Genomic DNA, 72,089 nt, shown 5'->3' with positions numbered 1-72,089 from the left:
GCAAAGGAGGAACAGGAAAGGCAGGTATAAATAGACAGAGGGTGGGAGCTAGCTCCGTCTGGCCAGGCTGCGATAGGCTCTCCCACTCCTAAGCCTGCCATCCTGAGTGGTGGAAGATGGAGTCAGTCTCAGAGACGTAGATTCAGGTGCAGACTGATTACCTATGGGAGTTAACCCCGAAGCTGTGCCTGGCAGATCCTTTACAGTACCCCCCCTTTTATGAGGGGCCACCGGACCCTTTCTAAGTGGACCTGGTTTACTGGGGAAACGAAGGTGGAACTTCCTGACCAATACCCCAGCGTGAACATCCCGGGCGGGTACCCAAGTCCTCTCCTCAGGCCCGTATCCTCTCCAATGGACCAGGTACTGGAGGGAGCCTTGGACCATCTTGCTGTCCACAATCTTGGCCACCTCGAACTCCACCCCCTCAGGGGTGAGAACGGGAACAGGAGGTTTCCTCGAGAGAGCCAAGGACGGGGAGCAGCGCTTAAGGAGGGAGGCATGAAACACGTCGTGTATACGAAAAGATGGGGGTAACTCCAGCCGGAAGGAGACAGGATTGAGGACTTCAATGACCTTATACGGCCCAATAAACCGGGGAGCAAACTTCTTGGATGGGACCTTAAGACGCAAGTTCCTAGACGATAACCACACCAGATCCCCGACCATAAACAAGGGGTTAGCAGAACGTTTTCTATCAGCCTGAGTTTTTTGTACGCTCTGGGACGCCTCTAGGTTCTTCTGAACCTGGGCCCAGACTGTGCACAGTTCCCGATGAACGACCTTTACCTCGGGATTGTTGGAACTACCAGGTGATACGGAGGAGAACCGTGGATTAAACCCAAAATTACAGAAAAAGGGGGAGACCCCTGACGAGTTACTGACCCGGTTATTAAGGGAAAATTCGGCGAGGGGAATGAATGAGACCCAATCATATTGACAGTCAGAGATAAAACATCTTAAATATTGTTCTAGAGATTGATTAGTCCTCTCAGTTTGGCCATTGGTTTCAGGATGGAAGGCAGAGGAGAAGGACAAATCAATCTCCAACTTTTTACAGAAGGCTCTCCAAAACAATGAAACAAATTGTACCCCTCTGTCCGAAACAATATTGACAGGGACCCCATGGAGACGCAGGATGTGTTGACAAACAAGGTAGCTATTGTCTTGGCGTTGGGTAGTTTCTTGAGGGGCACAAAGTGGCACATCTTACTGAAGCGGTCTACTACCACCCACACCACCGACTTGCCTTGGGATGGAGGCAAATCGGTGATAAAATCCATGGAGATATGTGTCCAAGGTCTCTGGGGAATGGGCAACCAACGTAGTAAGCCCGCTGGTCGGGACCTGGGAATCTTGGACCTAGCACAAACCTCACAAGCGGCGACGTAGGCCTTAACGTCTTTAGGCAACCCAGGGCACCAATAGTTTCTGGCAATGAGGTGTTTGGTACCCAGTATGCCTGGATGACCAGATAGTGCGGAGTCATGATTTTCCCTAAGTACCCTTAGCCGGTATTGCAGGGGAACAAACAGCTTGTCCTCAGGAAGGTTCCCGGGAGCTGAACCTTGATCAGCCGCAATTTCAGAGACTAAATCAGAATCAATAGAAGAAATGATTATACTAGGAGGCAAAATACAAGCAGGATCTTCCTCCGAAGGAGGGCTGGCAATGAAGCTACGCGACAGTGCATCGGCCTTAATATTTTTTAATATTTTTAGACCCAGCCCTATAGGTAACCAAAAAGTTGAATCTGGTAAAAAATAGCGCCCATCGAGCTTGTCTCGGGTTTAGCCTCCGGGCAGATTCTAGGAAAACCAGATTCTTGTGGTCGGTAAGGACCGTTACCTGGTGCCTAGCCCCCTCCAGGAAGTGGCGCCACTCTTCAAATGCCCATTTAATGGCTAAGAGTTCGCGGTTGCCAATATCATAGTTACTCTCAGATGGGTGAGGAACCTGGTACCCTGGGACAAGACAGCCCCCACTCCCACCTCGGATGCGTCAACTTCCACGATAAATGGCTCCATTTGGTTGGGCTGAACCAGCACCGGGGCCGAGATAAAGCACTTCTTAAGGACCTCAAAAGCCTGGACAGCCTCAGGAGGCCAGTGGAGGAGATCAGCACCTTTGTGAGTGAGGTCCGTAAGAGGCTTAGCGATGACCGAGAAGTTAGCAATAAATCTCCTGTATTAATTAGCGAACCCCAAAAAACACTGTAACGCCTTCAGGGAGGCAGGTTGGACCCATTCCGCCACAGCTTGAACCTTGGCGGGGTCCATGCGGAATTCATGAGGAGTGAGGATTTGACCCAAAAATGGTATCTCCTGTACCCCAAACACACATTTTTCGGTTTTCGCAAACAGTTTGTTTTCCCGAAGGACCTGGAGCACCTTCCTGACATGCTCAATGTGGGAGGACCAGTCCTTGGAAAACACCAGTATGTTATCAAGGTACACTACAAGAAATATCCCCAGGTAATCTCTCAAAATCTCATTTATGAAATTCTGGAAGACTGCAGGAGCATTACACAACCCAAAGGGCATGACGAGGTATTCGAAATGACATTCGGGCATGTTAAACGCAGTCTTCCACTTATCCCCCTCTTTGATGCGGATAAGGTTATACGCCCCCCGTAGATCAAACTTAGAGAACCATTGGGCCCCCTGAACCTGATTAAAGACATCAGGAATCAAGGGAAGGGGATACTGGTTCCTTACAGTGACCTTATTCAGGTTAGGGTAGTCAATGCATGGCCTAAGACCACCATCCTTCTTCCCTATGAAGAAGAAGCCAGCACCTACCGGAGAAGTAGAGGGGCGAATGTAACCCTTGGCCAGGCATTCATGGATATACTCTCTCATGGCTTCACGTTCGGGACAAGAAAGATTAAATATCCTACCCTTAGGAAGCTTAGCTCCTGGTACCAATTCGATAGCGCAATCGTATTCTCTATGAGGAGGTAACACTTCGGAGGACTCCTTAGAGAAAACATCAGCGAAGTCCTGAACAAACTCAGGTAGCGTGTTCACCTCCTCAGGGGGAGAAATAGAATTAACAGAAAAACATGACGTCTTACCCCATTTGGTAAGATCCCCAGTATTTCAGTCAAACGTGGGATTATGCAACTGCAACCAGGGAAGGCCTAAAACCAAATTGGACGATAATCCCTGCATCAACAGTACAAAGCACTGCTCCAAATGCATGGAGCCAACAAGGAGTTCAAAAACAGGGGTATGCTGTGTAAAATAACCATTAGCAAGAGGAGTGGAGTCGATACCCACTACCGGGACAGGTTTAGGCAAATCAAAGGCATAGCAAGAGACATAGCAAATTCCACAGACATGATATTAGCAGACGACCCTGAATCCATGAAGGCACTGTCGGTAGCAGACCTACCACCAAAAGAGACCTGAAAGGGAAGCAAGATCTTATTACGTTTCATATTTACGGGAAATACCTGTGCACCCAAGTGACCTCCCCGATGATCACTTAGGCGCGGAAGTTCTCCGGCTGCATTCTTACGCTTAGGACAGTTGTTCACTTGATGCTTGTCATCCCCACAGTAGAAGCAGAGACCATTCTTCCTGCGGAAATCTCTACGTTGTTTGGGGGACACGGAGGCCCCGAGTTGCATAGGTACCTCTGAGTCTTCCAGGGAGGAACGAAGCAACGGAACCTCAGGAGGCATCATGGGGGAGTCGGAGGAGAAAACACAGAAACGTTCACGTTGTCGTTCCCTGAGACGTCGGTCAAGTCGTACCGCTAAAGCCATAACCTGGTCTAGGGAGTCAGAAGAGGGATAGCTAACTAGCAGGTCTTTCAGGGCATTCGACAGACCCAACCTAAACTGGCACCTTAAGGCAGGGTCATTCCATCGAGAAGCTACCCACCACTTCCTAAAGTCAGAGCAATACTCCTCAACAGGTCTCTTACCCTGACGTAAGGTCACCAGCTGACTCTCGGCAAAAGCAGTCTTGTCAGTCTCGTCATAGATGAGTCCGAGAGCAGAAAAGAAAAGATCAACGGAGGAAAGTTCAGGGGCATCAGGAGCCAAGGAGAAGGCCCATTCTTGGGGCCCTTCCTGGAGCCGGGACATAATTATACACACCCGCTGGCTCTCAGAACCTGAGGAATGAGGCTTTAAGCGAAAGTAAAGCCTACAACTCTCCCGAAAGGAGAGAAAAGCCCTCCGGTCCCCTGAGAACCGGTTGGGTAACTTGAGGTGGGGTTCAAGAGGTGAGGTGAGGGGAACTACCAAGGTAGCATCAGGCTGGTTGACCCTTTGAGCCAGGGCCTGGACCTGTAGGGAGAGACCCTGCATTTGCTGAGCCAGGGTCTCAAGGGGGTCCATAGTGGTGTCAGGGACCAGGGTAGACTAGGTATGGGCTTGTGATTATGTAACGACGGGGGTAGGGAAACGGACAAGTGAGCCCTAATCTACCCGCCACTCTGTCCCTGCCTACTTGCACCGACCCGTCCTAGGCGACAGGGGAAAACTGGGCGGCGGTCCCTACGCTCAGTAAGTGCACGAGACAAACATACAAGGGAATACAAAGCAAAGGGAAAGGGGTAGTTGCCCACGGCAACACCGTGAGCAACCAGAGAGGTGAACGAGCCAAGTCAAACCAGGAGTGCACGAGGTACCAAACGCAGAGCAGGAGAGTAGTCTGTAATCCAGGGTCAGTATGGAGCAGGATCAAATAGTTATGAGCTGTAGCTGGGCCAGGAAACCACACGAGAAGAATCACAAGCAAAGGAGGAAGAGGAAAAGCAGGTATAAATAGACAGAGGGCGGGAGCTAGCTCCGTCTGGCCAGGCTGCGATAGGCTCTCCCACTCCTAAGCCTGCCATCCTGAGTGGTGGAAGATGGAGTCAGTCTCAGAGACGTAGATTCAGGTGCAGACTGATTACCTATGGGAGTTAACCCCGAAGCTGTGCCTGGCAGATCCTTTACAACAAATAGCACTCCTTTCCTTCTGAACCACTCCCATTGGCCCAAACGACAGTTTATCACCACAAATGGGGTATTGCTACACTCAGGACAAATTGGGCAACAAAATGGGGTATTTTATTTCTTGTGAAAATAAGAAATTTTTAGTCAAAACTACATATTATTGGAAAAAAAATACTTTTCTCTTTAATTCAAATAAGTTCTGGGAAAAAACTGTGGGGTCTAAAAGATCACAACACCCATAAATGAATTCCTTGAGGGGTGTAGTTTCCAAAATGGGGTCACCTCTGGTTGGTTTCCATTGCTTTGATACCTCTGGGGCTCTGCAATGCAACATGGCACCCGAAAATCAATCCAGCAAAATCTGGACTCCAGAGAACAAATAGCGCTACTTTCCTTCTGAACCCCTCCCATTGGCCCAAACGGCAGTTTATCACCACAAATGGGGTATTGCCGCACTCAGGACAAATTGGGCAACAAAATTGGGTATTTTATTTCTTGTGAAAATAAGAAATTTTTAGCCAAAACTACATATTATTGGAAAAAATTACATTTCTCTTGAATTCACAGCCCAATTCAAATAAGTTCTGGGAAAAAACTGTGGGGTCTAAAAGATCACAACACCCATAAATGAATTCCTTGAGGGGTGTAGTTTCCAAAATGGGGTTACCTCTGGTGGGTTTCCATTGCTTTGATACCTCTGGGGCTCTGCAAATGTGACATGGCACCCAAAAAACAATCCAGCAAAATCTGGACTCCAAAGAACACATAGCACTCCTTTCCTTCTGAGCCCTTCCATGGGCCCAAACGACAGTTTATCACCACAAATGGGGTATTGCCGCACTCAGGACAAATTGAGCAACAAAATTAGGTATTTTATTTCTTGTGAAAATAAGAAATTTTGATCAAAAATGACATCTTATTGGAAACAATTACATTTTTTTAATTTCACAGCCCAATTCAACTACGTGCTGTGAAAAAACTGTAGGGTCAAAATGATAACTACAACCATAAATGAATTCCTTGAGGGTGTAGTTTCCAAAATGGGGTCACTTTTGGGGGATTTCTACTGTTTTGGCACCTCAACACCTCTCCAAACCTGGCATGCTACCTAAAATATATTCTAATAAAAAGGAGGCCCCAAAATGCACTAGGTGTTCCATTGTTCTGAGGTCTATGTTTTAGTCCACGAGTAAACTAGAGCCACAAGTGGGACATTTCTAAAAACTGCAGAATCTGGACAATACATATTTTGTAGTGTTTTTCTGGTAAAACCTTCTGTGTTACAGAAAAATATTGAATACAATTGAAATTCAGCAAGAAAAATGTAATTTGCATATTTCACATCCACTTTGCTTTAATTCCTGTGAAATGCCTAAAGGGTTAAAAAAAACTTTCTAAATGCTGTTTTGAATACTTTGAGGGGTCTAGTTTTTAAGCTGGGGTGTCTTATTGGGGTGTCTAATACATAGGCCCCTCAAAGCCACTTCAGAACTGAACAGGTACCTTAAAATAAGGCTTTTGAACTTTTCTTAAAAATATGAGAAATTGCTGTTTATGTTCTAAGCCTTGTAACGTCCAAGAAAAATAAAAGACTGTTCAAAAAATTATGCCAATCTAAAGTAGACATATGGGAAATGTGAATTAGTAACTATTTTGGGTGGTATAACCATCTGTTTTACAAGCAGATGCATTTAAATTCAGAAAATGCTATTTTTTCTACATTTTCTCAAAATTTTGCAATTTTTCACAAATAAATACTGAATATATCGACTAAATTTTACCACTAACATAAAGCCCAATGTGTCACGAGAAAACAATCTGAGAATCGCTTGGATAGGTTCAAGCATTCCGAAGTTATTACCACATAAACTGAAATATGTCAGATTTAAAAAATGGGCTCTGAGCCTTAAGGTCCAAACTAGGCTGCATCCTTAAGGGGTTAAGGTCTATACCAAGTACAAAAATACCTTCTGTGAAAATAGACAATTTTTCAAAATCATTCAGAAACCAGGTTACTTGCCTTAGATTAGGTGCTCACATAGGTGCAATTGAAAATGTACAATTGAATTTTTTTTCCTTTACAAACAAATAACGACTTACGGAATCTTTTTGTGTCCCGGTTAGGTCAAACAGATTTGAGATTTTTTAGAGATACTAATCCCCTGGAACAAGATGTATGGTGTCTGCTGTGAAATCAAAAATTATAGTACATGTGAGAAAGAGTGGGCACACGTTCTGCTTTGAAGTCGGATTCCTGCGGTAAAATGACATCAGATATTTTTTAATAAAAAGATTATCTGGCTCATTTTATTTGGAGAGTTAAAACCCTTAACGTTGTGTGTGTTTAGATTTATAGTAGTCCTAGTATATATAAAAATGCAATACAGTAAAGATCGACTAGGCTAGTGTTACCAAATCAGAGAAGTAACGTGGCATTGGAAAAGGGAGGGGACACTCAACTTATTTAGAGTGTGCAAATATGTTAAGGCACAAAACTATATGAGTTACTATGCGATTACCCAAAGGGTATTGTATCGAAGTCTCGGTGGTATAGCCCTGGAAGGGGGAGGGTTGAAGTTGTGGTGATTTGGCCTGATCTGAGAAGGTGCAGGTCGCCACCTCAAGTTGAAGTTCTAAAAGAAAAAATCTTAATGTATTGAAAAAAACATAAATGTAAAACAATGTCAGGGCATTACAATAAAAAATGGAAATTAGTGTATAATCTTTACATTATAATATAAAATCATGTGATGCAATGAAAACTTATGTGGTCTGTAAACAACAACACAATCACCATTTGTAACATAGACATATAGAGCTCACTGAGCTATGCTGTTTCCATAACTCCAATAGAAGTGAATGGGAGATAAGCAAACAGCGTAGCATCACGAGCTACACTGTTTCTGTAGCTCCTGAGTTCTGGAAACAATGAAGCTCGCTGTGCCATGCTATTTCTGTAACTTCCATTCACTTCTATGGGAGTTATGGAAATAGCATAGCTCAGCGAACTCAGCTGTTTCCGTACTCCGGCCACCCTGTGGCTCAGTGATATTGGGACAAGGTAGGGTGGGGTACAAGGGGTCCCATTGTAAAATTAGTTGCGGGTCTCGGGTATTCCTAGAAATGAGAATACCCCTTTAAGTAGGCCACACACCACATCTTGTGGAGGGTTGTCCATCTTGGGTTTTGGCTACAGTGCTCTGTGGATCTATTCCACTATAATGTTAGGGGCTCTGTCAGGGGCAAGTAGTGTGGAGAAAATTGATTGTGCAGCAGTCAGTAGTTCCTTGTGCGCCACACTTTCAGCTAGACTTTTTATACACAAGTTGTATCTGCAGCTACAATTTTCTTGATGTTCAATAGCTAATAGGGCTGTCTTTAATTGTTTTCTATGTTGGAGCAGCTTAGATTGAAGTGAGGAATTATGAGTAGTTATGTCCATTTGAGAAGTCTTTATTTCCTTTATTTTGGCAAATTAGGTGACCTGCATTTTAATATCTGACAGTTCTTTAAGCACAGATGCCAAAGCTTTGTATGAGGGTTTTCTGGATCTAGATATTGGGACATTTTCTCGAGTCGTCGCCATGTTCAGATTCAGTTTCCTGCTCTGGTGCCATCTAAAATCTTACTACCGGTGATGCTGCAGATCGCTTTTTAATAAATGCACCCAGGTCTTCTTGCATGCAGCATTGCTTGGGTGTCTGTGGGTGTCTCAGGGTTTGTCTTTATTAAGTTTCCCCATTGTTGACCAGTTGTGATGGTTAAGCCCTCGGTTTCAGGTGGTACAGCCTGATAGTCTGGACCACAAGAGTTACATTTTTTTTTTCCATGATAATTTCCAGCTTCATGTGGTCAATTGTATATGAGCTGTGTGTCCCTCCTGAAGTGACCAGACTCGGGCCTGAAGTCTGATGAAATCTATTCCCCATTTTTGGGGGTCTGAGAGGCCTCAATGTGTCGTCAGCTGTTTGGGCCACAATCGGGGAGCCTTCTAGGGCTCAGTCTAATTATGGCTGTCATTGGTCAGTTGGGTGGTCTGGGGCCTCCAGTGGTAAATCTAGATCGCAGCTCCTAAGGCCTAATAGGCTGCATTGCTTGGGTGTCTGTGGGTGTCAGGTTTTGTCTTTATTAAGTTTCCCCATTGTTGACCAGTTGTGATGGTTAAGCCCTCGGTTTCAGGTGGTACAGCCTGATAGTCTGGACCGCTAGAGTTAAATTTTTTTTTTCCATGATAATTTCCAGCTTCATGTGGTCAATTGTATATGAGCTGTGTGTCCCTCCTGAAGTGACCAGACTAGGGCCTGAAGTCTGATGAAATCTATTCCCCATTTTTGGGGGTCTGAGAGGCCTCAATGTGTCGTCAGCTGTTTGGGCCACAATCAGGGAACCTTCTAGGGCTCAGTCTAATTATGGCTGTCATTGGTCAGTTGGGTGGTCTGGGGCCGCCAGTGGTAAATCTAGATTGCAGCTCCTAAGGCCTAATAGGCTGCGATTGTGAGTGCGGCTAGGAGCCAGTCCGAGGTACAATACTCCCCTCTATAAACTTGTGGTGGTCTGGAGAGGACTTTGGAGAGGTTTTTTAGGCTGGTAACGCAGCGAGAGGCAGTAGATGGCCTTAGATTGCAAAGGCCTTAGTCGAGCAAAAGTGAAACACGTCTGGCATGTTAAGCGGTCAGGTCATGATGCTTGCATTTTTTTAATGTTATAAGGTGTCTGACTTCTACAGCCTTCCTGCACAAGTCAAAGGGGATCTTTACATTGTAAGGCTAACTCTCTTTAATTTAAAAAAAAGTCAGGTTAGCTAATGACAACACCATTCTACCAATCTTTGATTAAAAAAATGGAGCACGACCATTTCCACCACCATTTCATATATCCATATTACATTGCTACCTTTCCTTCTGCAAACTACTATCATAGCAGTATGCCAGTATGCACTAGCACTTGCATCCTTTTCAAGTAGTTATGTGGCTGTACACTGCCATCATCATCAACATTTCTCATGAAACATAATGGCTTTAAACAAGGGCATCTAAGAATGCCTAGAAACATTTACCTTAGGCCTCATGCACACGACCGTAGCCATGTGCACGGCCGTGATTTTCGGGTCAGCCAGCCACGGAGTGACAGCCGCGAGCCGCCCGCAAATCACGGGCCGTGCACATGGCCACGGCCATTATTTTCAATGAGCCTGGACCGCAGAACACGACCGTAATAAGACATGTCTGTTCTTTCTGCGGTGTAGGCTCCTGGGCCATGCACGGACCGTGAAAACCAATTCTCCCGTGGATTTTTGGGGGAATTGCGGCCGCAAAAGCAAGTGCGTGTGCATGAGGCCTTAGAGGCACCTAAGAGCTTTCATTATACAGCTCACATACTCTAACTAGAGTTTTGAGGATTCTATACTGTGCCTAGCATCCAGATGAAAATACAATATTTACACAATATACAACCCCTAAATTTGCATCTGAGTTTGAAAGATGTATAGAGGAAGAACTTAGCACCCACTAGTTTATCCCTTTGAGGGTGGCTTATATATGCACATGTGCAATAAAAACAAAATTTTAAGATATGTTTTTGTGCTTCTGGAGAGGTTCAAGTTGCACTATTTTAGTGGCTGATGTTGACATTTCTTTTTTTATTTCCAAGATCTGCTTGCTCTGGCTGCTTGTAGAGCTGCAAGGTGAGCTTTAAGTGGGCATTCCCTGTGAAGCATGTGCTCTCTCTCTCCCTTCTCTCAATGATCTGGCCTGTGTGCCTGTGTCTCCTCCTCTCTCCCTCTATCACACTGACATGGCAGTGCAGGCTATGATTTCTATGAGAAAATGTGGCTCAGAAATGTCCTCAAGAATGTGAAACATGTTGTGAATAATGCTAAAATGTTCTGACCACAGATGCCTCAGCAGTGCTCAGGAGTAGTTTAGCAAAAATAAAGTATCAGATGAGGGGGTTAATACATAACTACAGAATTAAACTACATACTGACTTTGTTTAAGGTCCTGAACTATGTAGCAGCAGTTGTATAAACCTGTTACACATAGGTCTGCATAGGAGCTGTGTACACAAAATGTGGTTTTTCAATTAAAACTATTTACTTACTTTTTTATTTTAAATGCATTAAGGGGGGAAAAAATAATAAAATATGTAATTGAGGTATGATATCAATATCAGGGTATGATGTAAGGATGAAATCCAGAAACCAAACATAACTGAAGCTCATATTAATGCGGTAAAGATGTCTATGTATCTGAAAAGCTTTTTAGTTAGACCTGTGTGTAGTTCTGTAGACCCCATAACCTTCCATTGTAAACCTTACAAGGAAAACTGGGGATTCGGATAACTATGCCAGTGACAATTTTTAAGGTTACCAACCATACTTCATTACTAATCCATATATATATATATATATATATATATATATATATATATTTATTTTTTATTTTTTTGTTATTAATTTCATTCTTTGTATTATGCATATTCAACCTTATGTGGCTGAATATAAAAGACGTTATTATTTGATAAAAAAAAAAAAAGACACTAGAAACAAAAACGGATATTTTGATACTGTGATCTCAGTAGAAGTCTGAAGTCCCCTAGTGGGACTGGTAAAAAAAAAAAAAAAACACGTTTAATAAAGTTCATAATTAAAGAAGTTAAAAAAAATGAAAAACACACTTTTTCCACTTACTAACTGCTACTAACTGCTTTTATTGTATATATAAAAAATAAGTAAAAAGTTACAGATATTTGGTATCGCCGCATCCGTCACGACCCCAAAAATAAAGTTATTACATTATTTAATCCGCTCGGTGAACCTCGTAAAAAATAAAATAAAAAACAATACAAATATTGCTATTTAGGCTGGATTCACACGAACGTGGCGTTTTGCGCGCGCAAAAATCACTTGCCAGCTCAGTGTGTCATCCGTGTATGATGCGCGGCTGCGTGATTTTCGCGCAGCCGCCATCATAGATATGATTCTAGCCGACGTCAGTCACTGTCCAGGGTGCTGAAAGAGTTAACTGATCACCAGTAACTCTTTCAGCACCCTCGACAGTGAATTCCGATCACCATATCTAGCAACCTGTTAAAAAAAAAAAGAGGTTCGTACTTACCGAGAACTTCCAGGCCGTTGCCTTGGTGACGCGTCCTTGGTGACGCGCCCTTGGTGACGCGCCTCTCTTGACATCTGGCCCCACCTCCCTGGATGACGCGGCAGTCCATGTGACCGCTGCAGCCTGTGCTTGGCCTGTGATTGGCTGCAGCTGTCACTTGGACTGAATTGTCATCCCGGGAGGTCAGACTGGAGGAAGAAGCCGGGAGTTATCGGTAAGTTAGAACTTTTTTTTTTTTAACACGTTCATGTATATTGTGATCGGAAGTCACTGTCCAGGGTGCTGAAACAGTTTAACTCTTTCAGCACCCTGGACAGTGACTGTCTCCTGACGTCGCATCCCGGATATTTTTTTGCCGGGTTCGGCCAAAACGAGTTCGCTCTTCTCAAAGACACTCCGTTTGGAGGTTTGTAAACAGAAAAGCACATGGTGCTTTTCTGTTTACATTCATCATTTTGACAGCTCTTGCGCGAATCACGCAGTTCGCATGGAAGTGCTTCCGTGCGGCATGCGTGGTTTTCACGCACCCATTGACTTCAATGGGTGCGTGATGCGTGCAAAACGCCCAAAGAACGGACATGTCGTGCCTTTTTTTCAGCAGACTCATGCTGAGCAAAAATCACGGACATGTCTGCACGGCCCCATAGACACATATAGGTCCGTGCAACGCGCGTGCAAATCACGCGCGTTGCACGGACCTTTTTCACGTTCGTATGAATAAAGCCTTACTGTGAATCCTGCCGTTAAAAAAAATTTGATAAAAAGTGATCAAAACGTTGCATGCACTCCAAAATGGTACCACTATAAGCTACAAGTTGTCCCACAAAATAAAAACCCTCAAAGAGCTGCATCGGCGGAAAAATAAAAAAGTTATGGCTCTTCAAATATGGAGACATAATTTTTATTTATTTTTTATTTTACTGTGTATAGTTACATAGTACGTTTGAAAAAAGACACATGTCCATCAAGTTCAACCAAGGAATGGGGAAAGGGAAGGGAAACATTTCTACACATAGGAGCTTATATTTTTTTTGTTCTAGGAAATTGTCTAAGCCTTTTTTAAAGCCATCTACTGTCCCTGCTGTGACCAGCTCCTGCGGTAGACTATACCATAGATTCACTGTTCTCACAGTAAAGAAGGCTTGTCGCCTCTGCAGGTTGAACCTTTTTTTCTCCAGATGGAGGGAGTGCCCCCTTAATTTTTGAGGGGGTTTTACATGGAACAGGATTTCACCATATTTTTTGTATGTGCCATTCATATATTTATATAAGTTAATCATGTCCCCCTTAGTCATCTCTTTTCAAGGCTAAATAGGTCTAGTTATTTTAATCCTTCCTCATAACTTAGATTCTCCATGCCCATTATTAGCTTTGTTGTTCTTCTTTGTATTTTTTTGTAACTCCAGGGCATCCTTTCTATGAACTGGAGCCCAGAACTGAACTGCATATTCTAGATGAGGCCCCACTAATGCTTTGTAAAGTGGTAATATTACATCCCTGTCCCGCGAGTCCATGCCTCTTTTAATACACGAAAATATCTTGCTGGCCTTTGAAGCAGCTGATTGAAATTGCATGCTGTTATTTAGTGTATGATCTACAAGTACACCTAGATCCTTCTCAACAAGTGACATCCCCAGTATAGCTCCCCCTAGGACATATGATGCATGCATATTGTTGGTACCCTGATGCATAACTTTACATTTATCTAGATTAAACTTTGTTTGCCAAGTGGATGCCCAAACACTTAGTGGGTTCAAATCAGCTTGCAATTTTCGAACATCTTCCATAAACTGAACATTACTGCATAGCTTGGTGTCATCTGCAAAAATAGAAAAAGTGCTATTAATCCCATCCTCTATATCATTAATAAATAAATTGAATAATAGTGGTCCCAGCACTGAACCCTGGGGTAGACCACTTATAACCGGAGACCGTTTAGAGTAGCAATCATTTAACACAACTCTCTGGATACGGTCCTTGAGCCAATTCTCAATCCTATTACAAACTATACTTTCTAAACTTATAGTCCTTAATTTACCCATTAGACGTCTATGAGGGACAGTGTCAAATGCCTTTGCAAAGTCCAAAAACACTATATCCACAGCGGCTCCTCTGTCTAGGCTTCAGCTCACCTCTTCATAAAAACAAATCAGGTTAGTTTGACAACTTCTGTCCTTAGTAAAACCGTGCTGGCTGTCACTTATAATACAATTTTTTGTCACATAATCCTGTGTATATAGTCCCTCAATAGCCCCTCAAACATTTTCCCCACGATGAATGTTAAGCTTACTGGTCTATAATTACCCGAGGAAGACCTAGAGCCTTTTTTGAAAATAGGCACCACATTTGCGCTGCACCAGTCCTTTGACACTATACTAGTCACTAGATAATCTCTAAATATTATGAAGAGGGGGACAGAAATAACTGAACTAAGCTCTTTAAGAACTCTAGGGTGTAAACCATCTGGTCCCAGGGCCTTGTGTATATTTATTTTATTTAACTTAGCTTGGACCATATCTACATTCAGTCAATTCAGTATATCAACTGATATATTACCAGACTGGCACCTCCGATGAAAGATGAATAACGCAAAGTGAATGAGGCCTTACTGTAATTTACATAATTGTTGACTTTTTATTTTGTACAAAAGTGTAAAAGTAGTAAAACACACAAAATCAATATAAATTTGGTATAGTTGCAATCATAACAACCCGCTAAATAAAGTTATTGTATTATTTATACCACACGATAAACAGCGTAACTTTGGGGCAAAAAAAAAGTGTGTCGAAATTGCGGTTTTTTTTCTATTACCCCCAAAAAAAGTTAATAAAAGTTAATCAATAAATTATATGCACCTCAAAATGGTGCTATTAATAAACACAACTTATCCCACAAAAAAAAACAAGACCTTATACAGCTATGTGGACGCAAAAATAAAAGAGTTATAGCTCTTGAAATGCGATGATGGAAAAACTTGAAAATATTTCTTGGTCATTAAGGTTTCAAATAGGCTGGTCATTAAAGGGTTAAAAAAAACATCTTGTGCGTTAATAGCTGGTTTAGTGATGTGAGGAGAGGACATGTGTGTCAGTGCTTTATTTAGTGCATTGTTAACTTTTAATTTCACTTTAATTTTCATGGTAATTATAAAATGTATTTAACATGGAATATTGATGGAAGAGAAGCTTTTATAAAAATAAAAAAACTCAATTACATACAAGGCAAACACTGTGTGACATTTGAATAACTGACCAAATAGATATATATAGTTATATTTTCATTTAGCATTCAGTTTTATTACAAACATTTGTAATACCTTTCTTTAGAATTATACTTAATAATTGCCATGTAAAATAATCTTAACATTCTGACTAGATAATAAGGAAATGGAGTGGTGTTTGAAGAGGCAACATATTATAAATGAAACATCAGCAACACCTTAACCATGCCTCTTAGCCTCCCTATATCAACTAAAAGTAATCTCTCAATCCATTTGAAACCATTTTAAAAAAAAAGAATGGACAGTGACTTCAAGGGCTCCTCCGGGAGTGGAATCTCCAGCCAGCGTTGCCAACAGGTATCCGGCATCTCACAGATCCTAGTCACTGTACATATATGGACAGTGACGTCAGGGGCTTCCTCGGGCACAGCGCTTCAAGTAGCGCACTGCCTGGGGAGTTTAGGCAACGTATACCACTGTAAGCCTATTCAGTGGGATACGTTGCTACCTTCTGTCTGAGGTATACGTCGGGACTCCTCCTGACGTATACCTCCGATGAAAGATGAATAACACAAAGTGAATGAGGCCTTACTCTAATTTACACAATTGTTGACTTTTTATTACTATTTAGTACAAGCAAATAACAAAATAGAAGGCATAATTAAATGAAAGTAATGTTCATATTTTATTGTTTGCCTTGATTTCTAGATATTTGATCATCAACTAAGCAAAACAAAATATTCAAGATGAAGCAAAATATGAGAGCTTGATCTTCTAATTGCTTGTGCCTGCATAGTGAAATAAAAGATATGTAATTTAGTCAAGTTAGATCCAGGATTGATGGAGAGTACTTACTGCTTTTTTATTATAAATGTAAAAATATTAAGAATAAGACGCTTACGACGCTTGACTTTACATTTGTACTTAGAACTTTAGAATAATATTTTATAATAGTTTATTAAAAGTTATTGTAAGCATTTGCACTTGAGTAGTACCCTTTATCGGATCATGACCTTTGTAGGAAGCTGTTGACAGCTTAAATGTCCTTCTGCTTTCTTAGGTAGCAGCCACTGTATAAAAACAAGACATAATTTGTCATTTGTTTTGATTTATGGTGTCTTTCATGGTTCTCAGTACATAGAAATTATATATTTATTTATATTTAATGGCTGCATATTCAAGGTGCCTTCCAATATATTGAAATAACCTTTTCAATATTTAGTAGTAGCATTTAGCCTATGGGAGCCTTTCCGCCAGTAACCAAAGATGTGCTATGAATTATTGATGTCCAGAACAGACATTTAACTTTGAAATCCCACCAGATGGTGTCTCTTGGCTAAATTATAATGCACTCATATTTTAGGATTTAAATATAAAATATATTTTTGCAGCTAAAATAATTGAAATGAGGGTTAGTCTTTAACCCTTTAATGACCAGGCCATGTTTAAATTCTTCATTTTCGTTTTCCTTTTCTCGCGTTTCAAGAGCCATCATTTTTTTCCATTGATAAAGCTGAATGAGGGCTTTTTTTTTTTTTTTGCAAGACAAGTTGTAGTTTTTTATGGCACCATCGAATGTATTGGAAAAATTAGAAAAATTAGTTATGGGAATGATCTTTGTGTGAAGTGGGTCTCTTGCAGACATAAAATATCTGGGGAATAGCACTGATATTACAAAAATGCTCGACTCCTTTTATTAGGTGTATTTACCCCACTGACATTAGAAATTACTTTAAACATTCATCAAGGTATTCCCAATATATAAATAAATATGCTCACAGGAGGTAAGTACAAAGGAGGGAAAGAGAGAAAGAAACACCAAACAATAAATAATACCCACAAAAAAACCTAAAAACATTCACTCTGCAGTTCCCTGCATATTAAAGTTAAAATTTGCATCAATACATATCTTATTGAACCAAGAATCATTTCGCAACATGTTAATTTGCCCTGAGACTACATGTTTATGAACAAATTGTCCTATTTTCCATAACATCTTCATGGAGAAAAAAAAAACAACAGCAAAAAAACAAAACATCAAATGGATTTCAATATAATCCACAAGGCCTATTCTGCCACCAAGTCCTTACAATCTTTTATTTTACTAAATCGGGATTAATTAAATATTATGTAATATACAGCCAACATCTTGCTGCAACGGTGGAGATCACAGTTATCTCTGATTGCCGCTGTTTAACCCCTTAAAAGCTGCAGTCAATAGCGACCGCAGAATTTAAGTGGTTGACACAGAGAGAGGGGTCTACCTCTGAACTTCATCGGCCTCATAGCCCCCTGGTTGGCCATGTACAGAAGCCTATTAGGTCCTGGACCCAATAGACTGACTGTCAGTTGAAAAATGATAGTTACAATACACTGCACTACATAAGGCCTGATTCACACGAACGTTGTATAAGTCTGTGTGCTGTCCGTTGCTTTAACGGACAGCACACAGACTTATGCAATTCAATGGGGCTATTCAGACATGTGTGATTTTTCATGCAGCATCTTTTCGTTGTGTGAAGCTCACTGCATAAACTCACTCACTATTCTAGTCCGAATTTGTGGACCACGTGCCCCATTAAAGTGTGCTCTCCGTGTGCTGTCCGTGTTTCACGCAACAGTCGCTAAAAAAGGCTAAGAAAAAAAAGAAACTGCACCAACACTGACATCAAAAACTGATGCCACACGGAACAAATACTGATGGCACACGGAACTGCAATGAAAGAAAAACGCTGCATTTTTTACGCGCGCAAAATGGACACGTTCGTGTGAATCAGGCCTAAGTAGTGCAGTGTATTGTACAGGGGATCAGAAGATCAGGCCTTCAAGTCCCCTAGTAAGTGTAAAAAAATTAAAATAAGTAAATAAAAGTTTCAAGTAATAAAAACAAGAATCGCCCTGTTTAAGTGATCAAGTCCTTTATAATTAGAAAAAAATGAAAAAGGGAAAAAAACTAAACATAATAGGTATCGTAGTTTGTATCAGCCTGAACCATAAAAATATCATATTATTTATCCCGCTGGGTGAACAGCGTAAAAAAAACTTAAATAAAAAACAATATCAGAATTTCTTTTTTTGCTCACCTTGTCTCCAAACAATATGGAATAAAAAGTGATCAAAAAGTCGCAAGTACACCAAAATGGTACCATTCAAAAAACAAGCCCTCATACTGCTCTGTCGACAAAAAAATAAAAAAGTTATGGCTCTCAGAATATGGTGACACCAAAACATTATTTTATATAGAAGAGTGTTTTTATGGTGTAAAAGTAGTAAAACATTTACAAACTATACAAATTTGGCATCGCCGTGATCGTATCGAACAACAGAATAAAGTAAACATGTTGTTTATAGTGCATGTTGAACGCTGTAAAAAATGTATAAAAAACAGTGTCAGAATTGATGTTTTTGGATCTCCTCACTTCCAAAAAAATGTAATAAAAGCTGATCAAAAAATCGCATGTACCCCAAATTGATACTAATAAAACTACAGGTCGTCCCATGAAAATGAAGCACTCATACAGCTCGTAAACGGAAAATAAAACATTATGACACTTGCAATGATGCAAAACGGCGGCCCAGACTAATTTATATGTTCAGCAGTTCTTCACCTAAAACCCCACATCATAATTTGCTAGACCCCACAGGTGGAACCCGTAGATGCAACGGAGATAATGACACTTTAGGGTCTTGTGCTGCATATGGGGCTACTGAAGAAGTCAAAGAATAGGCAATACTGCAGTGTGGCTATTTTGTACAATACCACGGACACCCTTTATAACTACGACACCTGCCCCCCAAAAAAATGACTGTGTAACAAGGTTTGGTTCAAAGAGTACGTCACTATCCATGGATAAATAATTTTATTATTTATTTAGCCCATTATTATACCCCCTTATTATGTGCTGATATACTCCACTAAGCTTACATATACCCTGATATACTCCACTAAGCTTACATATGCCCCCACATTATAAACTGAAATACCAGTAAAACCCTAAACAAAACTACTACCTCTCCAAAAGCCAAATGGTGGTCCTTCCGAGCCTGGCTGTGTGCCCAAACAGCCCAAGTTTATAACCACATATTACTGTTTTTATAACCACATATTACTGTTTTTATAACCACATATTACTGTACTCCGGAGGACCCGCTTAAAAATGTATCGGGTGTGTGACTCCAGTTGTGCAAGCTGGGGACAACATACTGGACATACTCAAATAGCAAATCTGTGGAAAAATTTAAATTTTCAATCTGCAATATCCATTGTGTACTAATTTCTGCAAAACACTTGTGGGGTCAATATGCTCACTACACTTCTAGATGAATTCCTTAGAGTGGTTTAGTTTCCCAAATGGGGTCACTTCTCGGTGGTTTTCACTGTACTAGCACCTCAACTCAATGCAACATGGCGTCAAAAAACTAATTTTGTAAAATCTTCACTCCAAAAGCTTAATTGCGCTCTTTACCTTTAGAGCCTTGCCGTGTGTCCAAACAGCCGTTTACAACAACACATGGGCGATTTCCTTACTCAGGAGAAATTGTGTAACACATTTTGGATGCATTTAATTTTCTTCTGCATTCCTTGTGAAAATGAAAAATTATGAGCTAAAACTACATATTAATGGAAAAAAATTAAATTTTTCATTTTCACGGCCCACTTCTAATAAAATCTATAAAAAACCTGAGGATTCAAAATGCTCAACGAAAATAAAACATCTGTTCTGTAAAGTAAAATGATTTTTTTTAAATAAAGACTAATTACAAAGCTACACTAAACACACGGACTAATCTATTTATTAAAAAGAAAAAAAAATGCCCTTAAAGGTGTTCTTATCCTTTAAAAAATGGTTTATTTTTCTTTAAAAATGTCTCTGTTAAAAAAAGACTTTGCCATTAAAATGTTTATTGAATGTCAAAACCGTCTTGATTTATTTTTCATTAGGACTCAAAATCTTGTCTAGCTCTGTCGATTTTCAATTGCAAGTCCGTAGGGGATTGTTTATTATACTATTGTTATAATAAAATCAGAAACAGTGTATGTCCCCTGATTCTACAAACATCAATGTTATCTAGGACTATTGCAGTTTGAATGTATCATTAAACAAATGTGTAATGGAGTCTAGAAATAATTTGCTGCCAAAAGAGCTAAGTAAATGCAGTAAAGAGCATTGTGAAAATGTTAAAGTAACTTATGTTCTCAGGTAGCAGTTAGGTTACATATAGACTTCTTTCATTTTTATAATGAAAATAACGCATCATTATAATACTTGGACGCAGCGATTTTTTTTCATCACTGTGTTCCGTGTGCCATTACTTTTTCATTTTTCCATCAACGTAGCTTTGTGAGGGCTTGTTTTTTTGCAAGACAAGTTGATGTGGTCATTGGTATAATTTTGGGGTACAAAAGACGAGGCTGGACGGCAGCACGGAGGGCTTAAGGAAAGCCTCCATGACTGCCATAGGAGGAAGAAGGGCCAATAGGAAATGAGATGGGAGTGGAGGGAAAGGAGGAGACGGAGAGGGGAGGGGACATGGGGGAGGTATCTGTTCCTCCCGCTGTTTTCGGCATTGAGCCGGAAGCAGCGGGAGGAAGAACAGGTACAGAACTGAGCTGCGCACTTACCTCTCTCTGCCTTAGTAAGATGTCTTCCCCGGCAGCGTTGCTCGAGCAGCTGCAGGCTGCAGCTGTGTTCCACAATCCGGGCTGGCTTGAGGAGACAGTTGCAGCACTAGCCCGGATCCCTCAGGCAGGCCCGCCGCGCTCTGTGTCTGCAGTCGGCACAGAGGCGCTCCCTTCCCCCGCCCTCCTCACAGGCATTAGTAATATTGCAGCGGGGGGAGAGATAATCCCTGCGGCCCCTGCTCCGATAAAGCAGAGCGCGTCGTCGGGAGCGGTGGCTCAAGCCCGGTCACCCCGCCGCTCCCGGCGGTCCCGTCCACCATAGCGTCTGAGCCCAGACATGGCCCCGCGGGCCCGGCGTCGCAGGGGGAGCCCTTCTAAGGACGCTGCAGGCCAGGTTGCTGGGACGGGCGCCTCCTCCCAGGGCCTGCGTCCTGGCAGGAATCCCCAGCCGTGACGGGGTTCGGCGGCTAACAGGGAGTCGCAGGCCGGGCTCCCTATCACACCCCCGCCTTCAGCTGCAGTATGCCGGGTGCAGTCCACGGCAGCCCTGCATGGTGATGTGCCGGCCAGGGGGCAGGCTGCCTCGAGATCATCGGGGAGGACGACAAGATCAACGACGACGTCGAGGCAACAAGTCCGGTCGGAGGTTTGGATCCCTATGGTCGGGTGGCAGGTGGCCGGCCCCCTCGGTCAGCATATCGGGGTCCCATTGTCGGAGATGTCGGTGTGAGCACCAGTCGGCAGCAAGAGAGGATCTAGAAGATGGAGAGCTAGATGAGACGCAGCGCGGTCAGGATTTTCCGGCTGGCGGGAATACAGCGCCTGGGCAGCCCGGTGAGTGTGTAACTCCTACGTTACCGTATCCAGCAATTTTCATGTCGGGTTTTGAGGGTGGGGCAGCGAGTGCGGAGGTTGCGGCTGTCGATAGTGGCGTTGTCGGGCGCGATGGCTTATTGGATTTGGTGGGTTGTTTGCGTGAGTTAGTGCGGCGCTTAGATAGGGCAGCGGCCCCTGTAGTTCCGGCGGTGTCCCCGGCGGTGGTATGGGAAGGTCAGCGTGATGTATTGCCGCGCTCCGTGGGTAGTACTGTTTCGGGGGTGGCAAGAGGAGCGGTAGCAGTGTCGGTGCAAACTGGGGCGCAGAAGAATGGTGATAGAATTAGGCTGTATGATCGTGCTCGGGGCGAGGTTTATGTCTGTTTTGAGGGTCCTTTAGGGGCTCACCTGAAGCAGGAGGTGAGGGACTGGATTTGGAAGGAAATTCGTGGAAATATTTTCTCTTCTGCCGCTTGCAAAGTTCAACTTGGATAAAGGCAAGCGGGATGAGAGTAAAAAAGCAGAAGAATAACGCCGGCGGTATAGGCTTATTCCGCAGACGTTCGTTTACTGGTCGCAAGCTTTTGCTATTTTGGCGAGCGTGATCGGAGAAAAAGCGCCGGAAAATTGCTCGGCGTTGTTCTGTTATTTCGATGCCGTTGGGGAGGCCTATAGGGCGTACGGGGGGCAGGCATGGTTGCGGTATGATGAGCAATTTTACCAGCGGAAAGCGGTAAGGCTGGCGATTCGGTGGGATCAAAAAGATATTGCGCTGTGGTTACAGGTTACGGCCCCGATTAAGCAGTCCTTTCCCGGGAGCGTTGGCCAAGGAGGTCAGTCGGGTCAGTCCGGACATGGTTCCGGTTCAAAACTTGGGTTCTGCTGGTAGTTCAATGATGGCCAGTGTAAGTTCGGGGCCTCATGCAAATTTAAACATGTCTGTTCGGAGTGTAACGGCTCATCTCATGGGGCTGCAAAATGTATGCAGAAAGAGAAGCGGTCAGGTCCTCAGTCCTCCTCCGTTGGCCAAGGGGCGGTCGCCGGTGAGGGTGGAAAGAATGGCACCGTATCTAATTGAATATCCGGATAGGGTTGCAGCCAAGTTAATATTTGAGGGGTTTTCGTTTGGTTTTGTTATTCCCCCTCCTCCGTATGAGCTTCCGGTTACACGGCGTAACCTTAAGTCGGCTTATTTGCACTCGGCGGTTGTTTCGGAAAAGCTGTTGAAAGAAGTTTCGCTGGGGCGCATGGCCGGTCCTTTTGTCGAGCCGCCCATTGTAAATTTAGTTGTATCCCCCTTGGGAATTGTGCCGAAGCGGGAGCCCCAAAAATTCTGTTTGATTCACCATTTGTCCTTTCCCAGGGGATCGTCGGTAAATGATGGGATAGATCATGATTTATGCTCGGTGGTTTACACGTCATTTGATAAAGCGGTGGCGTTGGTGCGTGGGGCGAAGACAGACATCGAGGCGGCTTTTCGGTTGCTGCCGGTACATCCGGAGAGCCAACGGCTGTTGGGCTGCTTCTGGAACGGTGGGTTTTATGTCGATAGGTGTCTTCCAATTGGGTGTTCTCTTTCATGCGCATACTTTGAGGCGTTTAGTAGGTTCGTGGAATGGGTGACGAAAGGTGTAACGGGGGTGGACTCATTGATACATTATCTGGATGACTTTTTGTGTGTCGGCCCTAGCGGGTCCCCTGTTTGTGGTAACCTATTGTATTGCTTGCAGAAGGTTGCGTCGGATTTTGGAATTCCTTTGGCGCTGGGTAAAAATGAGGGCCCGGTCTCTACCATCTGTTATTTAGGGATTGCAATTGATTCGGTCGCTATGGAGTGCAGGCTGCCTGAGGATAAATTACTACCCTTGCGGCATGAAGTGAGGCGGGCCTGCCGACTGAAGAAGATCACTTTGCGCGAACTCCAGTCGCTGCTGGGAAAGTTGAATTTTGCCTGTGGGATTATGCCAATGGGTAGAATTTTTAGTAGGCGTTTGGCGGCAGCGACGGCGGGTATCAGGGCATCCCATCATTTTGTGAGGCTCGGGCTGGAACACAGGGCAGATCTGCAGGTATGGGATGAGTTCCTCGGGAAATATAATGGTAAATCGTTGTGGATGTCCCCGGTGCAAGAAATGAGCGAGTTGGAGTTGTTTACTGATGCGGCGGGGTCCGGTGGTTTTGGCGCGTATGTGGGGGTCAATGGTGCGCGGGGAACTGGTCGGACAGCTGGGTGGTCAGTGGGCTTATGCGAAATCTGGCCCTGCTCGAGCTGTTTCCCATCGTGGTTGCGGCGACCATTGGCGCGGCTACAGAAGCTGGGCGTTGGGGGTTGGATGACGAGGGTGTGCGTCGCATTGGCCGCTGGGAGTCCAATAAGTTTAGGACTTACGTTCGCCCTCATTTGTTATGAGTTGTACGCTGTTTCTGATGGCCTTTCTTTGAGTTTGTTGTCCTTTCATTTCAGATCATCGCCCATGTTTAGTCTGGCTGTTAGGACATTCTTTTGTGCACTGGGGGGCACTGCGGGCGGACGTGCGCCAGGATGGCCGCCAGCTTTGCATTCCGCGGCGAGATGCGGTTTTACATTGGTTGGGATTTCGAGGTATGCTATGGAGAAGGGGACTGGCCGAGTTTCAAACATATGCTCGTTTGGATAGAGTCCCGGAGGTTTTGGTGTTGCATGTTGGGGGGAACGATCTAGGGGTACGCCCCTTTCGTGAGCTAGTGCGAGATATAAAGCACGATTTGTTGTGTCTGTGGGCGTCTTATCCGTCCTTGGTGATTGTTTGGTCGGACATAGTTCCGAGGAAGTTTTGGCGCTTGGCAAGGTCGGTGGAGAGGGTCAATAAGGCCCGCATTAAGGTGAACCGGGCGGTGTCACGATTAATTGCCAAGGGGGCATTTGTGTTCGACACAAGGATCTGGAGTCTGGGGTTGGAAATTATTGGCGTCGTGATGGGGCACATTTGACCGAGGTTGGAATTGATCTGTGGAGCTTGGCCTTAGCAGAAGGAATTGAGAGGGCGGTTGTGGTATGGAGGAACTCACAGGCTTAAGGTAGTCAAGGCCTGTTTCGCTGTGGCGGGGGGAGTCCTTGAGGTTGGTCAGTACAAAATGGTGGGGGGGTCGCATCGGGGGTATGCGTCTCCCAAAAAGGTATATAATTTGAAGACTTCATAGGGTGTTATCCCTTTGAATTGGTCTTCTGGTGGTTGGAGCCTCTGAGCTGGTTTACGGCTTGGGGTAAAGAGTTGGTGGTGGTTTGCAGATGGCTAACTTAAAGGAAATCCGGTTAAAAATGGCTTCAAGGACTTCCCCTGCTCTGTTAAAGTATTAAAATGTTGTTTATTATTTCTGATTCTGACCCATGTTGGGTCATGTGAATTAGAGGAGGAATTCTCCGGTCGAATTCCTAAAGGAGTTATCCGAATGTTTCGGATTAAATTGCATTTAATAATGTAAATAAATAAACGGCTGCTGTGGCCATTTCATATCCAACCTCGGTTGTCAAGTGTCGTTATTGGGGGCCAAGAAAAGGGGGGAATAAAAGTTAAAAGGTTTAATAACACATGACTCTACTTAGGCCAGTCATGACTTTTAACCCCTTACTAACATACCTTATACTAGTACGCGTTAGCCGTTAAGGGGAAGTATGAAGCGAGCTCACGGGTTTTGCTCGCTCCATACTCAGCGGGTGACGGCTGTGTTATACAGCCGACACCTCACTGCAATGTGCAGAATCAAAGATCACTTTGATTTCAGCCGTTTAACATCTTAAATGCCGCGATCAATCGCGATCACGGCATTTAAAATGTTAGAATCAGGGGTGCGCCCCATCGAACACGGCATCGCGCCCCCCGCTACGGGATCGGCTGGCGACTATGGTTGTTATGGCAGCCTGGGGGCCTAATGAAGGCCCCCAGGTCCGCCATCTTTGTACTCCTTTAAAGCCCTGCCTCTGGCAGGGCTTCAAAGGAGACTGTCAGAATCACGATATCATGCAAGCGTTCCAACAATCGCTGCTTCAAGTCCCCCTAGGGGGACTAATAAATAAAGTAAAAAAACAGTTAAATAAAGATTTTTGTAATGTTACAAAAAAAAAAATGAAGAGTAAAAAAAAAAAAGCCTTTTCACATTTTTCCCTAAGGCAATGTTAGAAAAAAAAGAAAAGTTAACATAACTGGTATCGTCGCGTCTTTAAAAGTATGAACTATCACAATATAGCGTTGTTTAACCCGCTCGGTGAACGACGTAAAAAAATCAAATATATCTGTTTTTGGTCACCTTAGCTCTTCAACAAAAGGAATAAAAAGTGATCAAAAAGTCACACCTCTAAATTGATGGAAAAATAAAAAAATTATGGCTCTCAGAATACGGATGGCGACACAAAACATTTTTTTTTTTTTACCAAATAGTTTTATTTTTTTTTAAAGTGGTTCAAACATAAAACAAAACATATAAATTTGGTATTGCCGTAATCATATGTAGTTTTTACCGCCTGATGGACGCCATAAAAACAAAACCTCCCAAATGGTGTAATCGCTGTTTTTTGCCCATTTCTCCCCACACATATTTTTTGTTTCAGATTCAGATCATGCGGTACAATAAATGGCGCCATGAAAATCTACAACTTGCCCTGCAAAAAAACAAGCCCTCATACGGCTATGTCAACAAAGAAATAGAAGGCCTTTTGGAAGGCGGGGAGGAAAAAACTCAAATGAAAAAACTCAAATTGGCCTGGTCTTTAAGGGGTTAATTGCTTTTTATTCCTTTTTTCTTCAGCAGGATGAGCAAAAAACAGCAATTTTGGCATTGTTTTCTTTTTTATTGTGCGGGTTAAATAATGTGATCATTTTATTGTTTGGATCATTACAGACACGGTGATATTATCATGTATACTTTTTTTTAATACCTTTTGACATACTGTACTTTTCGGACTATGAGACGCAACCTAATTTTAGTTGAAAGAAAATGAGAGAAAAAATTTTCAGAACAAATAGTATGCAAAAAATTTTAATACAGTAAGCAAACAATGTTTCTAAATGGCTAACACAGTATTGAGGGCAAATCTGTGGATGATACACCATTATGGGGTCATCTGTATATGACGAACAGTTATGAGGACATTTGTGGATGATACACTGTTATGGGGACATCTCCGTATGACACTATTATGGGGGACATCTACAAATGACACTATTATGGGGGACATCTACAGATGACACACTTATGGGGAGAGGGTATTTGTACCTTATTAAACTTGTTCTCGTTTTTTGTAGCTTGCTGCCCGTTAATAATAGGGAGCAGCAACATGTTGTCCTGTAATGGCTGCTCCCTATTGTTATGCAGACAGTCATGCCAATTAGAGAAAGTTGTAGGATACTACAGAGAAACGTATTTGTTTTTATTATATTTTTATACACCGAGCAGAGCCCATCTATGCCTCTGTGTGGTACACTCCAAGCTCCTCCAACTGTGGTGTCCTGATGATGGGGGCAGGGAAGTGGCTGACAGAAGATAAGTTAACACACCTCAGCAGCTACTACTGCAGAGCGACCTCCCCCACCCCCTCCCCTAGCCATCACACTGCCATCAGCCATGCAAGAAACAGAAAGTGTTTTAAACTCTCTCCAAAGACTCCAGACTCTACACAGAATGACTGATCCTTTCTAACCCCCTCCCCCAGCCTCCATGCTGCCGACACTACAGACAGCAGAAGCACTGCCAACGGGTCACAGAAATGACACAGTCCGTCGGAAGACATTCCAAGCTGCACTAAATCCCTCCTGCACTCCCCTGCTTTGTAATAATACCAGAAAAAAAGGTGCCTTCACTCCATAAGATGCAGTCAAATTCAAACCCCATTTTATGGGTTTAAAAACGGTGTCTTAGGCCATGTTCAGACTTGGAGAAATTTTTCTGTTGCAAATGTTGGTGCAGATTCTGGGCAATTAAGCAACGAATCTGCCCCAACATTTGCATATTTGACAGGTAATTCAGACGTGGCAGATATCACAGCGGACTTGCCACAGATTTCAGTTTTTGCATTGCAAAGGCTGAAATCTGCAGTGAAATTCCACTTCTTCTCCGCAATGTAATGAGCATGCTGCGGAGGGGAAAATCTACACCGCAGCCTAATTTCCACACAGTTATTTTCTGCAACGTCTGAAGTAACTTTCCCAAAAATGTATAGAAACAAATGTAAAAAACGACTGCTGCAGAATTCCACTGCGGACTGTCCGCAGCGGAATTCAACAGCAATTCTGCCACGTCTGAACGTGCCCTTATGGTCAGAAAATGAGGTAAGTGTAAGCATTTTTATTAGGGTAAAAGGAGGGTTTTGTGTTTATTTTATTTTTATTTTCCTTTGATATTTTTTATACTTTTATTTTATTGAACTTTTCTTTTACATGTTTTTCAGTCCCACTAGGGCACTAGACTATGCGATATATTGATCGCTCATATAATACACTGTAATACTTTTGTATTGCAGTGTTCTATGCCTGTCAGGGTAAGGCCGGATTCATACGAGTGTGTGCGTTTTGCGCATGCAAAAAACACGGCGTGTCGCGTGCGCAAAAGGTACTTAACAGCTCCGTGTGTCAGCCCCTTATGATGCGCGGCTGCGTGATTTTTGCGCAGCCGCCATCATTATGACACTCCGTTTGGATGTTTGTAAACAGAAAAGCATGTGGTGCTTTTCTGTTTACATCATAGTTTGACAGCTGTTGCGCGAATCACGCTCGTCCCACGGAAGTGCTTCCGTGTGACATGCGTGATTTTCACGCACCCATTGACTTCAAAGGGTGCGTGATGCGCGAAATACGCACAAAGAACGGACATGTCGTGCGACTGTCTGCACGGCCCCATAGACTAATATAGGTCCGTGCGACACGCGTATATCCCGTTGCACGGACGTATATCCCATTCGTCTGAATAAGCCCTAATGCTGAAAGGCAATCTATTAGGCAGGGCCTATTAGGTGTAGTAAGATGGCAGAACTCAGGGCCATCGTTAGGCCTCCAGCAGGGTTAAATGACCGGGATCAGATTTATTTTCGATCTTGAATATTTGAGCGAGGTGTCGGATGAGTCAGCACCATCACAGCACCATACAAGTTGGACAGGATGTGTGAGCCTCTTGGTGGCAGCACTGTACACATAAGGCAGATGTCAGCAAGGGGTTAAATGAATCATATTTTATAGATAGAATACTAATATTATACATATTTTTATTGCTTTAATCTAAAATAAAAATAATTAAAGGGGTTCTCCGCTTTGGACAATTACTACTTGAAAAAAAGGTCCCTTGACAATAAACTGATCACAAAGTGTCCCCCTGCTGGGACCCCATGTGATTAGTTGTAATCTGTAGAACAGTGAAACCCCCTCTATCAATTTAAAATTCCCTAATCGGCTATAGGAAAATGGGTTTAATACACTAGACAACCACTTTAATAAAAAAAAAAAAAAAGATTAATAAGGATTAAAAATTATTGACATTCAAAAAATAAATAAATCATACTATCCTACAGCTCCTATGCAGAGTTAGGTGTCTCCATGATTACAGACTAGAAACAAAACCTTTCATCTGCCCCTGAATTTCTGTCTGTAGGATTGCAAGGATGGGGCAAAAGGTGTGAAATAACATATGACTTTAGAATCAGATTACACAGAGGGTTAGTGTATAACAATGGTTGGACATAGATCTACATAAGACCTGTATACACACACTTAGCGCTTATTCAGACGATCGTATAAATAGTCCACGTGACGGACGTTTTTTTAACAGCCGTCACACGGCTGCATGTATTTCTATGGGGATGTTCACACGGCCGTTGTTTTAACAGACCGTGTGAAGGGACCAGGAAAAAATAGTAGAGATGAGCGAATCCGAACTTCACCGGGTTCGGCCGAACCCGGCTACATTTTGGCGCCTGCCACATGTTACATCTAAAATGGAGGATTTCACAAGATCACCTGACATCAGGCTACCCCATAATGCCTTGCAAACGGCTCTCCCAGCCAATCGGGAGGCAGCATAGGGGCGGGCTCAAGCCTGCAATAAAAGTCTATGCACGGAGCTCAGCGGCCATTTTACAGACAGGAGCTGTAGGGATAGCATCTCTGTGCAGTAAGGGAAAGCTTTAGGAATCTAAAAGGCAGGAATTCAGAAATCGAAGGGGCTCATCCACTACTCACTACTCAGCCAGTGTGTGAATACGCTTTTATAAGGGGCTCATCCCCGTTGCATCCAACTTGCAATACAGGCAGCCTTTGTAGTACTACAACGCCCAGCATTCCCTGAGTCAGTGCACAGTGGCTAATAGAAATTCACATTATTTGGCAAGCCAGTGTCAGTGTGTGAATACGCTTTTAGAAGGGGCTCATCCCCGGCCGTTAACATAACAAACAATCCAACTTGCAATACAGGCAGCCTAGTAGTACTACAACGCCCAGCATTCCCTGAGTGCACTGCAGCGAGGCTGATAGAAATTCTCATTCATTGCCATTTGCCAAGCCAGTGTCAGTGTGTGAATACGCTTTTAGAAGGGGCTCATCCCCGTTGTATCCAACTTGCAATACAGGCAGCCTTTGTAGTACTACAACGCCCAGCATTCCCTGAGTCAGTGCACAGTGGCTGATAGAAATTCTCATTCATTGCCATTTGGCAAGCCAGTGTCAGTGTGTGAATACGCTTTTAGAAGGGGCTCATCCCCGGCCGTTAACATAACAAACAATCCAACTTGCAATACAGGCAGCCTAGTAGTACTACAACGTCCAGCATTCCCTGAGTGCACTGCAGCGAGGCTGATAGAAATTCTCATTCATTGCCATTTGCCAAGCCAGTGTCAGTGTGTGAATACGCTTTTAGAAGGGGCTCATCCCCGGCCCGTTGACATAACAAACAAATAACAATACAACTTGCAATACAGGCAGCCTTTGTAGTAGTGGTAGTAGTACTACAAGGCCCAGCATTACCTGAGTGCACTGCGGCGTGGCTGATAGAAATTCTCATTCATTGCCATTTGCCAAGCCAGTGTCAGTGTGTGAATACGCTTTTAGAAGGGGCTCATCCACGGCCGTTAACATAACAAACAATCCAACTTGCAATACAGGCAGCCTAGTAGTACTACAAGGCCCAGCATTCCCTGAGTGCACTGCAGCGAGGCTGATAGAAATTCTCATTCATTGCCATTTGCAAAGCCAGTGTCAGTGTGTGAATACGCTTTTAGAAGGGGCTCATCCCCGGCCCGTTAACATAACAAACAAATAACAATACAACTTGCAATACAGGCAGCCTTTGTAGTAGTGGTAGTAGTAGTACTACAAGGCCCAGCATTCCCTGAGTGCACTGCGGCGTGGCTGATAGAAATTCTCATTCATTGCCATTTGCCAAGCCAGTGTCAGTGTGTGAATACGCTTTTAGAAGGGGCTCATCCACGGCCGTTAAGATAACAAACAATCCAACTTGCAATACAGGCAGCCTAGTAGTACTACAAGGCCCAGCATTCCCTGAGTGCACTGCAGCGAGGCTGATAGAAATTCTCATTCATTGCCATTTGCCAAGCCAGTGTCAGTGTGTGAATACACTTTTAGAAGGGGCTCATCCCCGGCCGTTAACATAACAAACAATCCATCTTGCGATACAGGCAGCCTAGTAGTACTACAAGGCCCAGCATTCCCTGAGTGCACTGCAGCGAGGCTGATAGAAATTCTCATTCATTGCCATTTGCCAAGCCAGTGTCAGTGTGTGAATACGCTTTTAGAAGGGGCTCTGAAATGTCTGGGAAAAAAAAGGTTGTGAAAGGACGGGGTAGAGGAAAAAACACCCATGCCGTCTCCTCTTCCAGTCCAAATGTTGGATCTGTTGGTGCCAGACCCAGTACCAGCATTTGTGGCACAATACATGTGCCCAGTTCCACTAGTAGCAGCTGCCATGTGCCTGCTGGTAGTAGTATCACCAAGCCAGACTTGTCCATCTCCTCCGGTGGGCGGGTTACTTTAGACAATATGGCCATTGTGGACTGGTTGGCTGGCTAGCGGTCATCTCAGCAGGAAGACTCTGACGATCTGGCTTCAAGCCAGGTTTCGTTGGATTCCAGATCCTCTACAGTTCCTTGGCATAGTGACAGTAATAATATAGGTATTTCTAGCGTTTCCATTCCATCATCTATGTCTTCGCTCCCCCTTCCTAGCGGGAAGCCATCTTTGCTGAGAGTCCTAAGAGACATCTCCTCGGGTGCGAAGGAAGATACTGAACAACATAGTAATGATGATGATGATGATTTGTTTTCCGCAAGTCAGCCAACGGAGTGTGTTGCGGCGGTGATGGAGGTGGAAGCGGTGACCGAGATGCATAGCTGCGGAAGTGGGGGTGTTGGTGGTGGTAGCCGTGGTGGCAGACGCAGTAATGAGGGGGGGCATGGAGCCCGCCATGATGTCACATCACATTCACAACACAGTGACAGAAGTGGCGGGGATGATGAGGAAGGCTATGATGATGATGTTGTTTTAAACAGGACGTGGGAACCAGGTGACGAGGTGATGACGGCGTCAGAGGAGGAGGGTAGTAGTGACGGCACTAAACAGCCAAGCCGAGGTAGGGGCAGAAGTCAATCTGCAAAACGTTGCAGTGGTAGGGTCAGCTCAGGAGCCGGTGACGTCGACACAGATGCTGGTGTAGGCTCCCGAAAAAAGCCTGCCAGACAAGGGGCAAGCTCGGGTGGTGGTGGTGGTGGACGTGGTACTACCTCTTTACGGTACTCTGCCGTGTGGCAATTTTTCTGTACCTTCCCGGAGGACGAAAACATGGCACAGTGCCGTATCTGCAAGCAGAAAGTAAGGCGTGGGCAGGGCAGCAATGTAGGAACTACCGCTCTACGTAAACACATGGAGCGGCATCACAAGGCCATGTGGGACAATCAACATTCCCCACCATCATCATGTACATCTAATGAAGACCCCTCTTCCGCTGCTGCTGCTGCTCCGAGTCCCTGTCATCTAAGTAGTAGCCAGGCCTTATCCACCATGTCGTTGTCATCATCATCATCACTGTCATCTAGTGCTCCTCCTACGTCCCGTCAGTTATCCATTACAGAATCGTTGTCCAATAAGCAACAATATACACCCAGTCATCCACTTGTCGTGCGGCTTAATTCACACCTGGCTAAGTTGTTGGTGGTGCAGTCACTGCCGTACCACCTGGTCGACTCCGCCGGCTTCAAGCAATTGATGGCGTGCGCTCAGCCTAGGTGGCGAATACCTAGCCGACATTACTTCTCCAAAACAGCTGTCCCTGCCTTGCACAAGCATGTGGAGGAAAAGGTGTGCCAGTCCTTGCAATTATCCGTGTGCAGCAGGGTACATGCCACCGTCGACACGTGGAGCAGCAACTATGGGCAGGGACAGTACATGTCTTTCACGGCCCACTGAGTCAATATTTTGCAGTCCGATGCACCACCGCAGCAATGCCAGGCATTACCACCTCCACGCTTGTATCTTTCTGGTTCAACTCCGGACACCAGGCGCCTACCATCCTCCTCCTCCTACTCCTTCTCTTCCTACTCCTCCTCTTCCTCCTTGCCTTCCTCCTTGGAGGTCTTCCCGTCCCCGACAGAACACAGCGTATCTTCCACTCCTCCTCCCTCCTCTTTTCATAGGTGCAAGGTGAAGCGCCACAACGCTGTCTTACACCTGCTGAGCCTGGGCGAGAGAAGCCACACAGGGCAGGAGCTGCTGCTGTGCATCAAGGAGGAAATCGCACGCTGGCTGTCGCCTCTGAAACTCACACTGGGCAATGTTGTCTCTGATAACGGCAAGAACGTTGTGGCTGCACTGCGTCTAGGTCACCTGACATACGCTCCTTGCATGGCACATGTGATCAATCTGGTCATAACACGCTTCTTAAAGTCATATGTTGGTTTGAAGGGTGTGCTGGCCATGTCCAGGAGGGTTTGCGTTCGCTTTAGATGTTCGTATGCATTTAAGCACGCCCTCCTGGACTTGCAGCGTCAAAACAATCTCCCAGAACACAGCCTGATTTGCGACGTTCCAACACGCTGGAATTCCACCCTGCACATGTTGGACCGTCTGTACGAACAGCGGAAAGCCGTGAATGATTTCCTGATGCAGCAGACGGGCAGCGTTTGGAGCCAGTGTAATTTCGAGCTCAGGCACTGGCAGCTGGTTAGAGACGCATGTCGCGTTTTGAGGCCCTTTGAAGAGGCCACTTGATTTGTGAGCCGTGACGCTAGCGGAATGAACGATGTTATGCCGCTGATATTCATTATGGAGCAAACGCTCACAGCGATGATTCAGCAAAGCATGGAGGAAGGATCACATCTGGCTATGGATGTTGAGGAGGAGGATGAGGATGAGGAAACAGGACCTGAAGAGGAGCTGGATTTGGAGATGGAATCACAGGAAGGGATAGGGGAAGAGGCAGCCGCACAACATGACAGTGATTGTGGTGATGACGAGTCTGACGACGACCTTGATGATGGACAACCATGGCAGTATGGGGCGGAGATGGAACCAACCGGGCCCTCTGAAACGCTGGCCAGGATGGCGAGCTGTATGCTTCGTTACTTGCGCGCTGACTGTCGTATTGTTAACATGAAGCAAAGAGATGAGTACTGGATAGCCACACTTTTAGACCCTCGGTATAAAGCCAGAATGGGGGAGTTTTTTGTGCCTTCCGAGAGGGAGGCAAAATTGGCTTATTATCGAGAGAAGCTATGCAGCCAGCTTGTCACGGCTTTCAAACGGCAAACACCTGCTGCAAGCATGTCTGACCGGGGGGCCACTCTCCGCTCCCCACTGTCTCGTCGTTCCACCGCCTCTGGCAGAGCTACCTCTGCAATAGGCGGCAGCAGCAGCAGCAGCAGCCAATTCAGTTTGGAAAATATGATGACAACATTTTTACATCCAATACCCCGACCTGACACACATCGTAGTCACCAAAGGGATGTTCACCATCACCAGGTGCAGCACCTAAACAACCAGGTTCACTCGTACCTGGACTGTGCCCTTTCTCCATCAGAAATGCTGATCCCAGACCCCATGGACTTCTGGGTCAGCAGATTGGATCATTGGCAAGAACTGGCCCAGTTTGCCATGGGTGTACTGTCTTGTCCACCCTCCAGTGTAGCGTCAGAGAGGATATTCAGCGCGGCAGGGGGCTTCGTCACCCCTAAGCGAACAAGATTGTCCGCCAACAGCTTGGAAAATCTCACGTTTCTGAAAATGAATCAAGCGTGGATCGGTGAGGATTTTAAAACCCCTGTGCCTGATGCCACTGATTAGATCTGACATTGCTGCTGCTGCTGCCGCTGCCGCCTGCTACTGCCGCTTGCTACTACGGGATTCTGTCCTGTCCACTCTTTTTTTAATGTGCCGCTGTTGGTGCTGCTACTACTTCTACCACCAATCCACCCCCAGTGCCGTCTGCTACAAGCAGGCCTGCCCCACCACAGGGCTTTGTCCTGTGACTGTCCAGTCTCTTTTTTTAATGTGCTGCCACTACTACTACCACCCTTGCTGTGTGTGTTTGCTACCTGTACTACCACCAATACACCTCCACTGCCGCCTGTCGTGGAAATCCATCGCTCAAAATATATTAGACTGAAATTTATACAAGTCCCAACAGACTCTCAAGGCCAGGCTCCATTAGTCAGTATCCTAATTAGGATATTTCACCGATATATATCGAGAGAGGAGAAGAAAACACACAGACACTCTGAAATGTTCAAAATGCTCCTCTGAAGGATTTATTACCAAACTCAAACTGTTAAACTGAAATTCAGAAGGGGTGTCGGCTTGAGGTAAACCAATCAGAGACAATGTAACAATATTTGTTATTCAGTAAAAAGCATATCATAACGTACATCCCAGATACATCATTATAATTCTTCACACATTATGTTTACAGGTTTCTTATCTCTCTCTTGGACAGAATATTCTCGTGGAGATGGGGGAGACCTTCCTTCACGCATACTTGCCATCCTCCCATCTCCCTGCCTGTCCAACTTCGCATGGGAACCAAGGTCAAAGATAAAACATACAAAATCAACATTACTTGTATTAAAGGAACAATGACTTTCCTATTCACTACAATAAAACCAAGATGGGAACTCCAGACAAGATGGCTGCTGCACGAAAATAAATCATTTAGACATTATCATCACTTTCACATATTACATATCTTAGTAATTCGGCCTCCTGCTTGATAATTCACAATGTAATTTCATACAGAGAATATAAGCAAATAAATCATCCTTCACAAACCTCCCTTTTTCTCATATTAAATTACAGAAATTATATATTATGATTATGAAACTCAAACAATATATCAATAGGGCCACAACTAATATGATGCCATCACCAATGTCCGGTTAGGGTATGGGGTCCCACCAGTGTATTGACAAGTCATGTACATCATCGTCCTCTTCTTCTCCTGTCTTCTGATTAGAACACTTGATACTGCTGACGGATTCACTCAGGTCTTTGGTCCTTACTTTGAACTTTGCTGATGTCATCAGGACTTGGTTTGTTCCTTCTCATCCTGCAGACCCCGTCTCTTTTAGTTTACGTCACCGGGCTGTACACAACACCTCATGCTGTGAGCCTGGTGTGAGATCCCACGTAGGCGGATTAGTGGAGTGTTATTGTGACGCCACAAACCCTCCGCTAATCTGTCTTCTTCCTCCGGTAAGTTACTTGTCTGGGCGGCTGCTTGGAATTGTGACACTGCCGTCAGTTCATGACAAACGCGTTGTACTGGCTCCAGCTGCGCCTGCCGCACCTCAGTAATGGAGTTCATTGTATTAAAAATCTTTTAGTTTAATGGCACTTGCTGGGGAACCCCAACCCTTGTCAATTGTTAAAATAACTACTAATCTGGTGATAACATCTACGTACTATAAAAGTTGTTCTAAGTACATAGAATAACAATGTCAGGCCCTTAAACTAAATCAAACAAACACCTTTTATATAATAAAAACTTCTCTGTTCCAATGGACAGGGCACCTAGAAGATGTGTAATTATTGGGTACATTTCATTTGCACTTGGTGTCACGAAGATAAGACAAGTTGCATAAAAAAAAAAGTGGAACTGATTTTAACCCCATACACAAAACACTAAAATTTTTAAACATTACTGCTGTTAAAAATAGGAAACATACAATATAGTTCTGCTTTTATTGTGGCCATTAGTTTCAAACTTCAGACATGTTACATTACACAGTTCATACAGCCCATGATGTAGCATATATCCCAAACTCTTTCCTCTAGCACTTTGCAATGGTTTCACATGCAAATTATATTTGGTAACATATATGTTATCCTCCCCGCTCAGCCGTTCACTCTGTGGGTTGTAGTTTAGGGGGCTGTTATGTATGTTGGTGATAATTTCTTTATGGGCTATGGGTCTGAGCCAATACCAATGTTCTTCACTGTAATTACTACTACGACACAGGTGGCACCTGGGATAAGTGTCAGGGTCATTCAATGAATACAGGATGTTATATTACAACAGTATTCAATCCAGCGGTCTGATGTTATACTACTACAGACTTAATTACTTGGATGTTATTTTACATCAAAGTGTATATGCCGGATTATCATGTGCTAGAAATCAGTCTGTACTGATTCCCACCTTATGCCAGTCTGGCAATGCATACAACTGGTTTATGGACCCTTACACACAATATCACTGTCTGGCAATGTGTTAGGAAAATATAAATGATTTTCTAATACAGTATTCAAAGTTTTCCCTGTTGCACTGGGTAATGGTATTGAGTGCAAATTCAATATAGACACAATTGCTTCTCCTTGCACTGGATTCTACATTATCAGGACTTAACCATTGAAGCCCCTGTGATACTACATGATATTACTCACAACTATCTCACCTACAAACAGTCAATACCTCCCAACTATAATCCCAGACAAACGGGTAACAGAACAACTATTAATCCTCAATAATTTTACACAACTAAATAACAAATGACGCTACAACAAAGCAGCAAGCAGAAGTTTTGTTTTTTCCTCACAGTCCAGACTACAATCTTTTCATTTCAAATACTTCACATGTGAGTTACGACTTCTCTCCGCCATGCGCTACGTCACTGCATTCCAAAGGCGGAGGTTTTACACTTCTCACAATTTTTAACAATGTAATTGCTGGGAAAAATTATTTCATGTCTTTCATATCAACAGTTTAAGATCACGTACACACCTGCAATCCTTCATCACACAAAAAGCTTCAACATACCTTTTTGGATCCATCTTTCAACCCGTTCTGACTAAGGAGTCTCATCCATAAAGAAGTGACGTCTGACAGCTAGATTCCAAGGCTTACGCAATACATGTGTGAATGGTGTAAGAATAAGCTCCTTACCTACCGCGGTTTTTTGTAATTCACAGATGCAAAGCCAGACCTCTCCAGTGACAGCTTATCAGACGTGCAATCTTCCTGGGTTTTATCGGCACCATTACTGTCGTGGAAATCCATCGCTCAAAATATATTAGACTGAAATTTATACGAGTCCCAACAGACTCTCAAGGCCAGACTCCATTAGTCAGTATCCTAATTAGGATATTTCACCGATATATATCGAGAGAGGAGAAGAAAACACACAGACACGCTGAAATGTTCAAAATGCTCCTCTGAAGGATTTATTACCAAACTCAAACTGTTAAACTGAAATTCAGAAGGGGTGTCGGCTTGAGGTAAACCAATCAGAGACAATGTAACAATATTTGTTATTCAGTAAAAAGCAGATCATAACGTACATCCCAGATACATCATTATAATTCTTCACACATTATGTTTACAGGTTTCTTATCTCTCTCTTGGACAGAATATTCTCGTAGAGATGGGGGAGACCTTCCTTCACGCATACTTGCCATCCTCCCATCTTCCTGCCTGTCCAACTTCGCATGGGAACCAAGGTCAAAGATAAAACATACGAAATCAACATTACTTGTATTAAAGGAACAATGACTTTCCTATTCACTACAATAAAACCAAGATGGGAACTCCAGACAAGATGGTTGCTGCACGAAGCTAAATCATTTACACATTATCATCACTTTCACATATTACATATCTTAGTAATTCGGCCTCCTGCTTGATAATTCACAATGTAATTTCATACAGAGAATATAAGCAAATAAATCATCCTTCACACGCCCGTCTGCTACAAGCAGGCCTGCCCCACCACAGGGCTTTGTCCTGTGACTGTCAAGTCTCTTTTTTTAATGTGCTGCTACTACTACTACCACCCTTGCTGTCTGTGTTGGCTACCTGTACTACCACCACCAATACACCTCCACTGCCGCCCGTCTGCTACAAGCAGGTCTGCCCCACCACAGGGCTTTGTCCTGTGTCTGTCCAGTCTCTTTTTTTAATGTGCTGCTACTACTACTACCACCACCCTTGCTGTCTGTGTTGGCTACCTGTACACCTCCACTGCCGCCCGTCTGCTACAAGCAGGCCTGCCCCACCACAGGGATTTGTCCTGTGACTGTCCAGTCTCTTTTTTTTATGTGCTGCTACTACTACTACTACCACCCTTGCTGTCTGTGTTGGCTACCTGTACTACCACCAATACACCTCCACTGCCGCCCGTCTGCTACAAGCAGGCCTGCCCCACCACAGGGCTTTGTCCTGTGAATGTCCAGTCTCTTTTTTTAATGTGCTGCTACTACTACTACCACCCTTGCTGTCTGTGTTGGCTACCTGTACTACCACCAATACACCTCCACTGCCGCCCGTCTTCTACAAGCAGGCCTGCCCCACCACAGGGCTTTGTTCTGTGACTGTCCAGTCTCTTTTTTTAATGTGCTGCTACTACTACTACCACCCTTGCTGTCTGTGTTGGCTACCTCTACTACCACCAATACACCTCCACTGCCGCCCGTCTGCTACAAGCAGGCCTGCCCCACCACAGGGCTTTGTCCTGTGACTGTCGTTCAGTCTCTTTTTTTAATGTGCTGCTGCTACTACCAGTCTACCACCCTTGCTGTCTGTGTTGGCTAGTCTACCTCTACTACCACCAATACACCTCCACTGCCGCCCGTCTGCTACAAGCAGGCCTGCCCCACCACAGGGCTTTGTCCTGTGACTGTCGTCCAGTGTCTTTTAATGTGCTGCTACTACTCACCCTTGACAATAAAAAGGGTCAATTTTTGGAGGGCTTGTGAAAAGCCATTGCTTGTTGCTTTTACATCCATGTATGGAAGAACCCCGGCAGGCATCTGCCAATAAAAAGGGTCAATTTTTGGAGGGCTTGTCAAAAGCCATTGCTTGTTGCTTTTACATGTATGTATGGAAGAACCCCGGCAGGCATCTGCCAAAAAAAAGGGTCAATTTTTGGAGGGCTTGTGAAAAGCCATTGCTTGTTGCTTTTACGTCCATGTATGGAAGAACCCCGGCAGGCATCTGCCAAAAAAAAGGGTCAATTTTTGGAGGGCTTGTGAAAAGCCATTGCTTGTTGCTTTTACATCCATGTATGGAAGAACCCCGGCAGGCATCTGCCAAAAAAAAGGGTAAATTTTTGGAGGGCTTGTGAAAAGCCATTGCTTGTTGCTTCTACATCCATGTATGGAAGAACCCCGGCAGGCATCTGCCAATAAAAAGGGTCAATTTTTGGAGGGCTTGTGAAAAGCCATTGCTTGTTGCTTTTACATCCATGTATGGAAGAACCCCGGCAGGCATCTGCCAATACATAGGGTCAATTTTTGGAGGGCTTGTCAAAAGCCATTGCTTGTTGCTTTTACATCCATGTATGGAAAACCCCGACAGGCATCTGCCACCATAAAGGGTACATTTTTTGAGGGCTTGTCAAAAGCCATTGCTTCTTCTTTTACCACCTTATATGTATGAACCCTGGCAGGCATCTGCCGCCAAAAATGGTTAATTTTTGTACCTTTTTTAACAATGCATTAAGCATACAACATGCACAAGTGCAGTGGTTTCTGTTAGTTATCACCGTGTCCCATCCGTTTTCCTATAGCCATACATGTTGGCGTAACTTTGACACTAACTTTGCCTTAAAGACAGCTCAAAAGTACTTGGATACACTCGTGAGTGACCTAAGAGTGTTACACAGGGCTTCTAGGGCTTTTAAACAGTGTTATACACGATTTTTAGGGGCTTTCTTGTATTACAGGTTCGGTCAGAACTAGTTCGGTCCGAATCAAACTTTTTCATGAAATTCGGCGAACATGCCGAACCGAACTTTTCATAAGTTCGCTCATCTCTAAAAAATAGGACATGTCTTATTTTTGTCCGTTCTCACAGATCCCTCAATAGACTAAAGTCTATGAGAGATTCGTGAAAACGGGTACCACACTGGTGCGAATAGGACGTGAATACTCAAGTGTTTTACAGCCGTTTCCGCACATGTTCAATACACACTAATGCACTAATACAGTATGGGGTGTATTAGAAAAAAGGAGAGGAAACCTCCAGCTCACCTGATACGTAGCTTTGTATCTTTGACAGCGCACGGATCCTCGTGTCGGCACATGATAGGTAAACAGCAAAGAGCAAAAAAAGTTGGGTCCAGCGCTAGTGTAGATAAAATGGAAACTGTTTCCAAGTTTTATTAGGTCATTTAAAAAGGATCAATAGGCTGAGATCCTAATGTGCAAGGAGGGATATCAATCCAAAGGGGAGCCTACGCGTTTCAGACGCCTCATGCGTCCTTAGTCATGGCAATAGCTGTCTACATTACCTCAGGTACCATTTCTGAACTATAGACATTGCATTATACCTGTTTGGCCAGCTGCTATCCCACTACACTGTACGGCCCTGTAAGGTCCACACCCCACGCCGTGACAGTACGCTCAGGCCATGGACCCCACTGGGGGGGGCCTGTCACCTTCCCAAGCCATGCAAGCGGACCTGCAGGACCTGCGAACACGACAGGATCAATTCCTTGTGGCAGTAAATTCCATGGCATTACAGCTAAGGACGCTAGCTGCTTCCTCCTCTGCTCCTCTTCCAGCTTCTCCAACTGATCCTCCTGCTACACGTCCTGTCAGCACCGCATCTGATCCTCGGGTCTCGCTGCCACTACCACCTTGTTTCTACGGAGATGCAAACGCGTGCAGGGGATTTCTCAACCAGTGTCATATCCACTTCGCCCTGCACACCAGAGCCTTTCCCTCAGACCGCGCCAAGATTGCCTTCATTGTTTCACTGCTTGCCGGCAAGGCTCTGGCGTGGGTGAACCCAATCTGGGAACGACAGGGACCTCAAACCCTAGACTTCCAGGGGTTCCTGCGGCTATTCCGCACTGTGTTCGAGGAGCCTGGACGAGTTTCGTCCGCAGCTACTTCTATTCAAGAGGACACCTCCGTGGGCGAGTATACCATCCAATTCCGGACCCTGGCAGGAGAGCTGTCCTGGAACAAAGAGGCATTAGTAGCTTCCTTTAGGCATGGTCTGTCATCCGAGATCAAGGACGAACTAGCTGCTTGTGATCTACCACCTACTTTGGACGACCTAATTTTACTTGCCACCCGGGTTGACATGAGGCTCAGAGAAAGATCCCAAGAGGTTCGTCGAGAGAGAAGGCTCCCTAGGTTGGCTCCCAACTTCCAGCAACCCCTCTTGCCCTCATCTGTTGCTCCACCCGAGGTCTCGATGCAAGTAGATCGGCTTAAACTATCTGTCCAGGAGAAACAGCGCATGCGCACTTCTGGACTCTGTCTATCTTGCGGCCTCGCTGGCCATGTCGTGCGTCGGTGTCCCCAGAAGCCAAAAAGCTCCAGAGCCTAGGATTGGTTGGAGAGACAACCCTGGGTCGACAAAGCATTTAACAGAGAACTCTCCTTCAAATTGTCCATCCCTGTGACTATTGTCGATGGCGAGAGGTCCCATCTGGTCTCTGCCTATCTGGACTCTGCAGCCAATATTATACACAGAGACCTTATGGATCTTCTTCACTTGCCCACTACCATTCTGGAGAAGCCGTTGGTCGTTGCCTCAGTTGATGGACTGCCGCTGCCCGACCCAATATTGTCTGTGACCAAACCGCTGAGGCTTCAAGTGGGAGCTCTTCATTCTGAGCTCAACTCCCTGTTTGTCCTACCCAAGGCCGTCAACCCCGTGTTGCTGGGTTTGCCTTGGCTCCGTCTACATGCCCTAGTCCTGGATTGGAACTCCGGAGAGGTTCTCCAGTGGGGTCCCAAGTGCCTCAACCGCTGTCTGGGGGATATCCATCCGCTTCAGTCTCCTCCGCATCAGTAATTGGCAGGGTTGCCCTCTTCCTACTCTCAGTTCTCAGATGTCTTCGACAAGAAGGAGGCAGAGACGTTGCCACCACATCGAGCGTATGATTGTCCCATTGACTGGTCCCTGATTCATATCCTCCTTGCGGTAGAGTATACCCTCTCTCCTTACCTGAAACCCAGTCGTGTCTGCCTATATTAACCCCTTCCCGCTCCTTGACGTACTATTACGTCATAGCAGCTGTATCGTCCGCGCTCCATGACGTAATAGTACGTCTCGGGAGTAACGGCCGTTTCGGCCGTCCTCCCGACACATACAGGAGCTGTGACAGCTGCTGTCTTGTTCAGCAGCTGTCACAGCTCCTACAGCGGGGACCGATCGCTGTGTCCCCGCTGATTAACCCCTTAAAAGCCGCGTTCGATAGAGATTGCGGCTTTTTAGGGGTTAATCTGCCATCGCCGGCCTGCTACGCGATAGCGGCCGGCGATGGTGACTATGGCAACCGGACACCAAACAATGGCGTCCGGCTATGCCATAGACGGAAGCCTAGTGGGTCCTGACAACGTCAGGACCCACTATGCTTGCTGTCAGTGAGTAGCTGACCGTTCTAATACACTGCACTACGCATGTAGTGCAGTGTATTAGAATAGCGATCAAGGCCTCCTGCCTTCATGTCCCCTAGTGGGACAAAGTAATAAAGTTAAAAAAAAGTTAAAAAAAGATTTGTAAAAATAAGAAAATAAAAGATTTAAAAGTAACAAAAGTAAAAATCCCCCCTTTTCCCTTATCAGTCCTTTATTATTAATAAAAATATATAAACAAACAAATAAACTATACATAATTGGTATCGCCGCGTCCGTAACGGCCTGAACTACAAAATTATTTCATTATTTATCCCGCACGGTGAACGCCGTAAAATAAAATAATAATAAACCGTACCACAATCACAATTCTTTGGTCACTTCACCTCCCAAAAAATGGAATAAAAAGAGATCAAAAAGTCGCATGTACCTAAAAATGGTACTGATCGAAACTACAGTTTGTTACGCAAAAAATAAGTCCTCGCACGGCTTTATTGATTGAAAAATAAAAACGTTATGGCACTTAGAATAAGGTAACACAAAAAGTGAATGATTGTTTACAAAACGTATTTTATTGTGCAAACGCCATAAGACATTAAAAAAAACTATAAACATCTGGTATCGCCGTAATCGTATCGCCCCGCAGAATAAAGTGAATATGTCATTTATAGCGCACGGTGAACGCTGTAAAAAAAAACGAAAAAAAAAAACAATAGTAGAATTGCTGTTTTTTAGTCACCACGCCACCTAAAAATAGAATAAAAACTGATCAAAAAGCCACATGCACCCCAAGAAAACTACAATGGATTCCTCAAGGGGTCTAGTTTCCAAATTGGGGTCACTTTTGGGGGGTTCCCAATGTTTTGGCACCACAAGACCTCTTCAAACCGGACATGGTGCCTAATAAAAAAGAGGCCTCAAAATCCACTAGGCACTCCTTTGCTTCTGAGGCCGGTGCTTCAGTCCATTACCGCACTAGGGCCACATGTGGGGTATTTCTCAAAACTGCAGAATCTGGGCAATACGTATTGAGTTGCGTTTCACTGATAAATCCTTTTGTGTTATAAAAAAAATGGTATAAAGAGGATTTTCTGACAAAAAATTTTTTTTTAATTTCACCTCTACTTTGCTCTAAATTTTTGTGAAATACCTAAAGAGTTCATAAACTTTCTAAATGCTGTTGTGAATACTTTGAGGCGTCTAGTTTCTAAAATGGGGTATTTGATAGGGGTTTCTAATATATGGACCCCTCAAAGCAACTTCAGAACTGAACTGGAACCTAAAAAAATAAATAAATGAGGCAATACTTCGCTTCTTACATTATACTGATAATGAGCCGTGCCCACCCCGAGGTGACCCCAGTTTTGACCGTTTGTATAAACGGAGACCCCTATTAGACCGTTCCAGTGCCCAGTTTTCCCAAGCATACACCCCCGAGAAGTGTATTTCTATTGATGAGTCCCTGGTACATTTTAAAGGGAGGGTTCAATTCCGCGAGTACCTGCCGGGTAAGAGGGCAAGGTGTGGCGTGAAGATGTATAAGCTGTGAGAGTGCATCAGGGTATACCTACAGGTTTAGGATATATGAAGGAAAGGCCACCCCCAAACCAGACTGCATCCTGGACTACAATAGGTACATGGGAGGGATGGACTTGTAAGATCAAGCCCTGAAGCCCTACAGCGCTATGCGGTGTGGTATAAGAAGCTGGCCGTACACATCATACAGATGGCTTTGTACAATGCGTACGTGCTACGTCGATGTGCAGGCCAGACGGGAACTTTCCTGGAATTTCAAGAGGTGATTATCAAGAACCTAATCTTTAGGGACCAAGAAGGGGGGGCACCCAGTACTTCTGGAAGCGAGCCCACACACATCGTACCAGGGCAACACTTTCCAGGAGAAGTTCCCCAAACTGGCAAGAAGGGAAAAAGTCAAAAGAGGTGCAAAGTCTGCTATAAGAGGGGGATAATGGATGACACAATATATCAATGTGACACGTGTCCCGAATAACCAGAGCTCTGTATGAAAGTGTTTTAAAATTTATCATACATCCCTTGGTTTATAATTTACCCCAATTTTACTTACCCTGATGCACTCCACACAGCTTATCCCCCCTCGCCTTTCCCCTCTGAGCCCTGCTGTGTGTCCAGGCAGCTGATAACAGCCACATGTAGGGTATTGCCATACCCGGGAGAACCCACATTACAGTTTATGGGGTGTAGGTCTCCGGTCAAAATGCTCACTACACCTCTAGATGAATGCCTTAAGGGTGTAGTTTTTAAAACGGGGTCACTTCTTGCGGGTTTCAACTGTACTGGTACCTCAGGGGCTTCTGCATACATGACTTCGCACTAGAAAATCCCCAGTAGGCCAAATGGTGGTCCTTTCCTTCTGAGCCCTCCCATGGGCCCAAACGGCAGTTTATCACAACAAATGGGGTATTGCGGCACTCAGAACAAATTGCGCAACAGAATGGGGTATTTTGTTTCTTGTGAAAATAAGAAATTTTCAGCCAAAACTACATATTATTTGAAAAAAATAATTTTGTTTTCATTCCCAGCCCAATTCAAATAAGTTCTGTGAAAAAACTATGGGGTCAAAATGGTCACAACACCCATAAATTAATTCCTTGAGGGGTGTAGTTTCCAAAATGGGGTCATTTGTGGTTGGTTCCTATTGTTTTGATACCTCTGGGGCTCTGCAAATGCGACATGGCACCCGAAAACCAATCCAGCAAAATCTGTACTCCAAAGAACACACAGCGCTCCTTTCCTTCTGAGCCCTCCCATGGGCCCAAACGGCAGTTTATCACCACAAATGGGGTATTGCCGCACTCAGGACAAATTGGGCAACACAAAGGAGAATTTTATTTCTTGTGAAAATAAGAATTTTTGAGCTAAAATTACATATTATTGGAAAATATATATATTTTTTTAATTCCCAGCCCAATTCAAATAAGTTCTGTGAAGAAATTATGGAGTCTAAATGGTCACATTACCCATAAATGAATTCCTTGAGGGGTGTAGTTTCCAAAATGGGGTCACTTCTGGTGGGTTTTCATTGCTTTGATACCTCTGGGGCTCTGCAAATGCGACATGGCACCTGAAAACCAAACCAGCAAAATCTGTACTCCAAAGAACACACAGCGCTCCTTCCCTTCTGAGGCCTCCCATGGCCCCAAACGGCAGTTTATTGCCACAAATGGGGTATTGATGCACTCAGGAGAAATTGGGCAACAAAATTGAGTATTTTGTTCCCTGTGAAAATAAGAAATTTTGGTAAAAAATTACATATTATTGGAAAAAATGTCATTTTTTTTAATGTCACAGCCCCTTGAAATAGGTGCTGTGAAAAAACTGTGTGGTCAAAATGCTAACAACAACCATAAATGAATTCCTTGAGGGGTGTAGTTTTCAAAATGGGGTCACTTTTGGTGGGTTTCCATTGCTTTGATACCTCTGGGGCTCTGCAAATGCGACATGGCAACCGAAAGCCAATCCAGCAAAATCTGGACTCCAACAAACACATAGCGCTCCTTTCCTTCTGAGCCCTCCCATGGGCCCAAACGGCAGTTTATCACCACAAATGGGGTATTGCCACACTAAGGACAAATTGGGCAACAAAATGGGGTATTTTGTTCCCTGTGAAAATAAGAAATTTTGATCACAAATGACATTTTATTGGAAAAAATGACATTTTTTTCATTTCAGAGCCCAATTCAAATACGTGCTGTGAAAAAACTGTGCGGTCAAAATGGTAACAACAACCCTAAATGAATTCCTTGAGGGGTGTAGTTTCCAAAATGGGGTCACTATTGGGGGATTCCTACTGTTTTGGCACCTCAACACCTCTTCAAACCTGGCATGCTGCCTAAAATATATTCTAATAAAAAAAGAGGACTCAAAATGCACTAGGTGCTTCTTTGCTTCTAGGGCTTGTGTTTTAGTCCACGAGCGCAGTAGGGCCACATGTAGGACATTTCTAAAAACTGCAGAATCTGGACAATACATATTTAGTAGTGTTTCTCTGGTAAAACCTTCTGTGTTACAGAAAAAAAAATGAATAAAATTGAAATTCAGCAAGAAAAATGAAATTTGCAAATTTCACCTCCACTTTACTTTAATTCCTGTGAAATGCCTGAAGGGTTAAAAAACTTTCTAAATGCTGTTTTGAATACTTTGAGGGGTCTAGTTTTTAAAATGGGGTGTTTTATCAGGGTTTCTAATACATAGGCCCCACAAAGCCACTTCAGAACTCAAGAGGTACCTTAAAAAAAAGGCTTTTGAAATTTTCTTAAAAATATGAGAAAATGCTGTTTATGTTCAAAGCCTTGTAACGTCCAAGAAAAATAAAAGAATGTTCAAAAAACGATGCCAATCTAAAGTAGACATATGGGAAATGTGAACTAGTAACTATTTTGGGTGGTATAACCGTCTGTTTTACAAGCAGATGCATTTAAATTCTGAAAAATGCAATTTTTTCAAAATTTTCTCTAAATTTTGCAATTTTTCACCAATAAACACTGAATATATCGACCAAATTTTACCACGAACATGAAGCCCAATGTGTCACGAGAAAACAATCTCAGAATCGCTTGGGTAGGTTTAAGCATTCCGACGTTATTACCACATAAAGTGAAATATGTCAGATTTGAAAAATGGGCTCTGAGCCTTAAGGCCAAAACTAGGCTGCATCCTTAAGGGGTTAAGGAGAATTTAGAAAGGGGATTCATATGCAAATCCTCTTCCCCATTGTTAAAAAGAAAGACGGATTTCTCCGACCCTGCATTGACTACCGGGGTCCCAACCAGATCATGGTAAAGAACAGATACCCATTGCCTTTAATCTCCAAACTGTTTGATCGCATAGGGGGGGCAATTTTTTTTTTCTAAACTAGACCTGCAGGGGGCCTACAATCTAATCCGTATTCGTCAGGTTGACGAGTGGAAGACAGCATTTAATACATATGATGGGCACAACGAATAACTGGTTATGCCCTTTGGCCTGTGTAACGCCCCTGCAGTCTTTCAAGAATTCGTCAATTAAATTTTCAATGATCTCCTCTATGTCTGTCTTGTGGTGTATCTCGATGCCATTTTTATTTTTTCCCCAGATCCAGTAACTCATCAGAGACATGTCCGCCAAGTTTTGCTTTGATTAAGGGAGAATCACCTATATGTCAAGCTGGAGAAATGCGTATTTGAGAGAAAGTCTCTACCCTTCCTGGGCTACATCATCTCCAATTAGGGCCTCAAAATAAATCCTGAAAAAGGTAAAGGCTGTCTTGGAATGGCCACGCCCTCAAGGCTTAAGGGCCATACAGCACTTCCTGGAATTCGCCAACTTCTACCGGCTGTTCATTCCCAACTTCTCCCCGCTGTTCATTCCCAACTTCTCCCCACTGACAGCCCCCATCTCTACCCTCACCAAAAAGGGCATGAATGCCAAGGCGTGGACTCCAGAAGCAGAGGCCGCGTTCAAAAGCTTAAAGAAGGCCTTCACGTCAGCCTCAATCCTTCATCATCCTGATGTGTCCCTACAGCTTCCGTTGGAGGTGGACGCCTCCTCTGTTGGTGCTGGCGCACTTCTGTTCCAGAGAGGTTCCAAAGGCAAGACTGTGGTATGTGGCTACTACTCTAAGCTTTTTTCTTCCGCAGAGCGCAACTACTCGATTGAGGATCGGGAGTTACTGGGCATCAATCTGGCTCTGCAGGAATGGAGACACCTACTAGAGGGCGCAGCTCATCTAATCCTGGTCTTCACGGACCACAAGAACCTCACCTATCTCCAGACGGCTCAATGGCTGAACTCTCATCAGGCCAGGTGGTCGCTGTTCTTCGCTCGGTTCCAGTTGTGAGGGCCGATGCCCTGTCTAGATCGTTCGAGACAGAAGACACCGTGGAGTCCCCACAGAATAACATTGACCCTTCCTGCATCATCTCTATCAACCCTCTGCAGGTTAGAGACATTCCTCCGGGAAGGACCTTTGTACGTCTGGCAGACAGAGGAAGAATCCTTTGCTCGGGACACAGTTCCAATCTGGCAGGTCACACAGGTGCCCGTAAGACCCAAGACCTAATTGCCCATCAGTTCTGGTGGCCCACGCTGCCCAAAGATGTCACAGATTTTGGCTCCTCCTGCATGGTGTGCGCAGCAAATAAAGTTGCCCACTCCAGACCAGCTGGTATGCTCCAGCCGCTGCCTGTGCCCGATGCCCCCTGGCGACATATTGCAATGGATTTTGTCACAGATCTGCCTCTCTCTGCTGGATGCAGTGTGGTCTGGATGGTGGTGGATCGATTTTCCAAAATTGCTCATTTTGTTCCACTGACTGGTCTTCCTTCTGCTTCCCGAATGGCCGGCCTCTACGTCCAACACATCTTCCGTCTGCACGGCTTGCCTCTGCATATTGTCTCGGATCGAGGGGTTCAGTTCACCTCAAAGTTCTGGAGAGCACTCTGCGGTCTCCTCGGTGTAAAGTTGGACTTCTCCTTGGCCAACCATCCCCAGTCCAATGGTCAAGTCGATAAATAATACAAGAAAAAACACACGGCGCCACATAGCGTAAGTAAGCCCAAAACAACAGTCAAGCGATGACAGGTGGAAGCTTACCACAAGAAGTTAGATCAGTCACGTAGGATAATAATAAGTGCTGCAGCCGAAATCCCAGACGGTCACACCAATGGGTCTCCGTATAGAAATGATTGAAGAGGAAAAAACGGGATATAAACGGCGCTGCTACTCAAGAATGGTGCTTGGATTGATAATAAGATGATATGATCTTTATTCAATAGGCTACGCGTTTCAATGCCGCACCGGCATCTTCCTCAGGCCATATAAATTTCAATTGAAACAACACTCCTTAAATACACCATGCGGCCAAAAAAACCGCCAATGTGATCAAGGTCAGAGTGCATCAGTGACGTCATCGATACAAGAGATTTAAACAGACAAAAAACAAAACAAAAAGATATATATATAAATAAACATGTGCAAACCAATAGTAACACAATAAATGACATCATTAGTTGAAAAGATAATAAACATAACAAATAGGAACATAGTAACATGAAAATGCTATCAAGGAATTCCAGAAAAATAGGAATCAGGACCTGCAGAAAAAAAGTACATACTGTTTGCTATATAGCGTAAGCGTGTTATTTACAAACACAACGATGTTTATCAAAATAGACATCTAATTCTTTAATAAATAGGATGGAATAAAAGAAAAGGACCAGTGTAAACGAATGAACCTGTGAATACATGTATATTTTGTATTTCTCAGCGTGTACAACCTTGAGAAACTTGATGTCAAACAACTCGAACGGGAGGTTCGAGATGCCGTAAAGGAGACAACTATTATAGTATCTGAAAAATTGATGGTAAGAATAGTAATGAAATATGAGTAATCATATACATACACCCTTTTCTCAATGGAGGAAGAGATAATCTATATATATATATAAAAACCCTCAAGAGATCCATTCGGATGCTCAATAATGTAAATGCGGCAATTGCAAAATCTGATGAAATATATTAAATATACAAATGGATACACATATCATGATGAAAAATGCACTAAGTAAAAAATTAAAAACCAAATGCTATGATATAAGTACTACAAAATAATATAAGATGCCTCATTAGGGAACTAGATATAATTTACTGAAATAATTATTCCGTGGAGAATTCATACACAGATAAAAATTAAAATTAATAATTAAAAATTGAAACTTAAAAATTTTGAAATTAAAAAGGAGATATGAAATAAGAAAATTTACCAAAAATACATATATATAAAACACACATATAAAAATATATATAATACATACATATATATATATATAAAAAAGTGGAAAAAACACAAACCACAGTCATAAACCCCCAATGAATGCAGTTAGTCGAGGGATGTTTCAGAAATGTCATTTAAACCATTAGGTTGCAGAGTTAGTAATTTAAAAATCCTGAAATTTTCTCTTTGTTTTAATTTCTGGAAACGATTGGGAATGTCCCAAGATATTTGCTCTATGGGGGTAATAGTAATCTTATTAAATTGACAATTATGAACCGAGGCACAGTGTCTTGAAACACTATGTTTTAAAAATCCTTTTGAGACATTGTACCTATGTTTATTAATCCTATTCCGCCGACATTGAATAGTTCTCCCAATGTACTGTAACCGACATGAACATTCCAAGAGATAAATGACATAATTACTGCCACAATTAAGGAAAAACCTAATAGGGAATATTTCATTAGTAATATTAGAACTAAAAGTATGTTTTCTATGTGAAATATTGCTACAACAAAGACACCGTTTTTGTCCGCATTTGAAAGAACCATTTAAAATGGGGAGAGTTTTCGGGATGAATGACTTAATATTATGGACCCGGCTAGGGGCTAATATATTTTTTACATTTGCTGAGCGTCTGAATGTAATGCCTGGTTTATCTGGCAAAAAATCTTTGAGGAATGGGTCATTTTTCAGGATATGCCAATATCTTGACAAAATTGATCTTACGGAATTGTGTCCACTGTTGTAAGATGTGATAAAATTATTTGAGTGTTTCTTCAAACTATTCTTTTTATCAACTTTATCAGTCTCGTTTGTACCATTAGTAATAGCCTCCGCCCTTTTTACTGGAGCAACACAGGATCTGTGTTGCTCCAGTAAAAAGGGCGGAGGCTATTACTAATGCTACAAACGAGACTGATAAAGTTGATAAAAAGAATAGTTTGAAGAAACACTCAAATAATTTTATCACATCTTACAACAGTGGACACAATTCCGTAAGATCAATTTTGTCAAGATATTGGCATATCCTGAAAAATGACCCATTCCTCAAAGATTTTTTGCCAGATAAACCAGGCATTACATTCAGACGCTCAGCAAATGTAAAAAATATATTAGCCCCTAGCCGGGTCCATAATATTAAGTCATTCATCCCGAAAACTCTCCCCACTTTAAATGGTTCTTTCAAATGCGGACAAAAACGGTGTCTTTGTTGTAGCAATATTTCACATAGAAAACATACTTTTAGTTCTAATATTACTAATGAAATATTCCCTATTAGGTTTTTCCTTAATTGTGGCAGTAATTATGTCATTTATCTCTTGGAATGTTCATGTCGGTTACAGTACATTGGGAGAACTATTCAATGTCTGCGGAATAGGATTAATAAACATAGGTACAATGTCTCAAAAGGATTTTTAAAACATAGTGTTTCAAGACACTGTGCCTCGGTTCATAATTGTCAATTTAATAAGATTACTATTACCCCCATAGAGCAAATATCTTGGGACATTCCCAATCGTTTCCAGAAATTAAAACAAAGAGAAAATTTCAGGATTTTTAAATTACTAACTCTGCAACCTAATGGTTTAAATGACATTTCTGAAACATCCCTCGACTAACTGCATTCATTGGGGGTTTATGACTGTGGTTTGTGTTTTTTCCACTTTTTTATATATATATATATGTATGTATTATATATATTTTTATATGTGTGTTTTATATATATGTATTTTTGGTAAATTTTCTTATTTCATATCTCCTTTTTAATTTCAAAATTTTTAAGTTTCAATTTTTAATTATTAATTTTAATTTTTATCTGTGTATGAATTCTCCACGGAATAATTATTTCAGTAAATTATATCTAGTTCCCTAATGAGGCATCTTATATTATTTTGTAGTACTTATATCATAGCATTTGGTTTTTAATTTTTTACTTAGTGCATTTTTCATCATGATATGTGTATCCATTTGTATATTTAATATATTTCATCAGATTTTGCAATTGCCGCATTTACATTATTGAGCATCCGAATGGATCTCTTGAGGGTTTTTATATATATAGATTATCTCTTCCTCCATTGAGAAAAGGGTGTATGTATATGATTACTCATATTTCATTACTATTCTTACCATCAATTTTTCAGATACTATAATAGTTGTCTCCTTTACGGCATCTCGAACCTCCCGTTCGAGTTGTTTGACATCAAGTTTCTCAAGGTTGTACACGCTGAGAAATACAAAATATACATGTATTCACAGGTTCATTCGTTTACACTGGTCCTTTTCTTTTATTCCATCCTATTTATTAAAGAATTAGATGTCTATTTTGATAAACATCGTTGTGTTTGTAAATAACACGCTTACGCTATATAGCAAACAGTATGTACTTTTTTTCTGCAGGTCCTGATTCCTATTTTTCTGGAATTCCTTGATAGCATTTTCATGTTACTATGTTCCTATTTGTTATGTTTATTATCTTTTCAACTAATGATGTCATTTATTGTGTTACTATTGGTTTGCACATGTTTATTTATATATATATATATCTTTTTGTTTTGTTTTTTGTCTGTTTAAATCTCTTGTATCGATGACGTCACTGATGCACTCTGACCTTGATCACATTGGCGTTTTTTTTGGCCGCATGGTGTATTTAAAGATGGTTGTTTAAATTGAAATTTATATGGCCTGAGGAAGATGCCGGTGCGGCATTGAAACGCGTAGCCTATTGAATAAAGATCATATCATCTTATTATCAATCCAAGCATCATTCTTGAGTAGCAGCGCCGTTTATATCCCGTTTTTTCCTCTTCAATCAATGGTCAAGTCGAGAAGGTTCATCAGATTATGGAGAACTATCTATGGCAGTTTATCTCCAGGCAGCAGGATGACTGGGTGCAACTGCTTCCTTGGGCTGAGTTCTGTTATAACAACCATACTAGTGAGTCCACCACCGCCAGCCCATTCTTCATTGTCTACGGCCAACATCCATGAATACCTCTTCCTGTTTCCACTATGTCCCAGGTTCCTGCAGCTGACTCTACTTTCAGGGACTCTCTGCAGATATGTCAGCAGACCCGATCTTCTATTTTACTGGCGGTCGAACGCATGAAGAGAAAGGCAGACACTAGTAGATGAGAACCTCCCCAGTTTATTCTAGGTAATAAGATCTGGCTGTCTTCCAAGAATATCCGGCTGAGGGTGCCATCTTGCAAGTTTGCCCCCAGGTTCCTCGGACCCTTCGATATTCTGCTACAGATAAATCCTGTCTCTTACAAACTTCGGCTGCCTCCCACCCTCAAGATCCCAAACTCCTTCCATGTCTCCCTGCGGAAGCCTGTGGTCCTGAACTGCTACTCCAGGACTCCTAGTTCCACAGTGGCTCCTGGCGGCTGATCAGGGACATTCGAGGTGAGGGAGATCTTGGACACCAAGAGAGTAGGAGGAAGAACATTTTATTTGGTGGATAGGAGGGGATTTGGCCAAGAGGAGAGGTCTTGGGAGCCAGAGGAGAACATCAATGCTCCTGCCCTCGTGAAGAAGTTTCTCCCCCGCTCTAGTCCCAAGAAGAGGGGGCGTAAGAGGGGGGATACTGTAACATCTTTGGCCACAAACCGTCATCCTGACTTACCCTCTGACGGCCGCTGCCATGGAAGAGCGAGTTCCCGGCGGCATCTCCCTCCTGGGAGACGCCGGCACTCACTTCCGGGTCCGGACACTGTCTCTCTTGTACGCGTACAAGAGAGAATTGTAATATTTGGATTTCATCCATTTCTCCCATAAAGAAGTACGTTTGTAGGAACCATGAATCGAAACAAGTGAACGTTCCATAATGCAGTTATTATTCACATATTGTATGGTTTCTTGAAGACTAGGCGCTTTAGTAGATTTCCAATATTTTGCAATCAAAATTTTAGCTCACAACAACATAAGAAAGAGTATAAGCCTATCGCTGGGAGAGAAATCCACCAATCCCACATGCAAGAGAGCAAGAGTGGGAGTCACGGTAACAGTAACCCCTAAAATAGTTTGCAATAAATGTTCTATTTGTCTCCCGCAGCATTTTAAAGCTATGCAATCCCAGAACGTATGAAGTATTATACCTCTGGATAATGAACATCTCCAAAATCTATATGAGGATGATGGATATATTAAGGATAGACGACTTGGAGTGTAGTACTATCTATACATTACTTCTCTCAAAGCTTCTAAGTGTGTTGCACATTTAGAGAGAGAGCAAGCTAATCTAAAAGTAGACATCCACTCTCGTACATCGATAGAAATCCCTAGATCTCTCTCCCAATAAGTCAGGCAAGACATTTTTCCTGAAAAAGTTTTTCACAAAGTGCATTATATATTTTTGAAGTCCCTTTAGAGGTGTTGTGCAAATTAATAAATGCTAGTGCAAAAGTAGATTTATGGGAACCAGCAGATTTAGGCAGGGAACCAGCAGATGCCTTATTCTGAGAAATTTTAAAAAAATCGCTCTTAGGTTTCTCAAATTTTTACAGATGTCAGTAAACACTAGGAGGTGATTCTGGGCCATAATATCAGAGAGGGTCTGAATACCCGCAATAATCTAATTTTGGATGGCAATATCAGAAAAGGAATAAGAAAAGGAATACGTCCAAGAGGAAGATCATGAGGTTTCATCGGAATGATAGGATGAGTAACACAAAATCTCTTCCATACCTTAAATCCTGCATCAAGAGTTAAAAATGTAGATTTGGTCATATTAGCACCCATATAAAGTAAGCACAGTTCAGCTTCAATAGGAACTCTGTCATGTATTTCTTGTTCTATCAATATCCAATGCTTTCTAGGATTTTTAGTTTTCCAAAGTCTAGCTTGATCTAGGATTACTGCATAATAATAAGACATCTGTGGGAGACCCAAACCCCCTCCAGTGATTGGTCTATATAGAACATCCGCTGATATTCTGGGGCGAGAGTGTTTCCAAATATATTTATTAATTATGCCTTGTAGTGTTTTGAGATATGACCCTGGTAAGAAAATAGACATATTTCTAAACATATACAATATGTTTGGCAACACCATCATTTTAACAGCAGAAATTCTTCCTACCCACGAAGCTACATACTTCAAATATGTAGATAGTTCCTTCTCAATTTGTTTTAGCAATGGGAGGTAATTATGCTTATAAAATAAAGAGGTGGGGTAAGTTAGATGTATTCAACAAATAAGGGATCAACTCCTTGGCCCAAGCAAATTAATATTTACTCTTAAGAGACGACAGTAGTGTATCTGGAATATTCATGCTTAATATCACTGATTTGGTAATATTCATCTTATAATATGAAATAGCACTGACCTTCTCCAATATTTTAGTAACTGCTAATAAGGACGAAGCAGGATTAGCGCTAGCAATAATTACATCGTCCGCGAATAAACCTATTTTATAATCCACATCTCCCACTGTTATGCCATTTTTGTCAGTATTAAACCTTATTGAAGTAGCCAAGGGCTCCATTACCGAAGTAAAAAATAAGTGGAGAGAGAGGGCAACCGTGTCTGGTGCCATTAGTTATCTCCAATTTTTTAGATGTACATCCATAACTATATACAGTTGCAGAAGGGGAAGAATACAAGGGCATAATACTATGTTGTGCCCATCCAATAATACCAAATTTAGTCAGAACTTCTCTTAAACATCCACCAATGGACGCGATCGAAGCATCCAGGGAAAGAAGCAGAGAAGGCGTCCGTTCACGCTCCACTACCCCCAACAAATCCACAAATCTCCTAGTCCCATCTGAGGTAAATCTCCCTTTCACAAATCCCACTTGATCTTGATGGATTAAATTAGGCAGAATCTAGGCTAGCCCCATTTCACCTGAGGACACCACGACGGTGGTGAAACATGTCGGGGGGGGGGTATATTCCCTTTTTAAAAACAATGTGGTCTGTTATTTGAAGTCCTCCGTAAGCAGACTGCAGCTGCTGTTTACATTTATCTCACGCAGGCAGTGTGGTTTCAGAGTCAGCGTTCTGACGCTGTATTGAGACGATACACATGGTTTAGTGATACCAGTAGAATACTATAGAATACTATAGGGACATTCAGATCACATTGGGTATTTAAATTCTAACTGTGTGCTTAATATTTATTTATAATAAAATATATGTTTTATACAGATTAGGCTCTGTTTACATCTGTGTTGGGGTCCCGTTCTGACGTTCCGTCTGAGCTTTCCATCAGAACGGGACCCTGAACAGACAGAAACTGACACAAACGGAAATCATAGGTTTCCGTTTCCATCACCATTGATTTCAGTGGTGACGGATCCAGTGCCCATGGTTTCCGTTTGTCTCTGTTGTGCACCTGACCGGTTGTTTTGTCAGAAGCAATAGCGTAGTCGACTACGCTATTGCTTTCGGCAAAACAACGGGTCCGGTGCACAACGGAGGCAAATGGAAACCATGGGCACTGGATCCGTCACCATAGTAATAAATGCTGATGGAAAAGGAAACCTATGATTTCCGTTTGTGTCAGTTTTTGTCTGTTCAGGGTTCTGTTCTGATGGAAAGCTCCGACGGAACGTCAGAATGGGACCCCAACGCAGATGTGAACAGAGCCTTAGGTAGTATTAATTTGGTACCTGGGAAACAAGGACTAATTTATTTGCTTTAGGCAAATTTGGTGTTTGTGTCTAAAAGCCATATGGGCCTGAAATTTCCTGGTGTATCATGGGTTTTCCCAGGTTTCGGTAAAACAACTACTGTGGCACATAACATCTCGTCAGGGAATCTATCACTATTTTGTACAGAATTAAATAAGTTAACCCCTTAATGACCAAGCTTGTTTGGACCTTCATGACCAAGCCATATTTGTCAAATCTGGTATGTCTGACTTTATCAGAGAATAACTCTGCAATAGTTTTGCATTTCCAAGTAATTCTGACATTGTTTTTTCATCACATGTTGTACTTTATTTTAGTGGTAAAAAGTAGACTGATACGATTACCTTAAATTAATAAAAAAATAAAAAAATGTATGACATTTTGTAAAAATTAACATTTTTCCCTATTTGGAACTGCAATATGTCACATATTGTAATTTTTTTTATTAAATATATATTTCCATATCTTTACTCTGTTGTGGCAGCACTATTAAAAAAGAAAATAAATTTTGAGCAATTTAGAAGACTTACAAATGTAATAATATTTTATACATTTTGTAGTATATGTTGTTTTCCTGCACCAAGCCAGGTTTTCAGGGCCTCATTGGTGTCAGAATGATGGAAACCCCCACAAATGACCCCTTTTTGAAATCTACACCTCTTAAGGTATTTAGCTAGGGGTGTAGTGAGTATTTTGACCCCACAGGTTTTTTTGTAAGAATTCATGCAAAGCGGGTGAAAAAAAAAATAGACAGATTTCTTTGTAAAGCGAACATGAGAATGAAGAAACACACCCCAAAATATATCACCCTGTTTCTCCTGTTTTAAAAAAAATACCCCCAGTGTGGCCCTAATACGCTGCTTGGACACACGGCAGGGCCCAAAAGGAAGGGAGTGCCTGGACGCTTTCAGGACACATATTTTGCTTGAAAATGTTTTAGGCCCCACTGCACATTTGGAGAGGCTTTGAGCTGGCAGAACGATAGAAACTCCCCATAAATTGCCCCATTTTGAAAACTAGACCTCTTAAGGTATTTATCTAGGGGTGTAGTGAGTATTTTGACCCCACAGTTTTTTGCTAAATTTAATGTAAAGCAGGTGGAAAAAATAAAATTCCACTTTTTTCACAAATGTGTCATTGTAAAGACAGATTTATTTGTAAAGCAAACATGAGAATGAAGGAACAAACCCCAAAATCTATCACCCTGTTTCGCCTGTGTTAAAAAATTCCCCCATTGTGGCCTTGATCTTGTTACTAGACGTGTGGCTGGGCCAAAAAGAGAGGGAGCACCCTTTGGCTTTCAGGGCACAATTGAATAAATTCTAGGACCCATATCATGCATTTAGAGGCATTGAGCTGCCTGAACAAAAAACAGCCATAAATGACCGCATTTTAAAAACCAGACTCCTAAAGGTATTTATCTAGTGGTGTAGTGAGCATGCTGACCAAAATTTTTTTAATGGAGGAAATAATGGGTATTATTTCAGACACTATGGTATATGTTTTCTTCAAATTCTTATTACATTTCCACATGAAATAGGGGAGACATGTGGTAAAAGGTTATTTTGTTAGAAATATGCCACATTAATAAATTTGAGCGACATACAAAAGGGAAGTTGTCACGGCACGGGGTGTGGACCCACTTGGCCGTACCGCGTAGCGGGATAGCAGCTGGCCAACTAGGTAAAAAACAATGTCTATAGTCCAGAAAGGGTACCTGAGGCAATGTAGACAGTAGCGGAGACACGACGTGACTTTCACTGTAGATGGCACAGTAGATGCAGCGGAAGACACGACTTGACATTCACTGTAGATGGCACAGAAGCAAGGTAGCACGGGATACAGGGTACAGGCAGCAGGAACGGGTAACACTGGGAACTGGAAAACACTAGGAGGACAAACTTTAGGTAACAACAGCGCTCAGGCAAGGATCAAGTGGGCAGAGCCCATTTTATAGTCCAGCAGCATTCTGGGCTAATATTGATTAATGACAGCTGGATGTGTACTGGCCCTTTAAGGCCGTGCAAATGTGGACGCACGCGCCCTACGAGGAAACAGTCCCAGGACCCAGAAGTGAGTGCCGGCGTCTCCCTGGAGGGAGATGCCGCAGAGAACACAGATGTCCATGGCCGGGCCATAGACGTTACAGAAGTGAAGCTGTGTATTCATAACGGATGCATGTCACTATAGACGTATTTTCCTGTACTTATGACTATGTCTTGCTAAAGAAGCAGTTGTCCCGCATCTGTGCCATTATGATGTCATTGTGGAGAGAATTCTGTCCTAATATAAAATCAGTCAGAGAGGAAAAAATAAACTGTAATGGAGTGATGAGCAATATCTTCAAATAAATGGTGAAAAATGTATCCAACTTTGTTGCAAACTCGAGTCTGTTCACTGTATAGAACACCTGCAGGGCTGCCATGACAAGCTTTTTTTTCAGTGACTGGTTGTACAACGTCTCTTTAGCTCCATCAATCCCTATATAAGGGACAAACGTGCCAAGTGACGTGGTACACCATAACAGGCCCCTGCCCGGCAAGGTAGGAACCGATAGGTGCACAAAACAACCAATCGGTTAAAGTATATATAAAGGGGTATTGTCCAAAACCATCTAAAGGAACAGTAAAGGATCACTAATCCCCAAAATGATGTCAGTATTTCCAGAAGCATTGTCGGGTGCAAGAGGTCCTGCAAAAACCCGAATGTGGTAAAGCCCATAGTGTATTGATGAGGAACAGCTCGATTATTAGTGATCCTCCAAATTAAGCTTTGTTCGGCAGGACATAGTAATAAAAACAGTCAAAAGAAACAAAATGATGAAAAATATGAAAGGGGTAAAATATTTTCTGAAAAAATTAACTCTACTACCTCTCCCAAAAGAATTCCTCCCCTCTTGGAAAGCCCACAAACTAAAATGAAAATATAAATAAAAATGGACTTCCTAAAGACACACCCTCCCCCATTTTGGCAATCCCTAAATAAAATATAATAATTTTAAACTGTGTGGTACGTTTCAATACCGGGGTAGTTGCAGAGTCCTTGTTGAGATGGGCACATCGTGAAGTACAAGCGACTATACCTCTTCCTTCCATGCTTACTGCAAACCCGGCACCTTTTTTGTGGATATCTTAGCGTCTCGGTGGAAGGGACAGGATAAAGAAAGTGGCGCTCTGAAAGTCTTCGCACATCCTCAGACTCGTAGGGTTGTGCAGGGACAATAGGAGACGCTCAATAACCTCCTCCTGGAACTGAAGGAAGGTGAGCATTCCTTGTTTTTTTTATACAGCACAAACCCATTATAGGTAGCAATGTGAATTTTGTAGATTGCTACCTTTTTGTACCAGACCATGGTCTTCCGCTTCACCAAATATGGTTGAAGCACCTGGTCCGACAGATCTACACCCCCATGAATTTATTGTAGTCCGTCACACAGACAGGCTTATGCTTTTCCACTGTGGCCCCCTTCTCTCTAACTGCCACCGTGGTGTCTGGATGCAGGGTGGACAGCATATAGACGTCCTTCTTATCATTCCACTTTACTGCAAGTAACTCCTCGCTTTCCACACACCTGGACACCAATTGCTTTGGGAATCCCACCCAGTTTTTACGGACTGTCCTGCAGGCCCCTGTATTTGCAGCATGGAGGGATTTAAAAAGGAGGACACTGCTATAAAAGTTATCAGTGTAGACGTGTTACCCTTGGTGCAGGAATGGCATCATTAGGTCCCACACAATTTTTCCGGATGTGCCTATTGTGTCTGGCATTAATTTTGCGGTCTTTGCCTTCATAAAATAAGAAACCACAGGTGTACCCTTTTGTGCTCTCGTACAATTTATATAATTTAAAGCCATATTTGACACGTTTGGAGGGAATGAACGGCAGGAATGAAAGACGGCCTTTGTAGCTCATCAGGGATTCATCCACTGATAAATTTTGATCTGGGGTGTAGGATTTGAGGAAAGATTCTTGTAGTTGGGAAATTAACGGTCTCAATTTATTAGGCGATCGTAGCCTGGGTCATTTCTTTGGGGGACTTGGGAGTTATCTGTATAATGCATGAAGCACATTATATACATTATATACATTTATATCTGTGTGGGGACATAACTGCTGCAAATACAGGGGTAGCGTGAACAGCTCTTGATGCCCAGTAGGAGCGGATAGTTGTTTTTTTGACCAACCCCATATTTAGCGTTAGGCCTAAAAAAAAATTAAGCTCAGGGACACTGGTGGGGGTCCATGACGAGTACATGGATCTGGGTTTATGTGCAATGAATTGTCTTGCATCTATATTTGTCTGTTGGACAATTAACTCCATGACTTGGTCACTGACAAATATGTGGAAGAAGTCCAAACTGGTATAATTATCAACACCCACTTTTATTCCTGGGGTTGCTGACCGTTGCGGGACCTGGGGTGAAAATGAAAGAACACGGGAGGGACTGCACCACTAGGCCCTGCACCACTAGGCCCTGCACCACTAGGCCCTGCACCTGGAGATTTGACAGTGACGACTGACTCCACCATCATAGGGCTATGGGGTCCAGAGGTAGAAGTAGAACTTGAGTTGTCACTGTGTGAAAAAAGTTCTACCTCTGAAGCAGAGTCGGTGTCACTAACTGAAATGCCGGAGCATAGCAAGGTGTACGCTTGCTCCACAATAAACATTCTCCGAGACATTATTTAGGTTGAACTGCAACCGTTAGGCTACTCATTTTTTTTTAAGGTTTTTTTTTTTTTTTCAAACTAAGAAAAAAAAAGGATACCCTGCCTATCACTAGGTAAATAAATAGATTCCTAAAAGCAGCGCAGAAAAAAATCACGTAAAAAAGGTAATAACCTGACGCTGCCAGAAAACGTACAGATCACTTGTGCTCACACAGGGGATGAGGGGGCACAAACGGGGTGATCAGGATGCACAAACGGTGTGATCAAGGGGCACAGACTTGAAGTTTGTGTGTTTTTTTAAATTCACTTCACTTATACAGCTCAGGATTGGGTTATAGTGTCTCTCTCTCCTCTCACAGATCAACTACAATGAGGGGAGAGGAAGACAGCCCATGTCCTGGCTGTATTTAATAACATAGGTCACAGTGACTATGTCAGCAGGGACCACTCAGATTGGTCTCTGCCTGTTACTATTTGCCATATGCTGCCACCGGCAGCTAACAGCACATGCGTGTGCCATTTTGATTATCAGGGACGGGTGGAGGGCGGGTTGGTGATCGGGGGTCTAAAAGGGATCGCTGGCCCTTATTTTTACCATTTCTCTCTTCTCTCACAGAATATATTCTGTGAGAGAAGAGAGAGAACTAACCGCCGCTCTTTTTACAGTGATCGCCGTTATTCGGTGAATAACGGCGATCACGTGACCGGGGACCAGACAAAACGGTCCTCGGCCTGTGCTCCGCCATCACATTAGCTATATCTTGAGGGATGAACACTTTCTCACTTTAAGTATTATATAGAAAAGGAATCCTAGATTAAATTGACTTATTTTTAAGGTTCGGAGCTAAAAGAGCACTAGCTTTATTATTAAATGCATAATATATTGCTTTAACCCTTCCCAAGGATTGTTCATATTTATATAGATCTAGTTGGTGTAATTGAGTTTGCAAATTCCTAATCATATCTGCCCTTTGTAGACAATAGACTCGTTTGTTAAGTGCACTGAGTTGTGTAATTGTAGAAGATATATGGAGTCGAAGCTCAGCTTTCTGCCGCTTATCTTTAGATGCAACACTAATAAAGTAACCCCTCATATAAGCTTCATGAGCACACCAAACCACATTATAAGAAATATCATCAGTGCTATTATTCAAGTAAAATTCTCGTAATAAATCGTCAAATGTATTGTCGAACTTAGGTGTTTGTAGAAAATAATTAAGACGCCATAAAGATGACGGAGGATTACTATACTTCTCTGCAATGGAAACAAATATTGTTGCATGATCCGACCAATCTATGGTTCCGATTCTAGAAGATAATATCCTTTAGAATAAAAAATTATCCGTGAAAAACATGTCAATTCGAGAATAAGTCTTATGTGGATGGGAGAAAAAAGTGTAATCCCTGTTCGAGGGATGTTGAAAAGTCACCATACATCCAAAAAATAATCTTTATGAGTGAAATTAAACAAATCAGAGGGCTTATCTGTTCCTAATGTAGCAGTAGTATCTAGAGAGGACCACATTACTTTATTAAAGTCTCCCATAAGTAATACCGAACCTGACTGGTATCTATTAATTAATTTAACCCCTTCAGGACTGAGCCTGTTTTGGCCTTGTGGACGCAGCCGATTTTGTCACTTTATGTGGTAATAACTTTGGAATGCTTTTACCTATCCAAGCGATTCTGAGATTGTTTTCTCGTGACATATTGTACTTTATGTTAGTGGAAAAATTGAATCAATAAATTCAGTATTTGTTTGTGAAAATAACAAAAATTTTGAGAAAATGTATCTGCTTGTAAAACAGATAGTTACACCACACAAAATAGTTACTAATTAACATTTCCTATATGTCTACTTTATGTTGGCATCATTTTTTGAACGTCCTTTTATTTTTCTAGGGCGTTACAAGGCTTAGAACTTAAGCAGCAATTTCTCACATTTTCAAGAGAATTTCCAAAACATATTTTTATAGGTACCAGTTCAGTTCTGAAGTGGCTTTGAGGGCATTATATATTAGAAACCCCCATAAGTCACCCAATTTTAAAAACTACACACCTCAAAGTTTTCAAAACAGTATTTAGAAAATTGCTTAACTCTTTAGGTGTTTCAGAGGAATTAAAGCAAATTTACAAATTTATTTTTTTTCTCTGTAATACAGAAGGTTTTATCCGAGAAATGCACTCAATATTTATTGCCCAGATTCTGCAGATTTTAGAAATATCCCACATGTGGCCCTAATGTGCTAATGGACTAAAACACAGGCCTCAGAAGCAAAGGAACACCTAGTGGATTGTGGGACCTCCTTTTTATTAGAATATATTTTAGGCACCATATCAGGTTTGAATAGGTTTTATGTGGCCAAAACAGGGGAAACACCCCCAAAAAGACACCATTTGGCAAACTACACCTCTCAAGGAATTTATAGAGTGGTATAGGGAGCATTTTAACCCCACAGGTTTTTTGTTGAATTTAGTGGAATTAATACGTAAAAATGAAAATCTATTTTTTTCCCAATAAAACATAGAAATTATTAATTTTTACAAGGCATAAAGAAGAAAAAGCACCCCAAGATTTGTAAAGCAATTTCTCCTAATTACGGCAATACCCCATATGTGGTAATAAATGGCTGTTTGGACACACGACAGGGCTCAGAAGGGAAGGCCATGCAGGATAAATTACCGTGCAGGATAAATTACATTATATTTTTATAGTTCAGGTCGTTACGGACGCGGCGATACCAATTATGCCCAGTTTGTTTTGTTTTTTATTTTTTTCTAATAATAAAGGACTTTATAAGGGAAAAAGGGCGATTTTTGATTTTAGTATTTTTAACGTTTACTTTTTTATTTTTGTACTTTTTTTTTAAACTTTTGTTTTTTTAGTCCCACTAGAGACTTAGGGCATGCCCCCACGTGGCGGTTTTCCTCCGCAACTGTTCGCATCAATGCTGCACAGAATCTGCGTTGCAGATTCTGCGGCGGATCTGCCCAAAATGTGCAGTAAATTGATGCGGACTAGCTGCTGCGGACTGCGGGAAATGTGCTTCCCTTCTCTCTATCAGTGCAGGATAGAGAGAAGGGACAGCACTTTCCCTAGTGAAAGTAAACTAATTTCATACTTACCGGCCGTTGTCTTGGTGACGCGTCCCTCTTTCGGCATCCAGCCCGACCTCCCTGGATGACGCGGCAGTCCATGTGACCGCTGCAGCCTGTCATTGGCTGCAGCCGTCACTTAGACTGAAACGTCATCCTGGGAAGCCGGACTGGAGACAGAAGCAGGGAGTTCTCGGTAAGTATGAACTTCTATTTTTTTGACAGGTTGTTGTATATTGGGATCGGTAGTCACTGTCCAGGGTGCAGAAACAGTTACTGCCGATCGCTTAACTCTTTCAGCACCCTGGACAGTGACTATTTACTGACGTCTCCTAGCAACGCTCCCGTAATTACTGGAGCCCCATTGACTTCCTCAGTCTGGCTGTAGACCTAGAAATACATAGGTCCAGCCAGAATGAAGAAATGTCATGTCAAAAAAGCAAGACGCATCCGCAGCACATATAACATTTTCATGACAGCTGCGGACTTCATTGCGGAATTTAGAATCTCCATTGAAGTCAATGGAGAAATTCCGCCATGAGTCCGCAACCAGTCCGCCACAACTCCGCAACAGCCCTAGCATGCTGCGGACACCAAATTCCGCTCCGCAGCCTATGCTCCGCAGTGGAATTTTACGCATCGTCTAAACGAACACTGCTAAATAAAAGTGGAAGTCAATGGACAAACGGCTCCGCTGCGGATTAACGCTGCGGAGTGTCCGCTGCGGAATTCAAGAGGAATTCCGCCACATGTGGCTTTGGCCTTAAAGATCCAACTGTTGGATCGTGGTTATAATAGTCTGCAATACTTATGTATTGCAGGGTATTATACCTGTCAGTTTCACACTGACAGGGGGCATATTAGGTCCTGCCTCTGGCAGGACCTAATTGCCTTTCTTAGATGGCAGACCGGAGGACTTTGTCAGGCCTCCAGTTGCCATAGTAACCATCGGCACCCTACAATCGCGCCGTGTGTTGCCGATGTTGTTATACCAACTTAAATGCGGTGGTTGCTATTAAAACTTTCAGTAATCTCTATTACTAGAGACAGAAAAAAGAAATATTACAGTTAGTCTGGAGCTTTAGTTACCCACCCTTCCTCCAATCTAGGCGTTGTTTTCAATATCAGTAAGGTAGACGAGTATGAGTATGAGTATGCAGGTTCAAGCGCCATTCCTGAATAAGTTGCATCACTTTATCTGGAGAGTTCACAATCACTTTTCGCCATCATTTGATATCACCAAAAGGCACTTAACAGCTCCGTGTGTCATGTTCATATGGTGCGCGGCTGCGTGCTTTTCACGCAGCCGCCATCATTAATGACACTCCGTTTGGATGTTTGTAAACAGAAAAGCACGTGGTGCTTTTCTGTTTACATTCATTTTTTTACTGCTGTTGCGCGAATAACGCGCGTCCCACGGAAGTGCTTCCGTGTACTGTCCGTAATATTAACGCACCCATTGACTTCAATGGGTGCGTGATGCGCTAAAAACGCTCACGTATAGGACATGCAGTGAGTTTCACGCAGCGGACACACGCTGCGTGAATAATACGGAATGTCTGAATGGCCCCATTGACTTGCATAGGTCCGTGCGACGTGCGTGATAAGGCCTAACACTGCTATTAACCTCTTAATAGTGCAGCCCGTTTTGGGCCTCAAGGGCTCAGCGATTTTTTATTTTTTTTCATCACAGCATTCCAAGAGCCATAACTTTTTTAATGTTTCCATCAATGTAGCTTTATAAGGGCTTGTTTTTTGCAGGACAAGTTGTAGTTTTCATTGGCATGATTTTGGGTACATAGAACTAATTAATTAACTATTATGCTGTACATTTTTGTTAGTGGTGGTTGAACAAAAAACAGCAATTATGTCATAGTTTTTTTAGATTTCGTGTTAACGGCATTCACTGTGTGAGATACAAAAAATGTTAATGCACTCCTCAACATTGAAATTGCAACACCAAGAAGGGCAGGCCGCAAGGGAATGCAAATCGAGGTAGTAGCAGGTGTTTCGCTAAGATCTGCAAATGATCATATTCTCAAGCACCTACAGTAGCTCCAACCTGTGACATGGAGGGGCATAAAAGCCTGATTGAAAGCAAAGTTTTTTAGCAACATGAAACCCCAAAAAGGGTTTGGATCAAGTGGTGTGGGATGATTGTGCGATGCCTCCTGTTAGTCGACGTGCCAGTTATCGTCACTTGTCGCAAACTGAGAGGGACAGAATCCTTGAACTGAGAGACCTTGGTTTATCACTCCAGCAGATCGCTACGCGAATAGGCCGAGATGAAATCACTGTTCAACGTTGTGTGTCCTGGTGGTTGGGAGAACAACAATGAATGGGAATGACAGCAAGAGGTTCTCGGAGGCGAACCTCTGCACAGACCGATCGTCTGATTGTAAGAATGGCGCGTAGTGATCCATGCTGTACTGCAAGTGAAATTAGACATCACATCCCAACCCTAGGGCAGCAACCAGTGTTTGGGCTATGAGCCTGATGTCCAGCTACAGGTTCCATTGACCACATGCCACCGCTCTAAAAAGCTATTATGTTGCACAGCAAGATGGCAATGGAGGCTGGAATGGAGGTCTATCCTCTTCAGCGATGAGTCCCACTATTGTCACAATGATAGCCGAAGATTGGTCTGGAGACCACGGGGGCAATGCCATGAAGAGGCCTTTACAAGAGAACATCACACCGGTCCTCCCGGGATTATGGTGTGGGGTGACATAATGTACCTTAGCCGGATCCCTCTAGTCTTCAAAAATGAAGAAGCTTTACACCAAGAAAGAAACAGGTTTGTAAGAAAAGGTGATCATTTATTGCCTTATAGGGACTTTCTACATTTGTACATAGAAATTATCACCAAAATAAAAAAAGTTATGTTGTAACGAATACTCTATGCCCTACAACGTGTACTATTTCAATTCTAATGTGTAAGTGCTGTATTTATCAAGATGAAAGGAACTGTATGGCCAGGTTTTGTGGTATAGAGAGACTCAACATCCTGAGAGAGCCAGGAAAATCTAACTATAACTTCCTTCCCTCCAAACCTTTCTAGACATACTTCTTTTTAATGAAAATGGATTTAGTTGAGAACAGAAACCAAGGTTTTTTTTTGTAAAAAAAATAAATAATTGGGCTGATTTAGTTTAATTCTTTCTGCAATGATTAGAAATTGCAGTTTTATTTTCTATTCTTATTTGGTCTGAAGAAGATACTGTATATTGTTAGGTGCGCAGCCCATACCGAACTTCTCTTTTGATCTTATTTTCCCTGTAATGGTGGTAGGACCCACGCATCAACTCTAAGGCTGGGTTCACACAGAGTTTTTTGCAGAAGGAAAATCTGTCTAAAAATTCAGTTTGGAATTTTGAGGCAGATTTTCCTCTGCCTGCACGCCGATTTTTGCTGCGTTTTTCACCTGCGGCCATTGAGCGCTGCGGGCATAAAATGCCACGAAATACGCTTTCTCTGCTTCCCATTGCTGTCAATGGGAAGTCAGAGGCGTAAACACCCGAAGATAGGGCATGTTTCTTCTTTTTCCCGTGAGCCGGTTTTTCCGCTCGCGGGAAAAAAACACCTTTGCCTCCCATTGAAATGGGAGGCATTTTCGGCCGTTTTTTTACGCGTTTTGCGGCGTGGTTTCCGTGTCAAAAATCTCGTAAAAAAACTCTGTGTGAACCCAGCCTAAACCACCCTATTTTAAAAATGACTGCTGAATCTCTCCTTTACCATTGGGGACTGAATACTATCATTATGAGGACACTCTTTCTATTGCCCTTATGGTGTCGTTTAAAGTCAGAGATAATTTTTTTTTCCTATTTTAAGATGTCTCCTAGGTTGATTTTGCTCAAGCAGCTTGTTTGTAATTCTTTTGTTACTAGACTCAATTTGGAGATTTATCTCAGATTTTTTTTGTTCCACATAGAAAGCATTAGTTATTAACTGTTATTGCCATTATTGAATAATTATAACTATCTCCCTACTGTTGTTTCTTTAGATTTTTTTTGTTCCAAAATGCAAACATTTTTGTTGTCCTCAAACTGTAGTTGAATATTAATGGACAGATTGTCAATTATTTAGTCAAATATTTACTTATTGAGTCTTTGATTTTGGTTCTATGCTTTAAAATACAGAATCTTAAACAAAGTTATCCATAATAGGTGTGTAATCTAAGCACAAACTCTCGTAACCACCTATTACAGTAAATATAGCACAAGTAAATATAGCACAAGAAAGCAAGAAAATAAGTAATAATGTGTATCCCGAACGTAGAAAGGAATAAACTATTTCATATAAATTACAACTTACATGAAGAAGAAGAACTTCTGCTAAAATGAGCATTTTAAAAATGGATGCATAGTATGAGTAAACAAATAACACAATGAATAAAAAAACTAAAGAAATAAGGCTATGTTTACATTTGCGTTGTGGCTTCCGTTTATAACGAAATACACAGCGCACTGCTGCAATGGTCATACAACGGATACCACTGGCACCCGACAAAGCTCATTGACTTACAATATTATCCTTCGGGGATCCGTTGTGGCGTTTGTCTTTTTGATGGGAAGAATGGTGGAGCCTCTAACGCAAATGTGAGCATAGCCTTAGAAATCACTCATTACCAGCAGCATTTAGCAACAGTTTTTTATTGTTCTAATGTAAGTTACACTAATAAAAGCCAAAACATTCTGTAAGTGGTTCCTGTATAGCACATTTTGAACTATAATGTACGACTTCTCTTATGAATAATGCTGTTTTACACCAAGAAAAGTGGAGATGAGTGTTCTTCTCATCATAACATCTCAATGAGTCACAGATTATTATGGGGATTTGCTTGAACCATGCAGCCTTTATATTATATTCAAAATGTTTCTCACACATATTTTTTCTTAGCGGCAACATCGAAACAGAATTACCACAGCCATGATCTATTTAGCAAAGAATTAAGAACACAGGTGCTAAGGAAAATGAGATGATTCATAGATAAGAAGCTAAGATGATAATAGGTCGAGAATATTAATCCAACTGTGGAAGACTTGAAAAGATTATGTTTATTTTTCAAATCTAGGCTTTAATGAACCAATTAAAATTAAAGATTTATGATAGTAAGAATGTGTTCTGCATTCAGTTTATGTAAAAAACAGTAGGATGTATTCAGTAATATTAATAGAGCAATATATTTTAAATATTTTATTCTGGAAATGATAAGCAATATTTTTACCCGAAGAATAAAAAGTTTACTAAAAAGTATACTGTACAGTCCAGTCAAGAATAAAGTAATAAAACTGTCGGTAAATTAAGCAAGTTTAAACAATTTTATCTCTGCCTCATTACTGCTGTAATGATTACCCCTTTTTGTCAGAGAAGCCATCCATGATTTTATCAGCTCTGAGTCTATTTGACTCCTACTCCAACTCACAGTGGAATCATTAACTGCGACTCAGAGTTTAAGCCAGGGACAATGTCATCCAGTGGTAGATAGGGCCATAGTCTTCTCTGATAACTTTACTTGTTGGATCTAGTCTCACCCAGATAGTCAGGGGCCAAACTAATGATATCATTATGTGTTAACTCCGGCATCTATAGCTACTTGGATCTGAAGGATCCATTTTTGTTGAATCTTGGAGATTTCCAGAAGTCAATAGAACCAGGGATTTTCAGTCAGTTTTCCATGCCGACACCTGCCAGGCCCACAGTCGTGCAACATCTGCGATCGAGCACACTTGGCTTAGCTAGTGGATTTTTGGACAGTCCTTAAATCACATCCACTCACCTTGCAGAGATGGTTCACCAGCAAAGTCACAAGGGTGACAATCTGGGCACTTATAAAGTTCATAGCTAACAGGCAGGGGGATAATACAATCCCTGTAGCTACAGTGCCTTCAATTGGAGGTTGTTTTTCTTTTAAAAACCACAGCTGGGGCTGCACACAGACCCTTGTTAAACAGCGGATATGCTCCAATATGTCTTGAGTATATTGCTCCTTCCCTGGCAGGCGGCTGCTTCTACTTAGAAGCTTCCTTCCAACTTCTGTCACCAGAACCTGCTGAAGACAACTAAATAATAGATTAATTAGAGATTTATACCAAGGAAGAAGAAATAAATATATGGTTTAAATAAAAATAAGTATAAACCAAGTGATAGCTGCACTATACCCAGTTTAAATAGTGGGAACTGGAACAAAAGAGAGGCAAAGCTTTGCCTACTGCACCTCCAACTAAAGGAACCTAGTTCCACACAGAAAATATTTTAAAGAATAGGATGCAGTAAAAACAAAACAAAAGAAGAGTCTTACTCTTCATGCAAAAACAAATTTTCTTAGGAAAAT

This window comes from Rhinoderma darwinii, chromosome 1 (genome assembly GCF_050947455.1).
Source record: "Rhinoderma darwinii isolate aRhiDar2 chromosome 1, aRhiDar2.hap1, whole genome shotgun sequence".
Classification (NCBI taxonomy): domain Eukaryota; kingdom Metazoa; phylum Chordata; class Amphibia; order Anura; family Rhinodermatidae; genus Rhinoderma; species Rhinoderma darwinii.
Note: the sequence above shows the minus strand (reverse complement) of the source record.